The sequence below is a fragment of the Staurois parvus genome, unplaced genomic scaffold, assembly GCF_062004578.1.
Source record: "Staurois parvus isolate SC_StPar_1 unplaced genomic scaffold, SC_StPar_1.0 ptg001024l, whole genome shotgun sequence".
In the NCBI taxonomy this organism is placed as follows: Eukaryota; Metazoa; Chordata; class Amphibia; order Anura; family Ranidae; genus Staurois; species Staurois parvus.
The window spans coordinates 177,623-249,711 of record NW_028318820.1 but is presented as its reverse complement, the minus strand read 5'-3'; the positions used below and the strand labels follow the sequence as shown (position 1 = coordinate 249,711).

The 72,089-nt window shown below is 40.2% G+C and overlaps 1 protein-coding gene and 8 pseudogenes across 1 annotated transcript; all 9 read left to right on the top strand.

The window, feature by feature from the left end:
- Window positions 1-11,724: 11,724 nt before the first annotated feature.
- Window positions 11,725-13,695, top strand: LOC149441135 (legumain pseudogene; annotated as a pseudogene).
- Window positions 13,696-18,477: 4,782 nt separating this feature from the next.
- Window positions 18,478-19,279, top strand: LOC149441134 (legumain pseudogene; annotated as a pseudogene).
- A 16,480-nt stretch (window positions 19,280-35,759) lies between these two features.
- LOC149441133 (uncharacterized) lies at window positions 35,760-36,725 on the top strand. Its single transcript, XM_089657714.1, has one exon. The coding sequence runs from the start codon at window positions 35,760-35,762 to the stop codon at window positions 36,723-36,725; it is 966 nt and encodes a 321-aa protein (XP_089513840.1).
- A 6,542-nt stretch (window positions 36,726-43,267) lies between these two features.
- On the top strand, window positions 43,268-44,126 carry LOC149441132 (legumain pseudogene; annotated as a pseudogene).
- Window positions 44,127-44,800: 674 nt separating this feature from the next.
- On the top strand, window positions 44,801-48,732 carry LOC149441131 (legumain-like; annotated as a pseudogene).
- Window positions 48,733-49,320: 588 nt separating this feature from the next.
- LOC149441130 (legumain pseudogene) lies at window positions 49,321-55,174 on the top strand (annotated as a pseudogene).
- Window positions 55,175-58,940: 3,766 nt separating this feature from the next.
- LOC149441129 (legumain pseudogene) lies at window positions 58,941-59,858 on the top strand (annotated as a pseudogene).
- Window positions 59,859-64,678: 4,820 nt separating this feature from the next.
- LOC149441128 (legumain pseudogene) lies at window positions 64,679-69,055 on the top strand (annotated as a pseudogene).
- An 88-nt stretch (window positions 69,056-69,143) lies between these two features.
- On the top strand, window positions 69,144-70,101 carry LOC149441127 (legumain pseudogene; annotated as a pseudogene).
- Window positions 70,102-72,089: the final 1,988 nt, after the last annotated feature.

Sequence of the window (72,089 nt, the reverse complement as noted above, 5' to 3'; positions counted from 1 at the left end):
CCAGCCTCCTGGGGTCAGACTTCTTAATGCCTAATGGATGCATTTTGGACTTGACCAATCAGTTACTATGGCAAGGGGTTCCAAACAATTATGCTAGCACCATAGTGATACCCGATTCACACACAATTGCAGCTATCAAGGGTAATGATTCCACATATGACATCTTACAAACCATAAAAGATCATGCAGATCATGATAGAAAGACAGCAGGAAGCTTTTGCAATGCATAAGCATGATTGTGGAAAGGTAGACAATTCACATCAATGGGCCAGATTCAGCTCCACAAAAGCAATATCCCTTTCCACAGGAAGCTATCAGTTACATTCTGGAAACGATAGATTCAATGCAAGACCAAAGGGTCTTCAAACCATGTGTATCCACAACAAATGTGCCAATATGGCAGATTTGCCAACATTCTGACAATTCATGATGATTACCAATCAATTGCCAATTAAATTAAACAGTGTTACTAACAGTTGTGCCCTCACAGTCGCATCTGTCCCGGATGTCTTAAGCATGTTGAATCCGAATCAAAATATTTCATATATTCAGAAGAAATGTCAAAACAAATTTGCATTTACATTTCTGGGGAAGCAATACACATTCACATGTCTTCCTCAGGGATTTCATAAGTCTGCTTTATTTCATGCAACCATGAGAGATGTTTTAATGGATTTTTCTTCTCCAAAAGAATCTCAGTACGCTGACAATTTGTTAGCCACAGGTGACAAAGAGGAACATTTGCAGCTATTGGGAGGAGCTCTTGCGGATCCTAGAGAAGGTGAAAATGAAGTGTAATCCCCTTAAGGCACAATTGCTGAAAGATTGTCTTTTCTGGGGATTACAGTAACCCCAAAATGGTCGTGTGTTAGCAACTGAGAAGGTACAAACCATTTTACAATTACCTCTGCCTGCAAGCATCCCCACACAGTTTTCTAGGGCTAGTGAAATATTCAAGAAATTTTATTCCTGAATTTGCCCAAAAGTCTGTATCCGCTGTATGATCTTTTGAAAAAGGATACCCGATGGCACTGGACTGAGCAACACACCAATGCAGTGCAGGAGCTTATAGAAGCTTTAGCTCAAGAACCAGCTTTACCAAATCCAGATTACCAACTGCCCTTTCACATTGAGACTACAATATCTGATAAAGCCATGTCAGCTGTTCTGTCACAGGAAATTCATTGGCAACAGAGGCCCATATCATATGCTTCTAAAAAATCTCATGTGGAAATTAAGTACTCCATTTGAAAACACCTCCTTGTTACATTTTGGGCAGTGAAATACTTCACATACGTCACAGGGCTCAACCTGGTCATCTTGCATACAACTCACACAAAATGTTAACTTACAGAAAGAGTGAAGGATGACAATGTATCCAATGCTAGACTGGCCCATTGGGCTCTGTTGCTGAGACATCAGTTAAAAACAAATAGTCCTTCCACCAGGGTCCATGGCCTTATTTACCAGAGAGTACCACATGAATGTGATATCATCCCACAATCATCTGCCCACCGATTCTTTAGACCCTTTTCATCAAAGGAAGAAGTCCCAGAAAATGCAGCCCAAAATTTCACAGATGGATCATGCTTTTATGTGGATAGTTCCCCACATGTAAGGTTTGGTATATTATTGATCCCCAAGAAAAGACACAAAGGTCTATATCTTGGTCATGCCAAGTCAAATCAGCACAATTCTCTGAGATGGCTTCAATCACTCATGCCCTAGAGTTAATGAAAGGAGACCAAGAAATTGTCTTATAGTCTGACTCAGCCTGGGTGTGTAACGGTCTCACAGAATTTCGGCCCTTTTGGCACATCCACCAGTACATGTCCTCAGATGGGTATCCACTTAAGCACGCATTCCATTTGAGATACATTGCCACATAACTTGCCAGTCAAACCATGGATATGTAAAAGTAAAAAAAGAAGAAGGACATTCCACTAGTGCCCCATACTGTGAAAAAAAGAAGGTGGCAGATTGCTTGGAAATTTCCTCCTCTTTACAAGACCCAACCTTGTGCCCCAGTGTTGGTGCCTTCACAAAATCCTGCATTGAAGTGCCTGATATTTCAGACATACAAAGACAGGATGTCAACATTAAAGAAATAATTCAGAAACTGAAAAATGAGACTCGGGAACTATTTGAAGTGAATACTTTGGCAAAAAATGCATAAAAAGCCTCACTTTCAAAAGACCAAAAAGTATTGTTGCACCATGGAGAGGAAATAACTTGGGTGTTTCTGGAAAATTAAAGAAATTATTTACTTAGTGCATGACCTACCTACTGGGGGTCAAGGGTCAGAAAAAAAAACATTTGAGAGGCTAAAGAACATAATATGGTGGCCTTCTATAACAGAAGTGAAACCGTATTGTGACAGGAAGATCGATGCCCCTTTTAGGATACGATTGAAAGAAGGGCCCTGGAATGCCTTACAAATGGATTACATGGGACCCTTGCCAGTCACCTCCAAAAACAAAATGTTTAGGTAGTCACTGATCTGTTCTGTAAATGGGTAGAGATCTTCCCAACCAAAACTAACATTGCACAGAATACTACTAAGATTTTGGTGGAACAGGTATTCAGTAGATGGGGGCTCCCATCATCAATAGAGTCAGATCAGGGGTCCCACCTTACTGGAAAAGTGATGAAAGCTTGCCTAGAGATGGTGGGAGTGAACCAAAAATTTAACATTCCATAATCACCCAGAATCTACCTACCATAGACAGACTTTCAATGGACAAATACCTCATAAAACTAGAAAAAGCGGTAAAGGAGATCCATATATTTGCAGTGGCACAAATGGGTAAGAATCAAAAGAAAACAAAAAGCGTATTTTGGCAAAGTATAAAATACTACAATACAATGGAGGCTTAGTTCACGCCCCTAATTATACTAGCCTATAAATGCCAGTCCCTGTCACCAAATGCAATATCCTGAGGAAGCCACGTGTTGAATTGTGGTGTAACGCGTAGAGCGCATGCGCGATGACGCACTTCCGGTTTCGGATGCCATCTTGGAACACCCAGGTCTTCCTTTACACCCATAGCATATGGGAACTGCTGGATTGTTATGGGATTAATGTGAGTGTTCATTTGTTTTGGCGTTTTTTGTTATTAAAAAGCGGTATTTCACTATGGAGGTCCTTTTTATTCTACCTTCCTTACATGCCTGAGTCCGTATGTGTGTAAGGGCATCTTGGAGTGAGCTATACTAGGAGTGGAGCCCTATTGAAATTGTGGAGCCGCTGGAGCCAGCTTATGGGACGTTATCTTGTGTGGGAATACTCAGTGCTGTGACCCTGTGGGGTCGATGTTGGGAGGCGAGGAGGCATTTTAGCCACTGAGGGATAAGTCTCACTAGAGTCACTGAGATCACAAGCAAGTGTACACGGATTATTGAAACACTGTTGGATTGGACTGATCACTATTATTCATTGCACTAATTATATGGTTTTTAAACTGATTTATCTAAACACTTATCACATTGAATCATTTTTGTGGTTTGTATGTCACTTTATCTGGCGTGCATTTATTGGCAGACCATATATTTGTTTTTGCACTAAGATTTTGAGCACATTGTCACTTTATCAATATGTTGAGGTGTGGTAGTCTCACGATTTTGATTTGAATTAATGTTTGAGCACGCGTCACTATTTTAAAATGAGAGATTTATAATTGATATATTTGCTTAGCGGTTCACCAATTTCTGTATTCTTTATTTTTCCTGAGGTATAAGGAGCTCGGTGATAGCAGCTTGCTCATCATATTAAGTGATCACATAGTTGAGCGCAGGAGGATATTTCTAATTTATAACATCCTTGGACTGCCCATCACTGCAGGAGGGAACGCCTAGAGGCCTAACTGTGACATCAATCCCCAGAACACCATTTACTAAAATGTTAAATTCATTCATTCATGTACCCATAGTGCTTAATTTGTCCAAGTGGAACATAGCCACATGTGGCTCATATGCCTGGACAAATATATGTGTCACGGTTTTATTTTTCCTTGCTGGTAGAATAAATGCCTCCCATGCCAGCCAAACTCAGGATCCTTTTGCACAACCAAAATGGTTTGATGACCAATGTTCCATCCATTAATTGGGATGGACCCAATTAGACCTCCTGAAACAAAATCAACCCTTCGATTTTAGATTGTCCACGAAAAAAAAAAAAATATGTCTTTGAAAGCTACCTTAACCGTTTGTTTTTCTGTTTTTCTCTTCTCTTTTTTTTTTTTTTTTTTTACAATGTCTTGGAAGCATGACAGTTGTGTTTTCTACATGTATATTAAATCATGAGAAGCTTTTGGAACGTCAACCCAAGATTAAAAAAAAAAAAAAAGTGGCTGTGGGAAATGTTTCCAGTTCTATAGTACTCTTAGGTTTCAGCTGCACGAAAGTGAAAATTTGATTTTTCAGGAATTAAAATTTTCAGAGAAACTTCCTTTCACTATTTTCAAAGCTGATTATGTATTTTCTTTTCCAGTGAAAGTCAAGTCAATTGCAGAAAAAAATTAAACAGTCCAAGAAGAAATACATAAAAGAACAGGCTAAGAGAAAACACATTTTTCTTAGCCAGGGATGGTCAGTGTGACAGCACTGGATTCAGTGCCAAATTCTGCACATATATGTTTATGGGTACAATCTCCAGGAAAAGAATGGACTTTGAAGTAGTGCAGGTAACCCCAACCACTTCATCAGCAGCAATGCAAAAGCAGGGATTTCAAAAATGCTTAACACATTCTGGATGAAAAAAGTTTGAGCAACATTTTATTGGTACTGATAGCTACACAGGTATGTCAATCATCAATTTGATATATTTGGCATTATGAAGAAAGAAAAAAAAAAAAAAAAAAAAGAAAAAAAGTGCTACAAATTTACAAAACACACAAAAAAAAAGCAAAAAAAAAATTGGTTACCTTGAATAGGCGCAATTGTTAATTTCTAATGGTGCAGCCAATAGGGGCAAAGTAGAAGTTTTTAAAGAATGCTGGGAATCTTTGCTGCACCACATAACTGATGAGTACAAATGGAAAGATGGTGATGTTTAATATACATGTTCCCATAAACCAATACCTGCTGAAAATCAGGATGTTGCATGGCTATCGAAATAATCCTGCTTATGAATCACTTTCAATATTGATGTTTATCCTTAACTACAGAAGGACAACCCACACTGAATGTACTTTTACCAAACAGGTGTGTAACATCCTCCTAATTAGATAGGGGGAGCTCTAGCTTAGAGGCCGAGTAGCAGCCTGCATGTGATAGCTAGGCGGGTCAAATTCAGGTTAGATCCTTTAACTGTTAATAAGCCTGCTCTGCACCAAGAGTTTGGATGGAAGATGGCGGGGAAGTGAGGCTCGAGAAAGGAGCTTGGGGGGAGGGGCCAAGATGGAGAGGGGCTCACCTCCAGGCAGAAATTTTGGAAAAAGGAAAGCTTTGGACTTCACCAGCCCCCCCCCCCCCCCCCCAGAGAAAACCACCTGTGTGGCATGGAAGGAGTGGCCCAGCTAGAAGGCCTGGTAGCAGTAACTGACCCACCAGCAATACAAGAAAAGTATCAAATGAGTAAACCTGCACCCCCCCGCCCCCCCGTCCAGATAGAGAAAGGAGCACTCGGTGGGAAACCAGATTAGCAACTACTCTGCTTTCTGTTAAAGTGACAGGAACTAGATTCCTTGTTCAGGGATTTACTCAGAACAGCTGGATTAGGGGAATCTGGGGTTGGGTGGTACAACAGGAGACACTGGCTAGCTATTCAAGAAGATGATTTTTTTTGCAAAGATTTGTACATAGTTCAGGAAGATTGTCCTCTTACAGTTATAGTTCCTTTGTACTTTCTGTACACTCCTTACCCTATCCAAGTTCAATTCCCCTAATAAAATCAAATCACAAAACAAGCTCAAGGATTGGTTACTGTCTCCTGGATGCATGTTAATGTGAAAATGTGTGTCGCCTGGCTGTGCAGGACAATAGGTGGACCCAAAACTTCAGCGACTCTGAAGGGGGTAGGTGCTACAAGTGCATTGGAGATGAACCACAGCATAATGCTAAAATGTTGACAGAAAGGAATACACTACCGTTAAGATTCAATGGAGGGCAGGACAAAACTAGCTGCATTGTATCAATACAAATCTCATAAGAAATCCAGCAATATAAAAAAAAAAAAAAAAAAATGAAAGTGGTGAAATTGTAGTAACAAAATGAAAATAAATGCTGGAATTTCCAAGAGGGAGAAAAAATGGATTGTAAGAGACGTATATCAGACATTATTAAGCTCCCTTTATATGAGCATTAGGCATACAGATAGAATTAACTTAGTCAAATGGGCTTTGAGAACATTTACAGATTTACACATTAAAAACAGAAGAAACTTTTTTGCAATTATTGGAGTTTGGCATGCAGAGAAATTACTTTTGGTATGGGGGGAAGGGGAGTTTTTTGCTCAGAAAAAAGGGAGTTGCTATGGGAGCAAAGTTCTTCCCCAGTTTGGCGTATATCTACGTCCAAATGGGAGCAAGAGGTTATTTTTAGTCATGAATGGGAGGCGATTGGATGCTATGGAGGAGGTTCATTGATGATATTCTGGTGATATGGGAGGGCAGTATGGAAGCACTTGAGTTTTTTGTCCTCAGATAGCAATGAATATGGATTGGAGTTTAAGAATATTGACACCCTTTCGGTTGATTGAATTTACATAGTTTTAGTATGCAAAACTCCTTCATAGCAAAAACTGTCAGGAAAGGGGTCACCGCTGGTGGTGCTGGGGCTCACCTGCTCTATGGGCTGCAGTACCGGGACTTACCAGCAAGTGCCTTTCAGCAACCAGGATTTCACCATCACTTGAGGCTGATTGCAGGAGGTGTACTTAAACAGTAATCAGGCCTGTAATCAGTGCCTTGGTGTTTGTTTCCCATCAGCCTGTGTTATCCTGTTTCCCTGAACCTGTTATCTGATCCATGTCCTGTCTTCCTCCCTGTGCTCCATGCTTGATCTCCCTTGTATGGCCCCGGCTAGCCATGACTACGCTTTTATTTCTGTACAAGTATATATAATCGGGTGAAGGTTTTGGTTTTTGTACTCGCACTGTGCGTTTTGTATACTGGTGTATCTCGCAATAAATTAGATTATCTGCATCACTCCTGAAGCGTGATATTCCCTGTGTCAGTCCACACATCTCTGGTCATATCCGGATTACTGACAAACTCATTTTAAGTCTCCTGACCAAAAAAACGGATATATTCCGAAGTTCAGTTTCCAAGCTTAAGGACTACACAAGAGAGGCGATGCAGAGGCGGTGAAGAGAAAAAAGGATCTGGGAAGGTGATAAAGATATGATCATTAGGTGCACTCTCGATCAGCCTCATTGATCATGGAGCTCCGGGTCTGCTATCCTTTCCAAGTGATGACCTCCACATCGAAGAACTGAACAAGCCAGTTAAATATATGTACGACAACAAGGACGTACAAAAAAAGAGATTGTTCAATACATCGAGACCTGTGAATTTGGCGCCATGAAAATCTACCCAACATTGAAGTTTATGCTACCATAGCAGCCAACCCTCATGAGTCCTCTTACACTGAGAAGCAAGACTGATACCTCGGTGATCCTTACAGAGTCAGCTGGAAGACTACACAGTTTTACTGGTCAAGGCACACACTAATACCAGTCATGTGATGCAGTATTGGAACTGGACCATTTCAAGAGGAAGGCGAGCCAGTTCCAGGGTAGCGCTAAATCAGTGGCTTCTTGCAAAACCCTGGAGCCGCTACACAATGTGGACCTTATCCCTGGCCCAGCAGAGCCCATGGCCATCCTAAAAGAAGAAATTCCTGGCCATCAAAAATTAATTTGATTTTAATTCTAGTGATTCTATTTGTTTCTTATCCCTTATAATTATTTCTGTAATTGTTTTACATAAAAGATATGCCTAGCTACACTTAGTGCTGATTGTCACACACAGTAGACGCAATAGATTGCCAACTTGCAGAGGACTCCACACAGAGATTTACTATTAAAAGCGTCTGAAAAGAAAGCGCCCACGGCAGACAGCTAAATTGTGTCCTGCACATGCTCATTTATATCCGTGCATACATGCTGGAGAAGCATCTAGTTCTTGACTGTCATGTATTCCTTTAAAAAAACGACTTACCCATTTTTTTTTTTTTTTTTTAAATGTAATATTTAAAATTAAGTCCCAATACTTATGAAAGCAAATTTCAATGTGAACATGTTTCTGCAGTGATTTTTTGTTGTGTTAGACATGCTTCTAGCACATCTGCTTTCTTAGATGGATTCCTGTATTGTGCCTAGTTCGTAAATTCGCTTTTGCGTCTACTTGTTAGATGCTCTCTTTAGTAAGTGTCTGCCATCTAAAAGTAGACGGACTCTAATGAAAAGTAGACATTAGCCCACGGAAATGTACCTAGGTGCCGTCTAGATACATTAGTAAATCAGGGCCTCAGCATCCAATCACCTCACCTTTCATAATGTCACAATATATATTCTCTCTCTCATGCAGATCAACTATGTTTAACACAACCTAAAAGGTGAGCTAAAGGCTGATATCCAATTAAAAAAGGTTATTTGCAAAAATTAACCACTCAGTTGGGCTCCCACTGGTAAATACATAAATCCTGCATTTTACAATCCCTATTTGTGGGTCTCACTTGACATGAATTCACTTTGTCTATCCATCACTAATTTGGCCTTAAGGCATTACAATATTTCCCATTATTAGACCCCAAACAAGCTACCGTCATCATAGAAGTTACACAAGTCTGCTTAATCCATAATTATTTTAGTTATAATGGTGAATTCTATATACAAATCCAAGGCACAGCTATGGGAACCAATTTTGCTCCCTTGTATGAAAACTGGGCGATGGGCCTCTGGAAAGAAAGACTATATATGGAAAAAACGCTTTGCTGCAAATAATTTTTTGGCAGATATATAGATGACATTGTCATCTGGGATGGCACAGCTACATTAATAAACCTATTTGTGGAACATTGCAACAGCAACCCTCATGACCTTTGCGTCACATATGTTTCTGCCCCCAATAGTTTGGCCTTCCTAGATCGATCTTGAAGTTAGTCACAATAGTGGGGTAATACAGGCCAGAAACTTCAAAGCCCACAGTGGGCATTCCTATATACACTGACAGCTTCCATTTCCCCAAATGGATTAACATCCCTAAAAAAGGGGCTACATTGAACAAAGCATAGCCTAAAAAAAAAAAAAAAAAAAAGTTTACAGATGAAGGTTAGTCAACTGAACCAATAGAAAAAGCCTACAACTGATATTTAAAAACAGTAAACCTGAAAAAGAAAAAATACCAAGAACAGCGACCATTCTACTTTTTCATTACCACATTTCACAATCAGCATGTTAAGATGGAAAGGGTACTATCCAAACATTGGAATATCCTACACCTTAAGACCCTACTCCCCAATAAACCTAAATTCACCTACCGGAGGGCTCCAAACCTTAAAACAACAAAAAATAGCCCCCAGTAAAACTTCCTCCCACTGTGTCCAACTCAGTCCACTTGCCTTATCCCCCTTACCGGCATGTATCAATACCGTAAGGCTCTGTGCAAGACCTTTTCCTTTGTCACCCATGGACAGAAGAATTTACTATAAAAAAATAGTAAGACCTCCAAATTTGACAAATTTCTATAATTGCTCCTCTGATTTTATCTAGTATACTGCCTATCTTGCCCATGCGCTAAATTTTATCTGGGCAGAACCATACGCCATGGACGGCTAATAGAGGAGGGGAAAGACAAGACAAACAGTGTTCCCGTACACTTTGCAGAATATCATCACCAATCAACCATTGGACTTCAAGTCTGGGTGTTAGATCACATCCCCAAAACATTGCCAGAGGCTAAGCAATTCCATAGGTTGTGTGTCAGAGAAACCTTTTAACATTTACTCCCTGCATACTCTCTCCAAGGGATTTGAATGAAGAAATTGAAATTTCTATCATGTAGTTTGATATATTTCAACCTACTATACACAAATTTTTTTCTGTTTACATGAAAATTGAATTTAGAAATCTCTGGGAAAATATGGGGGTGGCTGGTCCAATCAGAGTGATTTTTTTCCCTCGACATACCAGTGAGTATATTAGGATTAGCATGATGCAGTTTTATTATATCTTATGTTTTTATATTATATTAGTTGTCTCACCTCTATTAAGGCTTAGGAAGTGTCCTGATTTTATATATGCTCAGAGTCTCGTAATTTAACAGCATATGCATTTATTTTTGGGTTGTACAATTTACACCTTCTATGATGGTTGCCATGGCTTAGCCCATTTTTTATTGTTTATGTAATTTGCACAATTTATACAATTTATCATGGTTATTTGCACTGCTCTCTTGTAATCCTTTATTATGAAGTATATTGCATATAGTCCCTGTCCCTTTAAGAATGGCAGCCTTCAACTGACTTCACATCTTGTGTAAATAGCCGAAAATATTCCTCCGTCAGCTTGACAAAAGAGAGCGCCTGTGACGAGACCTACAGTACACATGCTCGTGAAACGCATAACAACGCTCTGATGTCATTACACCAACGTGAGCTCCAGCCCTCACTTCCGGGCACCACCATCTTGCCGGATCAGCCTGGAATAGTGATAGGGAGGATCTGGTTAATACACATTGCGATGACAGGACCACCACACTGAGGCGGTTTATCCTCGATGGACTAGATGCCATATTTCACCTGCTTTCCTGTAAGTGGTTTTTAATTGTGTACAATAAATGTTTGTTTCATCTACACTTAGATGCGCTCTCTTCTTTGGTTTATTGTAGTTGATGCTGCATCATTTCCAAGTATATTATAGATCACTTTAGAGAACTCAATGTCCTTACACTGAAGGGGGTCAGTTAAAGAACCAATATAAAACTTGTTTTTCATAGATATGGCGGCTATGGCCAACAACCAAGCCTCCTTCACCCATGTCAAGGCTCACTTGCTTTGTTCTTACATTTCTAGTCATACAGGTGTCCCGGAGGCTGGTTTAGGACATTTGGGGGAGGACCAACACCATCAGGTGTGGAGCCAGGATGCCCGCTGGTGAGTATATAGGATTTCTTATTATACATTAACTTCTTGTGGTTTTTCACCCCCTCCCCTCCTAGCTCATGCACAGTTCATTTTCAGTCTGTTTTTTTTCATATGAATCCCCATCAACTGTTCGAAATTCGGTCCCGATAACCAACATGCAGGATAAGGCACTTTCAGCTATGGTCCGAAAAAATGCATGTCGTTGCCGACACACTAATGATGCGAAAAACGAATGATCCAACTATCAACATGAATGTTAAGTTGCTTTTCAGCTCATCTAAGGCCTGCTTAAAAGCGCATCTTCCCTGCATCAAAGCACCACAATTAAAAACATAACCCAATTCATTTTTAATACTCAATATCTATCCAGGCCTCCATTTTTATTTTATTGAGATGTCACAATCTGATCTCATTGCTGTGATAACACCCAGAGTGCAGACCGCTGCAGGGGAGCAGGGTCCTGTTACTAAATGTAAGATGCTTCCAGTAACAATAATCCTCAGCCTTACTGTCCTAGCCACATCCATGCCCATGGATGACCCAGAGGTTGGATAGAAGCAGTGGGTGGTCCTGGTGGCTTGCTCCAATGGCTGCTACAACTACAGACATCAGTGCCAAGCCTATCAAATCAAGTAGATCATGGTGATGATGTATGATGATATTGCAGATAATGAAGAGAATCCAACCAAGGGAATCATTAAAAATGAGCCCAACAGTATACATGTGTATGTTAGAGTTCTTAAGGTCTACACAAAAGAGGCGGTGAAGGAAAAAAAAAAAAAAATGATCTGGAAAGGTGATAAAGATATGATCATTAGGTCCACTCTCTTGGTCCTGACGAAGCTGAGTGAGATACGCCCATCGGCGAAACGCGTTGACGTCATACGTCAGATACGTCACTTCCGGTCATGCGCACTAGGTGGAACGCACGCTGACCCATAAGGAGGAAGCCATCTTCACAAGCCATGAGGCAAGCTTAAGCAGCACAAGCGCCGAGAAGGGGCTGGAACCCGCGGTATGTCGGCGGATGTCAGCGGTGGTTCCTTGGCCGCCTTGGCCCTGTATGGCAGTACCTATGAAGGACTTCTCTTTCATTCCCGTTATCCATAGCACAGGTGGTGAGTGGATCGTTACAGGACATTAGATATATGGTCCTCTGTGAACTATATGACCTATATATCTTCCATAGAGTGTTAGCTCTGTCAGTGACTTCCAACATATTGTTTGTTTCACTACAGGATGGGGACATCATGGTGCCTTGTATAGGAAACAAGATATACCACCATATATATTTCAACAGGCAGAAGAGTCTGTGGGATGTGTCTTGTTTTTTCTTAAAAAAGTGGTGTATAGTCCACATGCAGTGGTGAAGAAACCATTTTAAGCAGAGTGCTGCTGTGTGCATCTTTTCCTCCACCCTGGAAATAAATGGGGCATATTCCCATCTAAGAGCTCTAGGAAACAGCTATCTACATTACAGATGAATGGGCCCCAACCACTTGTGCCGGCACAGGAATGTATTGTATAATATATTTGACATTTATGTCTTCCTTCATACAGGCCTGAGGCCTGCTACTCTCCTTTTTGACGCATATTGTGCTTGCTCTATTGCATATATGTGATATACACATTTATAGCATAATTTTTTGGATTCCTTGATAAGGATTTGCCATTATGGTTACTGCTTAATTCCTTATATCCTCTATCATGGTATGCCCATGGCATAATTTTTGGATACACCTCCCTAGGGAAGTGTTCACCTGTGTGTTTGTGCTACAGGGACACTAGACTCATGTAGCCATTTTCCCTGTTGCACATACATTTAGACCGGTTCTGGTGTCATTTTAAATGGTTTTAGGTCTGTATGTATTGTTTCATACTGAGGTGATGGTAAACCAGGGTGAATGCCCATATGTCATATTTATATTTGTGTAATAAAGCATAATTTTTGGAAGTTATTTCCTGAGTGTCACGTTCTGTTCATTATGTAGCCACTTTCTGTGAATCTCTTTTCACAACCCTTCTTTTTTGTGTACCACTCTCTTAATCAGCCTCATTGATCATGGAGCTCCGGGTCTGCTATCCTTTCCAAGTGATGACCTCCACATCGAAGAACTGAACAAGCCAGTTAAATATATGTACGACAACAAGGACGTACAAAAAAAGATTGTTCTATACATCCAGACCTGTGAATCTGGCTCCATGAAAATCATCTACCCAACATAGAAGTTTATGCTACCATAGCCACCAACCCTCATGAGTCCTCTTACACTGAGAAGCAAGACCGATACCTCGGTGATCTTTACAGGTCAGCTGGATGGAAGACTACACAGTTTTACTGGTCAAGGCACACACTAATACCAGTCATGTGATGCAGTATTGGAACTGGACCATTTCAAGATGAAGGCGAGCCAATTCCAGGGTAGCGCTAAATCTGTGGCTTCTTGCAAAACCCTGGACCTGGTACACAATATGGACCTGATCCCTAGCCCAACAGAGCCCATGGCCACCCTAAAGAAGAAATTCCTGGCTATCAATTTGATTTTAATTCTATTGATTCTATTTTTGTTTCTTATCCCTTATAATTATTTCTGTAATTGTTTTACATAAAAAGATATGCCTAGCTACACTTAGTGCTGGTTGTCACACACAGACGCGATCGATTGTAGACTTGCAGAGGACTCCACACAGATTTACTATTAAAACAGCGTCTGAAAAGAAAGTGCCCACGGCAGACAGCTAAATTGTGTCCTGCACATGCACATTTATATCCGTGCATACATGCTGGAGAAGTGTCTAGTTCTTGACTCATGTATTCCTTTAAAAAATATTTTACCCATTTAATTTTTTGAAATGTAATATTGTTTAAAGCGAAGTCCCAATATTTGTGAAAGCAAATTTCAATGTGAACATGTTTCTGCAGTTATTTTTCGTTGTGTTAGACGTGCTTCCAGGACGTCTGCTTTCTTAGATGGATTCCTGTATTGTGCCTAGTTAGTAAATTTGCTTTTGCGTCAACTTGTTAGACGCTTTCTTTAGTAAAATGTCTGCTGTCTAAAAGTAGACGGACTCTGATGAAAAAGTAGACATTAGCCCACGGAAATGTACCTAGGCGCCGTCTAGATACATTAGCAATTTAGGGCCTCAGCATCCATCAACCACCTCACCTTTCATAATGTCACAATATATATTCTCTCTCTCAAGCAGATCAACTATGTTTAACACAACCAAAATGCGAGCTAAAAAATAGGCTGCTATCCAATTAAAAAGGTTATAAGCAAAAATTACCTACTCAGGGATTGTAAAATGCAGATGTATTAACCAGTGGGAGCCCAATTTGTGGGTCTCACTTGACATGAATTCACTTTATATGTCTATCCCTCACCAATTTGGCCTTAAAGGCATTACAAAATTTCCCATTAGACCCCAAACAAGCTACCGTCATCATAGAAGTTACACAAGTCTGCTTAATCCATAATTATTTTAGTTTTAATGGTGAATTCTATATACAAATCCAAGGCACAGCTATGGGAACCAAATTTTGCTCCCTTGTATGCAAACTGGGCGATGGGCCTCTGGAAAGAAAAACTACATATGAAAAAAAAACTTTTGCTGCAAATTTTATTTTGGAGATATATCGATGACATTCTTGTCATCTGGGATGGCACAGCTACATTAATAAACCTATTTGTGGAGATTTGCAACAGCAACCCTCATGACCTTTGCTTCACATATGTTTCTGACCCCAATAGTTTGGCCTTCCTAGATCGATCTTGAAGTTAGTCACAATAGTGGGGTAATACAGGCCAGAAACTTCACAAAGCCCACAGTGGGCAATTCCTAAATACACTATGAGAGCTGCCATTTCCCCAAATGGATTAACATCTTTAACCATTTGCCGCTCGGCCTATAGCCGTTTGGTGGCCGCAAAATTGCATTAACTTTCCGAGGTTTACGCCATTTGGCGTCCTCCCTCACATTCGCAGTTTGCGCGGTTTTAGCGGCGCAATCTGTCCCTGGCCGATGACAGATCTGAGTACTGGCCCCTATGGCCGATACCATGTGACCTGCTGTGACCAATCACAGCAGGTCACATGACAGTTTTATATAATGGATGGCTTCATTCATGCCATCCATTGTATACTAGTGTCTAGCTGTGAATGGTCACAGCAGGTCACATGCACATGGCATGTGATTAGCTGTGGCCAAATCACAGCTAAGCACAAAAAAAAAAAAAACCCTGAATGAAAAATCTATGTCATTCAGGTAAATGCTTGTTTGTAGCAAAGTAATTCTTTGCTATAAGCAAATTGTGTAAAAAAAAAAAAAAAATACTGATCACTTCCCCAAAGTAGTACAATGTTACTATGGTAATATTGTACTACTTTGGTCATAGTAAAATATGAAAAAAATCTTAATAAAAAAATTGAAAATATATATTTTTCACTGTCACCAGTCAGTGTCTCTGTTCACCGCCATGCCAGTTATATGATGCTGTATTACACTGGTGATATGTAAAAAAAAAAAGAGTGAAAATTGTTTCTTCATTTTCCGAAAAGACAAAAAAAAAAAAAAAAGACAAAAAAAAACCTCATCATTCCTCTTATGAAGTACATCGGACTGTACTTTATAAAAAGGGGTCATTTGGGGGATCTGTACTGTTCTGACATTCTTGGACCTCAAGAAATAAGATTGTCCGTCAGTACTTCAGGATTGATCAATATTCAGATCTATACCATAGTTTGTGAACTCTATAACTTTCCTACAAACTAAATAATACATCCTAATTTGGGTTATTTTTACCAAAGACATGGAGCAGAATACATCTCGGCCTAAATTTATGAAGAAGAATTTATTTGTAAATTTTTATAACAGAAACAAAGAAAAGTGTTTGATTTCAAAAATTATTTTGTTAATTTAGCAAAGAATAAAAAAACACCGGCGGTGATTAAATACCACCAAAAGAAAGCTCTAGTTGTGTAAAGAAAAATGATAAAATTTTAGTTTGGGTACAATGTTGTATGACCGCGCAATTGTCATTCAAAGTGTGAGCGCTGTAACCTGAAAACTGGCCTGGGCAGGAAGGTGTAAAATTGCCAGGTATTGAATTGGTTAAAAAAATGGACAATTTTGTTGGTTACACATTGATTACATTGAACACAGCATAACCCTAAAAAAACAAGTTTTCAGATGAGGGTTAACTAACTGAACCAATAGAAAAAGTCCACAACCGATATTTAAACAGTAAACCTGAAAAGAAAAAAAAATACCAAGAACAGCGACCATTCTACTTGTTTTCATTACCACATTTCACAATCAGCATGTTAGGATGGAAAGGGTACTATCCAAACATTGGAATATCCTACTAGAAGTTCCACAAATTATGACCCTCCTCCCTAATAAACCTAAAGTCACCTACCGGAGGGCTCCAGACCTTAATAAAATAGCCCCCTAATCTTCCTCCCACTGTGTCCAACTCTCAGTCCACTTGCCTTATCCCCCTTACCGGCATGTAACAATACCGTAAGGCTCTGTGCAAGACCTGTTCCTTTGTCACCCATGGACAGAAGAATTTACTATAAAAATGGTAAGACCTCCAAATTTGACAATTTCTATATAAATTGCTCCTCTGATTTTATCTAGTATACTGCCTATCTTGCCCATGCGCTAAATTCTATGTGGACCGAACCATACGCCATGGATGGCTAATAGAGAAGGAGAAAGACAACAGTGTTCCCGTACACTTTGCAGAATATCACAAATCAACCATTGGACTTCAAGTCTGGGTGTTAGATCACATCCCCAAAACATTGCCAGAGGCTGAGCAATTCCATAGGTTGTGTCAGAGAAACCTTTTGGATTTACTCCCTGCATACTCTCTCCCCAAGGGGTTTGAATGAAGAATTGGAAATTTTCCCCATCATGTAGTTTGAAATATATTTTAACCTACTATACATTTATTTTTGCCCATTTACATGAAAATTGAATTTAGAAATTTCTGGGAAAATATGGGAGTGGCTGGTCCAATCAAGGCGTTTTTTTTCCTCGGCATACCAGTGAGTATATTAGGATTAGCATGATACAGTTTTATTATATCTTATGTTTTTATATTCTATTAGTTGTCTCACCTCTATTAAGGCTTAGGAAGTGTCCTGATTTTATATATGCTCAGAGTCTTGTAAACTTATCTAACAGCATATGCATTTATTTTTGGGTTGTACAATTTACACCTTCTATGATGGTTGTTGCCATGGCTTAGCCCATTTTTATTGTTTATGTAATTTGCACAATTTATACAATTTATCATGATTTATTTGCACTGCTCTTTTAATCCTTTATTATGAAGTATATTGCATATAGTCCCTGTCCCTTTAAGAATGGCAGCCTTCAACTGACTTCACATCTTGTGTAAATAGCCGAAAATATTCCTCCTCCGTCAGCTTGACAAAGGAGCGTGCCTGTGACGAGACCTACAGTGCACATGCTCGTGAAACGCATAACGACACTCTGATGTCATTACACCAATGTGAGCTCCAGCCCTCACTTCCGGGCACCACCATCTTGCCGGATCAGCCTGGAATAGTGATAGGGAGGATCTGGTTACTACACATTGCGATGACAGGACCTTCACACTGAGGCGGTTTATCCCCGATGGACTAGATGCCATATTTCACCTGCTTTCCTGCAAGTGGTTAATTGTGTACAATAAATGTTTGTTTCATCTACACTTAGATGCGCTCTTTGGTTTATTGTAGTTGAAGCTGCATGATTTCCAAGTATAATATAGATCACTTTAGAGAACTCAATGTCCTTACACTGAAGGGGGTCAGTTAAAGAACCAATATAACTTATATTTCATAGATATGGCGGCTATGGCCAACAACCAAGCCTCCTTCACCCATGTCAAGGCTCACTTTTTGTTCCTACATTTCTAGTCATACAGGTGTCCCGGAGGCTGGTTTAGGACATTTGGGGGAGGACCAACACCATCAGGTGTGGAGCCAGGATCCCCGCTGGTGAGTATATAGGATTTCTGATTAAACATTAACTTGTGGTTTTTCACCCCCTCCCCTCCTAGCTCATACACAGTTCATTTTCAGTCTTTTTTTCATATGAATCCCCATCAACTGTTCGATATTCGGTCCAGATTCCCAACATGCAGGAGAAGACACTTTCAGCTATGGTCCGAAATGCATGTCATTGCAGACACTCTGATGCGAAAAACGAATGATCCAACTATCAACATGAATGTTACTTTGCTTTTCAGCTCATCTGTGGCCTGCTTAAAGCGCATCTTCCCTGCATCAAAGCACCACAATTAAAAACACAACCCAATTCATTTTTAATACTCAATATCTATCCAGGCCTCCATTTTTATTTTATTTTGTTGAGATGTCACAATCTGATCTCATTGCTGTGATAACACCCAGAGTGCAGACCGCTGCAGGGGAGCAGGGTCCTGTTACTAAATGTAAGATGCTTCCTGTAACAGTAATCCTCAGCCTTACTGTCCTAGCCACATCCATGCCCATGGATGACCCAGAGGTTGGATAGAAGCAGTGGGTGGTCCTGGTGGCTTGCTGCAATGGCTCCTACAACTACAGACATCAGTGCCAAGCTTATCAAATCAAGTAGATCATGGTGATGATGTATGATGATATTGCAGATAATGAAGAGAATCCAGCCAAGGGAATCATTAAAAATGGGCCCAACAGTATACATGTGTATGTTCGAGTTCTTAAGGTCTACACAAAAGAGGCGATGCAGAGACGGTGAAGGAAAAAAAAAAAAAAAAAAGGATCTGGAAAGGTGATACAGATATGGTCGTTAGGTCCACTCTTAATCAGCCTCATTGATCATGGAGCTCCGGATCTGCTATCCTTTCCAAGTGATGACCTCCACATCGAAGAACTGAACAAGCCAGTTAAATATATGTATGATAACAAGATGTACAAAAAGATTGTTCAATACATAGAGACCTGTGAATCTGGCTCTATGAAAATCATCTACCCAACATTGAAGTTTATGCTACCATAGCCGCCAACCCTCATGAGTCCTCTTACACTGAGAAGCAAGACTGATACCTCGGTGATCTTTAGTGTCAGCTGGATGGAAGACTACAGTTTTACTGGTCAAGGCACACACTAATACCAGTCATGTGATGCAGTATTGGAACTGGACCATTTCAAGATGAAGGCGAACCAGTTCCAGGGTAGCGCTAAAATCAGTGGCTTCTTGCAAAACCTTGGAGCCGGTACACAATATGGACCTTATCCCTGGCCCAGCAGAGCCCATGGCCACCCTAAAGAAGAGGTTCCTGGCCATTAACAATTTGATTTTAATTCTAGTGATTCTATTTTTGTTTCTTATCCCTTATAATTATTTCTGTAATTGTTTTACATAAAAGATATGCCTAGCCACACTTAGTGCTGGTTGTCACACACCGTAGACACGATCGATTGCAAACGACTCCACACAGCGTTACTATTAAAACAGCATCTGAAAAGAAAGCGCCCACGGCAGACAGCTAACTGGTGTCCTGCACATGCGCATTTATATCCGTGCATACATGCTGGAGAAGCATCTAGTTCTTGACTGTCATGTAATCCTTTAAAAAGCTATTTACCCATTTAATTTTTTTTGAAATGTAATATTTGTTTAAAATTAAGTCCCAATACTTGTGAAAGCAAATTTCAATGTGAACATGTTTCTGCAGTGATTTTTCATTGTGTTAGACGTGCTTCTAGCACATCTGCTTGCTTAGATGGATTCCTGTATTGTGCCTAGTTCGTAAATTCGCTTTCACGTCTACTTTTTAGACGCTTTTAGTAAAATGTCTTTGCCGTCTAAAAGTAGACGGACTCTAATGAAAAGTAGACATTAGCCCACGGAAATGTACCTAGGCGCCGTCTAGATACATTGGTAAATCAGGGCCTCAGCATCCAATCACCTCACCTTTCATTATGTCACAATATATATTCTCTCTCTCATGCAGATCAACTATGTTTAACACAACCAAAAAGGTGAGCTAAAAAGACTGATATCCAATTAAAAAGGAGGTTATTTGCAAAAATTACCCACTCAGTTGGGCTCCCACTGGTAAATACATAAATCCTGCATTTTACAATCCCTATTTGTGGGTCTCACTTGACATGAATTCACTTTGTCTATCCATCACTAATTTGGCCTTAAGGCATTACAATATTTCCCATTATTAGACCTCAAACAAGCTACTGTCATAGAAGTTACACAAGTCTGCTTAACCCATAATTATTTTAGTTATAATGGTGAATTCTATATACAAACCCAAGGCACAGCTATGGGAGTCAATTTTACTCCCTTGTATGAAAACTGGGCGATGGGCCTCTGGAAAGAAAAACTATATATGGAAAAACAGCTTTGCTGCAAATTTTTTTTTGAGAGATCAATGACATTCCTATCATATGGGATGGCACAGCTACATTAATAAACCTATTTGTGTAGCATTGCAACAGCAACCCTAGTGACCTTTGCTTCACATATGTTTCTGACCCCAATAGTTTGGCCTTTCTAGATCAATCTTGAAGTTAGTCACAATACTGGGGTAATACAGGCCAGAAACTTCAAAGCCCACAGTGGGCAATTCCTATATACACTATGACAGCTGCCATTTCCCCAAATGGATTTACATACTAAAAAAAGGGACAGTTCTGTTGGTTATACATTGATTACATTAAACAAAGCATAGCCCTAACAAACAAAAAAAATAAGTTTTCAGATGACTGTTAGCCAACTGAATAGAAAAAGTCTACAACTGATATTTAAACAGTAAACCTGAAAAGAAAAAAAAAATACCAACAGCAGCAACCATTCTACTTGTTTCATTATCACATTTCACAATCAGCATGTTAAGATGGAAAGGGTACTATCCAAACATTGGAATATCCTACTAGAAGATCTACACCTTAAGACCCCACTCCCTAATAAACAAAGTCACCTACCGGAGGGCTCCAAACCTTAAAAACAAAAAAAAATAGTCCACAGTAAACTTCCTCCCACTGTGTCCAACTCTCAGTCCACTTGCCTTATCCCCCTTACAGGCATGTATCAATACCGTAAGGCTCTGTGCAAGACCTGTTCCTTTGTCACCCATGGACAGAAGAATTTACTATAAAAAAATAAGACCTCCAAAATTTGACAATTTCTATAATTGCTCCTCTGATTTTATCTAGTATACTGCCTATCTTGCCCATGCGCTAAAAATTTTATTTGGGCCGAACTATATGCCATGGACGGCTAATAGAGGAGGGGAAAGACAAGACAAACAGTGTTCCCGTACACTTTGCAGAATATCACAAATCAACCATCGGATGTCGAGTCGGTGTTAGATCACATCCCCAAAACATTGCCAGAGGCTGAGCGATTCCATAGGTTGTGTGTCAGAGAAACCTTTTAACAATTACTCCCTGCATACTCTCTCACCAAGGGGTATGAATGAAGATTTTGAAGTTTCCATCATGTAGTTTGATATATTTCAACCTACTATATACACAAATTTTTTTCCGTTTACATGAAAATTGAATTTAGAAATTTCTGGGAAAATATGGAGGTGGCTGGTCCAATCAGAGTGATTTTTTTCCTCGACATACCAGTGAGTATATTAGGATTAGCATGATACAGTTTTATTATATCTTATGTTTTTATATTATATTAGTTGTCTCACCTCTATTAAGGCTTAGGAAGTGTCCTGATTTTATATATGCTCAGAGTCTCATAATTTAACAGCATATGCATTTATTTTTGGGTTGTACAATTTACACCTTCTATGATGGTTGTTGCCATGGCTTAACCCATTTTTATTGTTTATGTAATTTGCACAATTTATACAATTTATCATGATTTATTTGCACTGCTCTTTTAATCCTTTATTAAAAAGTATATTGCATATAGTCCCTGTCACTTTAAGAATGGCAGCCTTCAACTGACTTCACATCTTGTGTTAATAGCCGAAAATATTCCTCCTCCGTCAGCTTGACAAAGGAGCGTGCCTGTGACGAGACCTACAGTGCGCATGCTCGTGGAACGCATCACAACGCTCTGATGTCATTACACCAATGTGAGCTCCAGCCCTCACTTCCGGGCACCACCATCTTGCCGGATCAGCCTGGAATAGTGATAGGGAGGATCTGGTTACTACACATTGTGATGACAGGACCTTCACACTGAGGCGGTTTATCCCCGATGGACTAGATGCCATATTTCACCTGCTTTCCTGCAAGTGGTTTTTAATTGTGCACAATAAATGTTTGTTTCATCTACACTTAGATGCGCTCTTTGGTTTATTGTAGTTAAAGCTGAATAATTTCCAAGTATAATATAGATCACTTTAGAGAACTCAATGTCCTTACACTGAAGGGGGTCAGTTAAAGAACCAATATGTGTTTTTCATAGGATATGGCGGCTATGGCCAACAACCAATCCTCCTTCACCCATGTCAAGGCTCACTTGCTTTGTTCTTACATTTCTAGTCATACTGGTGTCCCGGAGGCTGGTTTAGGATATTTTGGGGAAGGACCAACACCATCAGGTGTGGAGCCAGGATCCCCGCTGGTGAGTATATATGATTTCTGATTATACATTAACTTGTGGTTTTTCACCCCCTCCCCTCCTAGCTCATGCACAGTTTGTTTTCAGTGTGTTTTTTTCATATGAATCCCCATCAACTGTTCGAAATTCGGTCCCGATTTCCACCATGCAAGATAAGGCATTTTCAGCTATGGTCCGAAAATTGCATGTCGTTGCACACACACTAATGATGCGAAAAAACAAATGATCCAACTATCAACATGAATGTTAATTTGCTTTTCAGCTCATCTGTGGCCTGCTTAAAGCGCATCTTCCCTGCATCAAAGCACCACAATTAAAAAAACACAACCCAATTAATTTGTAATACTCAATATCTATCCAGGCCTCCATTTTTATTTTATTTTGTTGAGATATCACAATCTGATCTCATTGCTGTGATAACACCCAGAGTGCAGACCGCTGCAGGGGAGCAGGGTCCTGTTACTAAATGTAAGATGCTTCCTGTAACAATAATCCTCAGCCTTACTGTCCTAGCCACATCCATGCCCATGGATGACCCAGAGGTTGGATAGAAGCAGTGGGTGGTCCTGGTGGCTTGCTCCAATGGCTCCTACAACTACAGACATCACTGCCAAGCTTATCAAATCAAGTAGATCATGGTGATGATGTATGATGATATTGCAGATAAGAGAATCCAACCAAGGGAATCATTAAAAATGGGCCCAACAGTATACATGTGTATGTGAGAGTGCTTAAGGACTACACAAGAGAGGCGGTGAATTGAAAAAAAAAAAAAAGAAGAAGGATCTGGGAAGGTGAGAGATGAGCGAATCGAAGTAGGCGAAGTGGAATTCGTTTCGAATATTGGGAAAATTTTTCCAAAAATGGCGGCGACGTGGCGGGGATCTCTGGGAAGGCGCGCAGACAAGGCGCGCTGACCCATAATGCATTCATTCATGACATGTGATCGCATTAGCCAATCAGCAGCCAGCACAGTGTAATGGTCGAGCTATAAATGGCGGCCATTTTAGAATTCTCCATTTGCCTCCAGTCATTCAACAGAGGCAGACCTGGCTGTATTCAGGGAGAGAGTTAGGGACAGAGAACCGTTACTCAGGGACGGACACAGAACCGTTACTCAGGGACACAGAACCGTTACTCAGGGACACAGAACCGTTACTCAGGGACACAGAACCGTTACTCAGGGACACAGAACCGTTACTCAGGGACACAGAACCGTTACTCAGGGACACAGAACCGTTACTCAGGGACACAGAACCGTTACTCAGGGACACAGAACCGTTACTCAGGGACACAGAACCGTTACTCAGGGACACAGAACCGTTACTCAGGGACACAGAACCGTTACTCAGGGACACAGAACCGTTACTGAGGGACACAGAATTGTTACTGAGGGACACAGAATTGTTACTGAGGGACACAGAATTGTTACTCAGGGACAGACACAGAATTGTTTAATTAAAGAGTATGTCAGACAACATGCAGAGGAGGCAATGTTTTAGGAGCGAGCAGACGTGGCAGCAGAGGAAGGGGTCGAGGCAGCACTATTCGCAGCCAGAGGCCAGTGCTCCCGGTGTCATCCAGTACAGTGAGGAAGAGCTAACAGAGGGCGGTCAGGAACGGGGGGAGACATCCGCCTCTTCAGCAGCCAGGCGAAGAAGTAGTGGCGAGGAGAGTGGCTTGGTAGCCGGTCTAGAGACAGGTCTGTCTCCTGACAGACACGCAGCCGAGGGGGCTAGTAGTGAGGCGGAGACCCTAATTGATGATGATGAGGCTGATCGCACTTGGCAGCCTCGTCATCAGGCTATTGCTTCCGCATCATCAGGAGAAGAGGGTGGCAGCTTGGCAGCGAGCAAAACAGTCGGTGGGTTGTCTCCATCGCCACACTCTGCCATGTGCCACTTTCAGGTCTCCTCACACTGCTGGTGTGTTCCATTTTTTGTCATAGGGTGCTGGCAGATTACGGGCCTCCCATAGCTGCTGCCAGGCCCCTAATCTGCCATGGGCCCCTGTACCGCCTCCTCATGCTGCTGCCAGGTCCAGAGTCTCTCATGGGTCCCTGTACGGCCTCCCATTGCTGCTGTCTCCATCGCCACACTCTGCCATGTGCCACTTTCAGGTCTCCTCACACACTGCTGGTGTGTTCCATTTTTTGTCATGGGGTGCTGGCAGATTACGGGCCTCCCATAGCTGCTGCCAGGCCCCTAATCTTCCATGGGCCCCTGTACCGCCTCCTCATGCTGCTGCCAGGTCCAGGCGAACGTAGTCACACAGGGGAGGAACTTCTCAGTGTAATGAACAGAGAAATCGACAGATGGCTGTCTCCGCGCAAACTGAAAATCGGAACCATGTTGACCGACAACGGAAAGAACATGGTGTCTGCTCTGCGTCAAGGAAAGTTGTGCCATGCGCCATGCATGGCTCACGTGTTCAATCTGGTTGTCAAGCGGTTCCTAAAATCCACCATCCCACTGCAAGACATCCTTAAAATGTCACGTAAACTTTGCATGCATTTCAGCCATTCCTACACCGCAAAGCACACCCTCCTTGAGCTGCAGCGGCAGAACGGAATTCCACATCATCGCCTGATCTGCGACGTTGCAACAAGGTGGAATTCAACCCTACACATGGTAGACCGCCTTTACGAACAGCGAAAGACCATCACCGATTTCCTAATGTTACAAGCGGATAAAGGTACCCCCCTGTGTAACTTCGATGTCAGCCATTGGCAGCTCATGCGTGACACCTGCCGCTTGCTCAGGCCCTTTGAGGAGGCCACGCTATTCGTGAGTCGGCAGGACTATGGGATGAACAACGTCATTCCTCTGTTGCACGTCCTGGAACAAATGCTGTTAACAATGGCTGGTCAGGGTGCGGTAGACGTGGCGCACAGATCACAACGCCACATGACCCCTGTGGGGGCAGGACAGGAAGAAGGGGAGGAGGTAGGAGGAGGACATTTGTGCTCAGGAATTATTGAGTGAAATGGGTGGTTTTTCCACTCAGCGGACAGGAGTGGAGGAGCAGGAGCATCTGGTAGAGGAGGAGGAGGAGGAGACAGAGGACCCAGACGCACCGTGGCAGTATGCTGTGGAGATGGAGGCAGGGAGTCCCTCGCATTCCTTGGCACAAATGGCCCATAGCATGCTCGGTTGCTTGCGTAGCGACAGCCGAATAATAACCATCAGACAGAGAGATGACTTTTGGCTGTCCACCTTGTTGGACCCTCGCTACCGTTCAAAAATGGTGGCCTTTTTCACACCTGCTGAGAGGGAGGCCAAAATAACGTACTATAAAAACCACCTATGTAGTCAGTTGGTCTCTGCCTTTGTGCGCCAACGTCCATCCTCAGACACTGTGGGCCCTGTGCGCTCGCGTTCCGCTGCCATGGCAGCAGGGGAGGGGTGGGGTGGTAGGAGCAGTGGCAGCTCCACCAGCAGCGGCTGCCTCAGTCTGCAGTCGATGATGAGTAGCTTTCTTCACCAGCGCAGTGAGGAAACTACTAACCAGCCGCAGCAGCAGCAGCAGCAGCAGCATCAGGTGGACCTGGAGCAGGACCTCAAACAACAGGCTTGGGCCTACTTGGACAGCACCCTGCCAACCGAGGTAGACAATCCCCTTGACTACTGGGCAACGAAACTTGACCTTTGGCCCCAACTAGCTGAATTTGCCCTTGAAAGGCTGTCATGCCCGGCCAGTAGCGTGGCATCGGAGCGCGTGTTTAGTGCGGCAGGAGGTATTGTAACTCCGGAGGACACGACTGTCCACCCAAAGTGTGGAGAGACTCACGTTTGTGAAAATGAATCAGGCGTGGATTAGTCTGGATTTCAAACCACCAGTTCCTGACACAACTGACTAAATCCGCCATGAATCATGCCCCAAACATGTGCCACTTTCAGGTCTCCTCACACTGCTGGTGTGTTCCATTTTTTGTCATAGGGTGCTGGCAGATTACGGGCCTCCCATAGCTGCTGCCAGGCCCCTAATCTGCCATGGGCCCCTGTACCGCCTCCTCATGCTGCTGCCAGGTCCACAGTGTCTCATGCCATGTGCCACTTTCAGGTCTCCTCACACTGCTGGTGTGTTCCATTTTTTGTCATAGGGTGCTGGCAGATTACGGGCCTCCCATAGCTGCTGCCAGGCCCCTAATCTGCCATGGGCCCCTGTACCGCCTCCTCATGCTGCTGCCAGGTCCACAGTGTCTCATGCCATGTGCCACTTTCAGGTCTCCTCACACTGCTGGTGTGTCCCATTTTTTTTCATAGGGTGCTGGCAGATTACGGGCCTCCCATAGCTGCTGCCAGGCCCCTAATCTGCCATGGGCCCCTATACCGCCTCCTCATGATGCTGCCAAGTCCAGAGTCTCTCATGGGTCCCTGTACGGCCTCCCATTGCTGCTGTCTCCATCGCCACACTCTGCCATGTGCCACTTTCAGATCTCCTCACACTGCTGGTGTGTTACATTTTGTCATAGGGTGCTGGCGGATTACGGGCCTCCCATTGCTGCTGCCAGGCCCATAATCTGCCATGGGCCCCCGTACCGACTCCTCATGCTGTGACGTTGCAACAAGGTGGAATTCAACCCTACATATGTTAGACCGCCTTTACGAACAGCGAAAGGCCATCACAGATTTCCTGATGTTAAAAGCGGATAAAAGGTACTCCCTGTGTAACTTAGATGTCAGCCATTGGCAGCTCATGCGTGACACCTGCCGCTTGCTCAGGCCCTTTGAGGAGGCCACGCTATTCGTGAGTCGGCAGGACTATGGGATGAACGACGTCATTCCTCTGTTGCACGTCCTGGAACAAATGCTGTTAACAATGGCTGGTCAGGGTGCGGTAGACGTGGCGCACAGATCTCAACGCCACATGACCCCTGTGGGGGCAGGACAGGAAGAAGAGGAGGAGGTAGAGGAGGACATTGGTGCTCAGGAATTATTGAGTGAAATGGGTGGTTTTTCCACTCAGCGGACAGGAGTGGAGGAGCAGGAGCATCTGGTAGAGGAGGAGGAGGAGGAGACAGAGGACCCAGACGCACCGTGGCAGTATGCTGTGGAGATGGAGGCAGGGAGTCCCTCGCATTCCTTGGCACAAATGGCCCATAGCATGCTCGGTTGCTTGCGTAGCGACAGCCGAATAATAACCATCAGACAGAGGGATGACTTTTGGCTGTCCACCTTGTTGGACCCTCGCTACCGTTCAAAAATGGTGGCCTTTCACACCTGCTGAGAGGGAGGCCAAAATAACGTACTATAAAAACCACCTATGTAGTCAGTTGGTCTCTGCCTTTGTGCGCCAACGTCCATCCTCAGACACTGTGGGCCCTGTGCGCTCGCGTTCCGCTGCCATGGCAGCAGGGGAGGGGTGGGGTGGTAGGAGCAGTGGCAGCTCCACCAGCAGCGGCTGCCTCAGTCTGCAGTCGATGATGAGTAGCTTTCTTCACCAGCGCAGTGAGGAAACTACTAACCAGCCGCAGCAGCATCAGGTGGACCTGGAGCAGGACCTCAAACAGGCTTGGGCCTACTTGGACAGCACCCTGCCAACCGAGGTAGACAATCCTCTTGACTACTGGGCAACGAAACTTGACCTTTGGCCCCAACTAGCTGAATTTGCCCTTGAAAGGCTGTCATGCCCGGCCAGTAGCGTGGCATCGGAGCGCGTGTTTAGTGCGGCAGGAGGTATTGTAACTCCGCGGAGGACACGACTGTCCACCCAAAGTGTGGAGAAACTCACGTTTGTGAAAATGAATCAGGCGTGGATTAGTCTGGATTTCAAACCACCAGTTCCTGACACAACTGACTAAATCCGCCATGAATCATGCCCCAAACATGTGCCACTTTCAGGTCTCCTCACACTGCTGGTGTGTTCCATTTTTTGTCATAGGGTGCTGGCAGATTACGGGCCTCCCATAGCTGCTGCCAGGCCCCTAATCTGCCATGGGCCCCTATACCGCCTCCTCATGCTGCTGCCAGGTCCAGAGTCTCTCATGGGTCCCTGTACGGCCTCCCATTGCTGCTGTCTCCATCGCCACACTCTGCCATGTGCCACTTTCAGGTCTCCTCACACTGCTGGTGTGTTCCATTTTTGTCATAGGGTGCTGTATGGCCTCCCATTGCTGCTGCCAGGCCCCTAATCTGCCATGGTCCCCCGTACCGACTCCTCATGCTGCTGCCAGGCCCGTAATCTGTCATGGGCCCCTGTTGTCGCTTGTTGGCATATTCCGCTCGTTCAGATGCTCCTTCTCCTGCTACTCCTCTTCACGGATCCCGTCAGCAGTCTTTCTTGGAATCCGTTTCCAAGAGACAACAGTTTGCGAGCACGCACCCGACGGTGCAGAAGCTGAACGTCCTCCTGTCCAAGTTGCTGCTGCCAGGCTCGTAATCTGTCATGCGCCCCTGTACCGCCTCCTCATGCTGCTGCCAGGTCCAGAGTGTGTCATGGGCCCCTGTACCGACTCCTCATGCTGCTGCCATTTCCAGAGTGTGTCATGGGTCCCTGTACGGCCTCCCATTGCTGCTGCCAGGCCCGTAATCTGCCATGGGCCCCCGTACCAACTCCTCATGCTGCTGCCAGGCCCGTAATCTGCCATGGGCCCCCGTACCAACTCCTCATGCTGCTGCCAGGCCCGTAATCTGTCATGGGTCCCTGTACGGCCTCCCATTGCTGCTGTCTCCATCGCCACACTCTGCCATGTGTCACTTTCAGGTCTCCTCACACTGCTGGTGGTTTCCATTTTTGTCATAGGGTGCTGTATGGCCTCCCATTGCTGCTGCCTCCACCGCCACAAAGTGGCTCCACACTCTGGTTTTGGCCCCGTGACTGCCCAAATGAGTGAAGTGTGCAGTGATTCTAAGATCGACAGCACTCATCTGCATGTCATACTGACTGACAGTATTATTTCTCTTCCCCAGCAGACTCCAAGGGCATTTAAATTAAAGGTACAGTGTTCTGCACTAATATAAAGGCTCTCTGAAGCCTAGAAACACCCTTTTATAAGTTAAATTTGCAGCGAATATATTCGACTCGAAAATTTTCCACGAATTCGCCGAATCAGTCGAATCGAATTTTTGAATACTTCGCTCATCTCTAGTGATAAAGATATGGTCGTTAGGTCCACTCTCTTAATCAGCCTCATTGATCATGGAGCTCCGGGTCTGCTATCCTTTCCAAGTGATGACCTCCACATCGAAGAACTGAACAAGCCAGTTAAATATATGTATGATAACAAGATGTACAAAAAGATTGTTCTATACATAGAGACCTGTGAATCTGGCTCCATGAAAATCATTTACCCAACATTGAAGTTTCTGCTACCATAGCCACCAACCCTCATGAGTCCTTTTACACTGAGAAGACCGATACCTCGGTGATCTTTACAGTGTCAGCTGGATGGAAGACTACACAGTTTTACTGGTCAAGGCACACACTAATACCAGTTATGTGATGCAGTATTGGAACTGGACCATTTCAAGAGGAAGGCGAGCCAGTTCCAGGGTAGCGCTAAATCAGTGGCTTCTTACAAAACCCTGGAGCCGGTACACAATATGGACCTTATCCCTGGCCCAGCAGAGCCCATGGCCACCATAAAGAAGAAATTCCTGGCCATTAACAATTTGATTTTAATTCTAGTGATTCTATTTTTGTTTCTTATCCCTTATAATTATTTCTGTAATTGTTTTACATAAAAGATGCCTAGCTACACTTAGTGCTGGTTGTCACACACAGTAGACACGATCGATTGCAGACTTGCAGAGGACTCCACACAGAGATTTACTATTAAAAGAGCGTCTGAAAAGAAAGCGCCCACGGCAGACAGCTAACTTGTGTCCTGCACATGCTCATTTATATCCGTGCATACATGCTGGAGAAGTGTCTAGTTCTTGACTGTCATGCATTCCTTTAAAAAACGATTTACCCATTTTTTTTTTTTTTTTTTTTAAATGTAATATATTTAAAAGTCCCAATGCTTATGAAAGCAAATTTCAATGTGAACATGTTTCTGCAGTGATTTTTCTTTGTGTTAGACATGCTTCTAGCACATCTGCTTTCTTAGATGGATTCCTGTATTGTGCCTAGTTCGTAAATTCGCTTTCGAGTCTACTTGTTAGATGCTCTCTTTAATAAGTGTCTGCCATCTAAAAGTAGACGGACTCTAATGAAAAGCAGACATTAGCCCACGGAAATGTACCTAGGCGCCGTCTAGATACATTAGTAAATCAGGGCCTCAGCATCCAATCACCTCACCTTTCATGATGTCACAATATATATTCTCTCTCTCATGCAGATCAACTATGTTTAACATAACCAAAAAGGTGAGCTAAAGGCTGATATCCAATTAAAAAAAGGAGGTTATTTGCAAAAATTTTTAACAATGAAAACCAGCGCAAACCCACATGATCAATTACATTACTCAGTGTAAAAAAAACATTAATGTGCTAATAAAATTATATATAATAAATTATATATAAATATTGTTGATACAAAAATATATCTATAAAATTATGAGTCCAGTGAAAAAACAAAGTGACAAAAAATCAGAAAAATCCCAGAAAGTATATATATATAAATAATTAAAGTCCCGTGACAAAATTAATCAAATTAATTTATAATATATTTTCCATATGATTCTTCCGTGTTACGGATCCCTTCACCATCCACCAGTGCAGAAATCAACATTAACCGCACTCACCAGATAATGGTGAGTCACACGCCTTTCAGGATTGTTAAGGGCTCCTGGACCCCCTTTACTTTCTCTGAGACCTCCAAGTGCTGTTTCCTCTCATGTCTAGGTACCTCTTCTGCTTACTCCTCTCACCGAATCCCCCAAAGGAAAATCAGGAAGAAGAAAAGACCATAGCGTGATACCGCAGTAACTTCTCCTCAAATTAATCTCTCCAGACCACTCACATTCTTTTGCGGGATATAACCCGCTTTTTATTCAAAACAACAGCGATTCTCTTCAAAATTGATCCACTTTTCATGTACACCGATTATATAAGGATTATATAAGGACCCCACAGTTTAGTGTGCAGCAGGATGGCAGACCTCAGCTACAGACTCTTCTCCTTAGACTAAGATGGCCCCTTGGAACGCACCGCTCGGCGTGCGCTCCACTCACCGGAAATGACGTCAGACGACGGACCAGGCAACCGGAAGTGCGTCAACGCGTTTCGCCCCACCCACAGGGCGTTATCAAGACGCTCATTACCACTTCCTAGCCGCTTATAAAGCTTTGGGAGATCCCTCCCACTAATTCCTCTGGCACAAAAACCTGGATACAAGCATATCAATCACCACCATCCATCTGCACACCCATGTGGGATCCCTGTACATCGGAGGCCATTTCAAAAAATACATTACTTAAAAAATACATTACTTAAAAAATACATTACTTAAAAAATACATTACTTAAAAAATACATTACTTAAAAAATACATTACTTAAAAAATACATTACTTAAAAAATACATTACTTAAAAAATACATTACTTAAAAAATACATTACTTAAAAAATACATTACTTAAAAAATACATTACTTAAAAAATACATTACTTAAAAAATACATTACTTAAAAAATACATTACTTAAAAAATACATTACTTAAAAAATACATTACTTAAAAAATACATTGCTTAAAAACATACATTGCTTCAAAAACATACATTGCTTCAAAAACATACATTGCTTCAAAAACATACATTGCTTCAAAAACATACATTGCTTCAAAAACATACTTTACTAAGAAAATATTCTATAAAAATAAAAATAAAAATAAAAATAAAAATAAAAATAAAAATAAAAATAAAAATAAAAAATATAAAAATAAAAAATATAAAAATAAATATAAAATAAAATAAAATAAAAATAAAAAATAAATAAATAAATAAATCAATAAATAAATAAATAAAATAAAATAAAAAATATATAAAATAAAATAAAATAAAAATAAAAATAAAAATAAAAATAAAATTAAAAATAAAAATAAAATAAAAATAAAATAAAAATAAAAATAAAATAAAATAAAATAAGAAAAGAATAAAAATAAAAATAAAATAAAATAAGAAAAGAATAAAAATAAAAATAAAAATAAAAATAAAATTAAAAATAAAAATAAAATTAAAAATAAAAATAATTAAATTTAATCATGAACACGCACTACGGACATATAACTGAATATTACCAATTCGACAAGAAACAATTTATATCAATATCTGCATTCAACCCATTAGGATGCAATGTACCCATTTGGTAAATCCACTTCGTTTCATTTTGGGACACATTTATTACCATATTGCCTCCCCTCCATGGGACTTCTACTCTATCTATCCCACAAAATTTCAACGATGCCGGATCTCTATTATGATATCTTCTAAAATGGTATGATAAACTATGATGTTTGAACCCCTTCTTTATGTTCCTAATGTGTTCTCCCAATCTGGTGGCAAGTTTCCTAGTTGTTCTCCCTATATACTGGAGCTTGCAAGGGCACTCCAGCAAATAGGTCACATGCGTACTATCACATGATATGAATTTATTGATCTTATGGGATCCTCCATTATAACAGGATTGAAAAACCTTTATTTGCTTCTTTTTATCCCCTTTCAGGGTTCTACAAACCAAACACCTCCCACATTTGAAAAAACCAACCCTATCCAAGAAGGTAACCAATTTTTTAGGTACATCTGGAACATTTTTAACAAGTCTAGACCTTAAAGTAGTTGGTTTTTTATATATAAACAAGGGCTTACTAGGTAACACTTTCTCAAGCGTTTCATCCCTCATCAAAATAGGCCAATATTTTTTGATTATGTTTTCAACTAATTTGTAATGCTTAGAATATCCTGTGATAAAAGCCACATCCCCCAACTTGTTTTTACTTACTTTTTTCTTAAGAAGTTCATCTCTACTAATCTTATTAACCTGTTCTAATGACATAGCCAAATTTTCTTCTCTATATCCTTTCTCCCTAAACTTTTGCAATAACACTTCAGCCTGTTCCAAAAAAACACCTTCATCATCACAATTACGTTTGATCCTAATAAGCTGACTCTTAGGAATGGATTTTAGCCAATTTTCATGGTGACAACTAAAACTTGGGATATATCCATTCCTGTCTACTTGCTTAAAATATGTCTTAGTGTAAAACCTGTCATCTTTCTTGTAAATTGTCAGATCCAAAAAATCAACTGCCACCTCACTAATATTTTTAGTAAATGATATGTTATAAGAATTAATCCCCATTTTTTGGATAAACTCCTCCAGTGTCTCTCTTGTACCTCTCCAGATTATAAAGATGTCATCGATAAATCTTCTATACACCAGCAACTCTGTGGTTTGTTTCTTAAAAATAGCTTCACTTTCCCACCTACTCATGAATAAGTTAGCCACCGATGGTGCATACTTGGCCCCCATGGCCACGCCTCTTGCCTGCCTATAATATTTCCCAGAGTACCAAAAGTAATTATGTGACATAGCTAAATTTAGACTATTAAGTAAAAATTCAGTTTGTTGTGGTTTTAAACCTGCCTTAGCCTCCAAGGCCCATCTAACAGATCCTAATGCATCCGTATGCCTTATGTTAGTGTACAGGGAATTGACATCCACACTCGCCATCACACAATTCCCCTCTTCCCTAATTCCCTTAATCAGATTAATCAAATCTCCACTATCCCTCAGGTACGCTGGAAACACTGGAACTAGAGGCTGTAGAAATTTATCCACATATTCACCCAATCTACAAAACAATGAATCTACCCCACTCACAATGGGTCTCCCAGGGGGTTTTTTAAGATCTTTGTGAATTTTTGGTAACTGGTAGATCACAGGTGTTATTGGAGCAGAGGGTACCAGATATTTAGTCTCTTTTTTGTTAAGTATACCTTTTCTACCCCCTTCTTTGACATGTTTTACTAACAAACTCTTATATTTATTGATAGGGTTACCCCTTAACAACTCATATGTTTCAACATCATCTACCAATCTACTTAGTTCTGTATAATAATCCACCTTATTTAGTACTACCAGGCCACCACCCTTGTCGGCTGGCCTTATAACAATATTTTTATTTTCCTCCAGCCTTTTTATACCAATATCTAAATCTTGTTTCTTCCTCATAAAGGGAATGGCTAAATCCTCCAGATCATGTTCCACCATTTTTTTAAACGTTTCTACACAACAGTTGTTGGAAATTTTCGGATTAAACACCGATTTATTCCTCAACTGTGTATGCAGAAAATAATCATCTCCTTTTGCACTATTATACTCAAAATTAGTTTTATTCGCCCAATACTTCTTTAAATTTATTTTCCTTACAAACTTATGTATATCAATATAGGTTTCCAGTTTATTCAGTTTTTTGTCCGGTGCGTATTTCAATCCTAATGCTAAAACTTTTAACTCTTCTTCATTTAAAACAGAATCACTCAAATTAAAGATCCCTTGATTTAAGTTGACCTCTTTCTTTTTCCTTGTCCCCCCTCTGCATCCCCTCCTTTTTGCCAGTAGGGTTCTTGTTGGTTCATAGGAGGTCATGAGACATGAGAGGAAACAGCACTTGGAGGTCTCAGAGAAAGTAAAGGGGGTCCAGGAGCCCTTAACAATCCTGAAAGGCGTGTGACTCACCATTATCTGGTGAGTGCGGTTAATGTTGATTTCTGCACTGGTGGATGGTGAAGGGATCCGTAACACGGAAGAATCATATGGAAAATATATTATAAATTAATTTGATTAATTTTGTCACGGGACTTTAATTATTTATATATATATACTTTCTGGGATTTTTCTGATTTTTTGTCACTTTGTTTTTTCACTGGACTCATAATTTTATAGATATATTTTTGTATCAACAATATTTATATATAATTTATTATATATAATTTTATTAGCACATTAATGTTTTTTTTACACTGAGTAATGTAATTGATCATGTGGGTTTGCGCTGGTTTTCATTGTTAAAAGTTTTTGGTCTTTTGTACCTGTGCACAGCAGCATCTCACGGGGTTTTATATGGTAAATAGGAAGTCCTGAGCGCTGAGGTTTTGTTTTTTTACATATTTGAGGTGTTATCACATCTTTGAAACTTAGCAGCTATGGATATTTTTAATTTTGCATCTCAGAAAAGAGTTAATATAGAGGATGTTTTTTCACAGAATTATGAGCATATGGATTTAACTAAAGATTTTAGGCACCTTAAGAATTCATTGGATAAACAGATTAGAGCATGGTGGGATGTAGTCACTCTAGAAAAATATATTAAAGAGGGGATCACGCCTAGAAGGTTAAGGTGGGAGGTGGGACCCAATGATGGTTTGACAAGTAAAGAATTGGATGAGGAATGGTTTTCTTTCTTTAATAATGTGGAAATGAAATTAATGGAACTTATTGTACAGAGAAGGAAAAGGAAACTTAAATTGTTGGATGATAAAATCCAAGAATTAAAAGATAAAATGACACCTTTCAATACTTCTAGTGAGTTTGGAGATAAGGTTAAACAAATTCAGGAATATGTTAAAAAAGTGGATGAAGATACACAGAAAAAGAAAATTAAGAAATACTATCGGGATATGCAGGATTATAAAAATAATAATGTTTATAAGTGGCAGGAAGATGTTACAATTAATAATAGTGAATCTAGGAGCTCCTCACCAGGAACAGGAAATGAGAGGACGACAGGGAAATCACCTATGGTCAAAAATAAATCCCCTCAGGATAAAAGAAAATCCCCCATAAAAAATAAGGGACAAAATGGGACACCAAAATATAATGTGCCAGTATATAATAGGTTTGAGCCATTTAACAATTGGGGCAATCTAGCACCTCAGGAATATGGTTACCCTCCAATGAGGGAGGATTTTCAGAGGGGGGGGTATGGGGGACCCCCGTGGAGAGGGGGAGGAGGAAGAGGGTCTTTTCAGATGAGGGGAAGAGGTGGACCTTTTTATCCACCGAGGAGGGGAGGAGGAGGGTGGAGACCTCCTATGAACCAACAAGAACCCTACTGGCAAAAAGGAGGGGATGCAGAGGGGGGACAAGGAAAAAGAAAGAGGTCAACTTAAATCAAGGGATCTTTAATTTGAGTGATTCTGTTTTAAATGAAGAAGAGTTAAAAGTTTTAGCATTAGGATTGAAATACGCACCGGACAAAAAACTGAATAAACTGGAAACCTATATTGATATACATAAGTTTGTAAGGAAAATAAATTTAAAGAAGTATTGGGCGAATAAAACTAATTTTGAGTATAATAGTGCAAAAGGAGATGATTATTTTCTGCATACACAGTTGAGGAATAAATCGGTGTTTAATCCGAAAATTTCCAACAACTGTTGTGTAGAAACGTTTAAAAAAATGGTGGAACATGATCTGGAGGATTTAGCCATTCCCTTTATGAGGAAGAAACAAGATTTAGATATTGGTATAAAAAGGCTGGAGGAAAATAAAAATATTGTTATAAGGCCAGCCGACAAGGGTGGTGGCCTGGTAGTACTAAATAAGGTGGATTATTATACAGAACTAAGTAGATTGGTAGATGATGTTGAAACATATGAGTTGTTAAGGGGTAACCCTATCAATAAATATAAGAGTTTGTTAGTAAAACATGTCAAAGAAGGGGGTAGAAAAGGTATACTTAACAAAAAAGAGACTAAATATCTGGTACCCTCTGCTCCAATAACACCTGTGATCTACCAGTTACCAAAAATTCACAAAGATCTTAAAAAACCCCCTGGGAGACCCATTGTGAGTGGGGTAGATTCATTGTTTTGTAGATTGGGTGAATATGTGGATAAATTTCTACAGCCTCTAGTTCCAGTGTTTCCAGCGTACCTGAGGGATAGTGGAGATTTGATTAATCTGATTAAGGGAATTAGGGAAGAGGGGAATTGTGTGATGGCGAGTGTGGATGTCAATTCCCTGTACACTAACATAAGGCATACGGATGCATTAGGATCTGTTAGATGGGCCTTGGAGGCTAAGGCAGGTTTAAAACCACAACAAACTGAATTTTTACTTAATAGTCTAAATTTAGCTATGTCACATAATTACTTTTGGTACTCTGGGAAATATTATAGGCAGGCAAGAGGCGTGGCCATGGGGGCCAAGTATGCACCATCGGTGGCTAACTTATTCATGAGTAGGTGGGAAAGTGAAGCTATTTTTAAGAAACAAACCACAGAGTTGCTGGTGTATAGAAGATTTATCGATGACATCTTTATAATCTGGAGAGGTACAAGAGAGACACTGGAGGAGTTTATCCAAAAAATGGGGATTAATTCTTATAACATATCATTTACTAAAAATATTAGTGAGGTGGCAGTTGATTTTTTGGATCTGACAATTTACAAGAAAGATGACAGGTTTTACACTAAGACATATTTTAAGCAAGTAGACAGGAATGGATATATCCCAAGTTTTAGTTGTCACCATGAAAATTGGCTAAAATCCATTCCTAAGAGTCAGCTTATTAGGATCAAACGTAATTGTGATGATGAAGGTGTTTTTTTGGAACAGGCTGAAGTGTTATTGCAAAAGTTTAGGGAGAAAGGATATAGAGAAGAAAATTTGGCTATGTCATTAGAACAGGTTAATAAGATTAGTAGAGATGAACTTCTTAAGAAAAAAGTAAGTAAAAACAAGTTGGGGGATGTGGCTTTTATCACAGGATATTCTAAGCATTACAAATTAGTTGAAAACATAATCAAAAAATATTGGCCTATTTTGATGAGGGATGAAACGCTTGAGAAAGTGTTACCTAGTAAGCCCTTGTTTATATATAAAAAACCAACTACTTTAAGGTCTAGACTTGTTAAAAATGTTCCAGATGTACCTAAAAAATTGGTTACCTTCTTGGATAGGGTTGGTTTTTTCAAATGTGGGAGGTGTTTGGTTTGTAGAACCCTGAAAGGGGATAAAAAGAAGCAAATAAAGGTTTTTCAATCCTGTTATAATGGAGGATCCCATAAGATCAATAAATTCATATCATGTGATAGTACGCATGTGACCTATTTGCTGGAGTGCCCTTGCAAGCTCCAGTATATAGGGAGAACAACTAGGAAACTTGCCACCAGATTGGGAGAACACATTAGGAACATAAAGAAGGGGTTCAAACATCATAGTTTATCATACCATTTTAGAAGATATCATAATAGAGATCCGGCATCGTTGAAATTTTGTGGGATAGATAGAGTAGAAGTCCCATGGAGGGGAGGCAATATGGTAATAAATGTGTCCCAAAATGAAACGAAGTGGATTTACCAAATGGGTACATTGCATCCTAATGGGTTGAATGCAGATATTGATATAAATCGTTTCTTGTCGAATTGGTAATATTCAGTTATATGTCCGTAGTGCGTGTTCATGATTAAATTTAATTATTTTTATTTTTATTTTATTTTTATTTTTATTTTTATTTTTATTTTTATTTTTATTTTATATATTTTTTATTTTATTTTATTTATTTATTTATTGATTTATTTATTTATTTATTTTTTATTTTTATTTTTTATTTTTATTTTTATTTTTATTTTTATTTTCATTTTTATTTATTTTTATTTTTATTTTTATATTTATTTTTATTTTTATATTAAAGAATATTTTCTTAGTAAAGTATGTTTTTGAAGCAATGTATTTTTTAAGTAATGTATTTTTTGAAATGGCCTCCGATGTACAGGGATCCCACATGGGTGTGCAGATGGATGGTGGTGATTGATATGCTTGTATCCAGGTTTTTGTGCCAGAGGAATTAGTGGGAGGGATCTCCCAAAGCTTTATAAGCGGCTAGGAAGTGGTAATGAGCGTCTTGATAACGCCCTGTGGGTGGGGCGAAACGCGTTGACGCACTTCCGGTTGCCTGGTCCGTCGTCTGACGTCATTTCCGGTGAGTGGAGCGCACGCCGAGCGGTGCGTTCCAAGGGGCCATCTTAGTCTAAGGAGAAGAGTCTGTAGCTGAGGTCTGCCATCCTGCTGCACACTAAACTGTGGGGTCCTTATATAATCCTTATATAATCGGTGTACATGAAAAGTGGATCAATTTTGAAGAGAATCGCTGTTGTTTTGAATAAAAAGCGGGTTATATCCCGCAAAAGAATGTGAGTGGTCTGGAGAGATTAATTTGAGGAGAAGTTACTGCGGTATCACGCTATGGTCTTTTCTTCTTCCTGATTTTCCTTTGGGGGATTCGGTGAGAGGAGTAAGCAGAAGAGGTACCTAGACATGAGAGGAAACAGCACTTGGAGGTCTCAGAGAAAGTAAAGGGGGTCCAGGAGCCCTTAACAATCCTGAAAGGCGTGTGACTCACCATTATCTGGTGAGTGCGGTTAATGTTGATTTCTGCACTGGTGGATGGTGAAGGGATCCGTAACACGGAAGAATCATATGGAAAATATATTATAAATTAATTTGATTAATTTTGTCACGGGACTTTAATTATTTATATATATATACTTTCTGGGATTTTTCTGATTTTTTGTCACTTTGTTTTTTCACTGGACTCATAATTTTATAGATATATTTTTGTATCAACAATATTTATATATAATTTATTATATATAATTTTATTAGCACATTAATGTTTTTTTTACACTGAGTAATGTAATTGATCATGTGGGTTTGCGCTGGTTTTCATTGTTAAAAGTTTTTGGTCTTTTGTACCTGTGCACAGCAGCATCTCACGGGGTTTTATATGGTAAATAGGAAGTCCTGAGCGCTGAGGTTTTGTTTTTTTACATATTTGCAAAAATTACCCACTCAGTTGGGCTCCCACTGGTAAATACATAAATCCTGCATTTTACAATCCCTATTTGTGGGTCTCGCATGACATGAATTCACTTTGTCTATCCCTCACCAATTTGGCCTTAAGGCATTACAATATTTCCCATTATTAGACCCCAAACAAGCTACCGTCATCATAGAAGTTACACAAGTCTGCTTAATCCATAATTATTTTAGTTATAATGGTGAATTCTATATACAAATCCAAGGCACAGCTATGGGAACCAATTTTGCTCCCTTGTATAAAAAAATTGGGCGATGGGCCTCTGGAAAGAAAAAACTACATATGGAAAAAAACTTTTGCTGCTAATTTTTTTGGGAGATATATTGATGACATTCTTGTCATCTGGGATGGCACAGCTACATTAATAAACCTATTTGTGGAGCATTGCAACAGCAACCCTCATGACCTTTGCTTGGCATATGTTTATGACCCCAATAGTTTGGCCTTCCTAGATCGATCTTGAAGTTAGTCACAATAGTGGGGTAATACAGGCCAGAAACTTCACAAAGCCCACATTGGGCAATTCCTATATACGACAGCTGCCATTTCCCCAAATGGATTAACATCCCTAAAAAAGGGACAGTTCTGTTGGTTGTACATTGAAGGAAGCATAGCCCTAACAAAAAAAATAAAAAAAAAAACAAGTTTTCAGATGAGGGTTAGCCAACTGAACCAATAGAAAAAGTCTACAAACTGATATTTAAACCGTAAACCTGAAAAGAAAAAAAATACCAAGAACAGCGACCATTCTACTTGTTTCATTACTACATTTCACAATCAGCATGTTAAGATGGAAAGGGTACTAAGCATTGGAATATCCTACTAGAAGATCTACACCTTAAGACCCCACTACCTAATAAAGTCACCTACCGGAGGGATCCAAACCTTAAAAACAAAAAAAATAGCCCGCTAATCTTCCTCCCACTGTGTCCAACTCAGTCCACTTGCCTTATCCCCCTTACCGGCATGTATCAATACCGTAAGGCTCTGTGCAAGACCTGTTCCTTTGTCACCCATGGACAGAGGAATTTACTATAAAAAAAATGGTAAGACCTCCAAATTAGACACTCTATAATTGCTTCTCTGATTTTATCTAGTATACTGCCTATCTTGCCCATACACTAAATTTTATCTGGGCCGAACTATACGCCATTGACGGCTAATAGAGGAGGGGAAAGACAAGACAGTGTTCCTGTACACTTTGCAGAATATCACCACAAATCAACCATCGGACATCAAGTCTGGGTGTTAGATCACATCCCCAAAACATTGCCAGAGGCTGAGCGATTCCATAGGTTGTGTGTCAGAGAATCCTTTTGGATTTACTCCCTGCATACTCGCTCTTCAAGGGGTTTGAATGAAGAATTGGAAATTTCCACCATCATGTAGTTTGATATATATTTTAACCTACTATACATAAAATTTATTTTTTCCATTTACATGAAAATTGAATTTAGAAATTTCTGGGAAAATATGGGGGTGGATGGTCCAATTGGGGTGACTTTTTTCCTCGACATACCAGTGAGTATATTAGGATTAGCAGGATACAGTTTTATTATATCTTATGTTATATTATATTAGTTGTCTCACCTCTATTAAGGCTTAGGAAGTGTCCTGATTTTATATATGCTCAGAGTCTCGTAACTTATCTCACAGCATATGCATTTATTTTTGGGTTGTACAATTTACACCTTCTATGATGGTTGTTGCCATGGCTTAGCCCATTTTTATTTATGTAATTTGCACAATTTATACAATTTATCATGGTTTATTTGCACTGCTCTCTTGTAATCCTTTATTATTAAGTATATTGCATATAGTCCCTGTCCCTTTAAGAATGGCAGCCTTCAACTCTCTTCACATCTTGTGTAAATAGCCGAAAATATTCCTCCTCCATCAGCTTGACAAAAGAGCGTGCCTGTGACGAGACCTACAGTACGCATGCTCGTGAAATGCATTGCGACGCTTTGATGTCATTACACCAATGTGAGCTCCAGCCCTCGCTTCTGGGCACCACCATCTTGCCGGATCAGCCTGGAATAGTGATAGGGAGGATCTGGTTACTACACATTGAGATGACAGGACCTTCACACTGAGGCGGTATATTGTAGTTGAAGCTGCATGATTTCCAAGTATAATATAGATCACTTTAGATAACTCAATGTCCTTACACTGAAGGGGGTCAGTTAAAAGAACCAATATAACTTGTTTTTCATAGATATGGTGGCTATGGCCAACAACCAAGCCTCCTTCACCCATGTCAAGGCTCACTTGCTTTGTTCTTACATTTCTAGTCATACTGGTGTCCCGGAGGCTGGTTTAGGACATTTGGGGGAGGACCAACGCCATCAGGTGTAGAGCAAGGATCCTGGCTGGTGAGTATATATGATTTATTATACATTAACTTCTTTTGGTTTTTCACCCCCTCCCCTCCTAGCTCATGCACAGTTCATTTTCAGGGTTTTTTTTCATATGAATCCCCCATCAACTGTTCAAAATTTGGTCCCTATTCCCAACATGCAGGATAAGGCACTTTCAGCTATGGCCTGAAAATTGCATGTCGTTGCAGACACACTAATGATGCAAAAAACAAAAAATGATCCAACTATCAACATGAATGTTAATTTGCTTTTCAGCTCATCTGTCGCCTGCTTAAAGCGCATCTTCCCTGCATCAAAGCACCACAATTAAAAAACACAACCCAATATCTATCCAGGCCTCCATTTTTATTTTATTTTGTTGAGATGTCACAATCTGATCTCATTGCTGTGAGAACACCCAGAGTGCAGACCGCTGCAGGGGAGCAGGTTCCTGCTACTAGATGTAAGATGCTTCCTGTAACAATAATCCTCAGCCTTATTGTCCTAGCCATATCCATGCCCATGGATGACCCAGAGGTTGGATATTAGCAGTGGGTGGTCCTGGTGGCTTGCTCCAATGGCTGCTACAACTACAGACATCAGTGCCAAGCCTATCAAATAAAGTAGATCATGGTGATGTATGATGATATTGCAGATAATGAAGAGAATCCAACCAAGGGAATCATTAAAAATGGGCCCAACAGTATACATGTGTATGTTAGAATTCTTAAGGTCTACACAAAAGAGGCGATGCAGAGGCGGTGAAGGAAGAAAAAAAAAAAAAAAAAAAAAGGATCTGGAAAGGTGATAAAGATATGGTCGTTAGGTCCACTCTTAATCAGCCTCATTGATCATGGAGCTCCGGATCTGCTATCCTTTCCAAGTGATGACCTCCACATCGAAGAACTGAACAAGCCAGTCAAATATATGTACGATAACAAGATGTACAAAAAGATTGTTCTATACATAAAGACCTGTGAATCTGGCTCCATGAAAATCATCTACCCAACATTGAAGTTTATGCTACCATAGCCGCCAACCCTCATGAGTCCTCTTACACTGAGAAGCAAGACCGATACCTCTGTGATCTTTACAGTGTCAGCTGGATGGAAGACTACACAGTTTTACTGGTCAAGGCACACACTAATACCAGTCATGTGATGCAGTATTGGAACTGGACCATTTCAAGATGAAGGCAAACCAGATCCAGGGTAGCGCTAAATCAGTGGCTTCTTGCAAAACCCTGGAGCCGGTACACAATATGGACCTTATCCCTGGCCCAGCAGAGCCCATGGCCATCCTAAAAGAAGAAATTCCTGACCATTAACAATTTGATTTTAATTCTAGTGATTCTATTTTTGTTTCTTATCCCTCATAATTATTTCTGTAATTGTTTTACATAAAAGATATGCCTAGCTACACTTAGTGCTGGTTGTCACACACAGTAGACACGATCGATTGCAGACGACTCCACACAGCGTTACTATTAAAACAGCATCTGAAAAGAAAGCGCCCACGGCAGACTAAATTGTGTCCTGCACATGCTCATTTATATCCGTGCATACATGCTGGAGAAGCGTCTAAATCTTGACTGTCATGTAATCCTTTAAAAAGCTATTTACCCATTTAATTTTTTTTGAAATGTAATATATTTGTTTAAAATTAAGTCCCAATACTTGTGAAAGCAAATTTCAATGTGAACATGTTTCTGCAGTGATTTTTCATTGTGTTAGACGTGCTTCTAGCACATCTGCTTTCTTAGATGGATTCCTGTATTGTGCTTAGTTCGTAAATTCGCTTTTGCGTCTACTTGTTAGACGCTTTCTTTATAAGTGTCTTTGCCATCTAAAAGTAGATGGACTCTAATGAAAAGCAGACATTAGCCCACGGAAATGTACCTAGGCGCCGTCTAGATACATTAGTAAATCAGGGCCTCAGCATCCAATCACCTCACCTTTCATTATGTCACAATATATATTCTCTCTCTCATGCAGATCAACTATGTTTAACATAACCAAAAAGGTGAGCCAAAAGGCTGCTATCCAATTAAAAAAGGAGGTTATTTGCAAAATTACCCACTCAGTTGGGCTCCCACTGGTAAATACATAAATCCTGCATTTTACAATCCCTATTTGTGGGTCTCACTTAACATGAATCACTTTGTCTATCCCTCACCTTAAGGCATTACAAATATTTCCCATTATTAGACCCCAAACAAGCTACCGTCATCATAGAAGTTACACAAGTCTGCTTAATCCATAATTATTTTAGTTATAATGGTGAATTCTATAGACAAATCCAAGGCACAGCTTTGAGAACCAGTTTTGCTCCCTTGTATGAAAACTGGGCAATGGGCCTCTGGAAAGAAAAACTATATAATGGAAAAACAGCTTTGCTGCAAATTTTTTTTTGGGAGATATATAGATGACATTCTTGTCATCTGGGATGGTGCAGCTACATTAATTAACCTATTTGTGGAACATTGCAAGAGCAACCCTCATGACCTTTGCTTCACATATGTTTCTGACCCCAACAGTTTGGCCTTCCTAGATCGATCTTGACGTTAGTCACAATAGTGGGGTAATACAGGCCAGAAACATCACAAAGCCCACAGTGGGCATTCCTATATACACTGTGACAGCTGCCATTTCCCCAAATGGATTAACATACTAAAAAGGGGCAGTTCTGTTGGTTATACATTGATTACATTAAACAAAGCATAGCCCTAACAAACAAAAAACAAAACACAAGTTTTCAGATGAGGGTTAGCCAACTGAACTAATAGAAAAAGTCTACAACTGATATTTAAACAGTAAACCTGAAAAGAAAAAAAATACCAACAGCAGCAACCATTCTACTCGTTTCATGATCACATTTCACAAATCAGCATGTTAAGATAGAAAGGGTACTACCCAAACATTGGAATATCCTACTAGAAGATCTACACCTTAAGACCCCACTCCCTAATAAACCAAAAAGACACCTACCTAGAGGGCTCCAAACCTTAACAAAAAAATAGCCCCCAGTAAACATCCTCCCACTGTGTCCAACTCTCAGTCCACTTGCCTTATTCCCATTAGCGGCATGTATCAATACCGTAAGGCTCTGTGCAAGGCCTGTTCCTTTGTCACCCATGGACAGAAGTATTTACTATAAAAAAATGATAAGACCTCCAAAATTTGACAATTTCTATAATTGCTCCTCTGATTTTATCTAGTATACTGCCTATCTTGCTCATGCGCTAAATTTTATTTGGGCCGAACTATACGCCATCGACGGGTAATAGAGGAGGGGAAAGACAAGACAACCAGTGCTCCTGTACACTTTGCAGAATATCATCACAAATCAACCATCAGACGTCAAGTCTGGGTGTTAGATTACATCCCCAAAACATTGCCAGAGGCTGAGCGAATCCATAGGTTGTGTGTCAGAGAAACCTTTTAACATTTACTCCCTGCATACTCTCTCACCAAGGGGTATGAAGAATTGGAAATTTCAACCCTCATGTAGTTTGATACATATTTCAACCTACTATACACAAATTAAATTTTTCCGTTTATATGAAAATTGAATTTAGAAGTTTCTGGGAAAATATGGGGGTGGCTGGTCCAATCAGTGATTTTTTTCCCTCGACATACCAGTGAGTATATTAGGATTAGCAGGATACAGTTTTATTATATCTTATGTTTTTATATTATATTAGTTGTCACCTCTATTAAGGCTTAGGAAGTGTCCTGATTTTATATATGCTCAGAGTCTCGTAACTTATCTCACAGCATATGCATTTATTTTTGGGTTGTACAATTTACACCTTCTATGATGGTTGTTGCCATGGCTTGGCCCATTTTTGTTTATGTAATTTGCACAATTCATACAATTTATCATGGTTTATTTGCACTGCTCTCTTGTAATCCTTTATTATGAAGTATATTGCATATAGTCCCTGTCCCTTTAAGAATGGCAGCCTTCAATGACTTCACATCTTGTGTAAAATAGCCGAAAATATTCCTCCTCCGTCAGCTTGACAAAAGAGCGTGCCTTTGACGAGACCTACAGTACGCATGCTCGTGAAACGCATAACGACGCTCTGTCATTACACCAATGTGAGCTCCAGCCCTCACTTCCGGGCACCATCTTGCCGAATCAGCCTGGAATAGTGATAGGGAGGATCTGGTTACTACACATTGCGATGACAGGACCTTCACACTGAGGCGGTTTATCCCCGATGGACTAGATGCCATATTTCACCTGCTTTCCTTCAAGTGGTTTTTAATTGTGTACAATAAATGTTTGTTTCATCTACACTTAGATGCGCTCTCTTCTTTGGTTTATTGTACTTGAAGCTGCATGATTTCCAAGTATAATATAGATCACTTTAGAGAACTCAATGTCCTTACACTGAAGGGGGTCAGTTAAAGAACCAATATAACTTGTTTTTCATAGATATGGCAGCTATGGCCAACAACCAAGCCTCCTTCACCCATGTCAAGGCTCACTTGCTTTGTTCTTACATTTCTAGTCATACAGGTGTCCCGGAGGCTGGTTTAGGACATTTGGGGGAGGACCAACACCATCATCAGGTATGGAGCCAGGATCCCGGCTGGTGAGTATATATGATTTCTTATTATTCATTAACTTCTTGTGGTTTTTCACCCCCTCCCCTCCTAGCTCATGCACAGTTCATTTTCAGTCTGTTTTTTTCATATGAATCCCCCATCAACTGTTCGAAATTCGGTCCAGGATTCCCAACATGCAAATAAGGCACTTTCAGCTATGGTCCGGAAATTGCATGTCGTTGCAGACACACTAATGTGAAAAACGAATGATCCAACTATCAACATGAATGTTAATTTGCTTTTCAGCTCATCTGTGGCCTGCTTAAAGCCCATCTTCCCTGCATCAAAGCACCACAATTAAAAACACAACCCAATTCATTTTTAATACTCAATATCTATCCAGGCCTCCATTTTTATTTTATTGAGATGTCACAATCCTCAGCCTTACTGTCCTAGCCACATCCATGCCCATGGATGACCCAGAGGTTGGATAGAAGCAGTGGGTGGTCCTGGTGGCTTGCTCCAATGGCTGCTACAACTACAGACATCAGTGCCAAGCCTATCAAATCAAGTAGATCATCCCTGATGAGCAGATCATGGTGATGATGTATGATGATATTGCAGATAATGAAGAGAATCCAACCAAGGGAATCATTAAAAAATGAGCCCAACAGTATACATGTGTATGTGAGAGTGCTTAAGGACTACACAAGAGGCGATACAGAGGTGGTGAAGGGGAAAAAAAAAAAAAAGATCTGGGAAGGTGATAAAGATATGATCATTAGGTCCACTCTCTTAATCAGCCTCATTGATCATGGAGCTCCGGGTCTGCTATCCTTTCCAAGTGATGACCTCCACATCGAAGAACTGAACAAGCCAGTTAAATATATGTACGACAACAAGGACGTACAAAAAAAGATTGTTCTATACATCCAGACCTGTGAATCTGGCTCCATGAAAATCATCTACCCAACATTGAAGTTTATGCTACCATAGCCACCAACCCTCATGAGTCCTCTTACACTGAGAAGCAAGACCGATACCTCGGTGATCTTTACAGGTCAGCTGGATGGAAGACTACACAGTTTTACTGGTCAAGGCACACACTAATACCAGTCATGTGATGCAGTATTGGAACTGGATTATTTCAAGAGGAAGGCAAACCAGTTCCAGGGTAGCGCTAAATCAGTGGCTTCTTGCAAAACCCTGGAGCCGGTACACAATATGGACCTTATCCCTGGCCCAGCAGAGCCCATGGCCACCCTAAAGAAGAAGTTCCTGGCCATTAACAATTTGATTTTAATTCCAGTGATTCTATTTTTGTTTCTTATCCCTTATAATTATTTCTGTAATGTTTTACATAAAAGATATGCCTAGCTACACTTAGTGCTGGTTGTCACACACAGTAGACACGATCGATTGCAGACGACTCCACACAGCGTTACTATTAAAACAGCATCTGAAAAGAAAGCGCCCACGGCAGACTAAATTGTGTCCTGCACATGCTCATTTATATCCGTGCATACATGCTGGAGAAGCATCTAGTTCTTGACTGTCATGTAATCCTTTAAAAATCTAATTACCCATTTAATTGTTTTTGAAATGTAATATATTTGTTTAAAATTAAGTCCCAATACTTGTGAAAGCAAATTTCAATGTGAACATGTTTCTGCAGTGATTTTTAGTTGTGTTAGACGTGCTTCTAGCACATCTGCTTTCTTAGATGGATTCCTGTATTGTGCCTAGTTCGTAAATTCGCTTTCACGTCTACTTGTTAGACGCTTTCTTTAGTAAAATGTCTTTGCCGTCTAAAAGTAGATGGACTCTGATGAAAAAGTAGACATTAGCCCACGGAAATGTACCTAGGCGCTGTCTAGATACATTAGTAAATCAGGGCCTCAGCATCCAATCACCTCACCTTTCATTATGTCACAATATATATTCTCTCTCTCATGCAGATCAACTATGTTTAACACAACCAAAAAGGTGAGCTAAAAAGGCTGCTAATAAAAAAAAGGAGGTTATTTGCAAAATTACCCACTCAGTTGGGCTCCCACTGGTAAATACATAAATACTGCATTTTACAATCCCTATTCGTGGGTCTCACTTGACATGAATTCACTTGGTCTATCCCTCACCAATTTGGCCTTAAGGCATTACAATATTTCCCATTATTAGACCCCAGACAAGCTACCGTCATCATAGAAGTTACACAAGTCTGCTTAATCCATAATTATTTTAGTTATAATGGTGAATTCTATATACAAATCCAAGGCACAGCTATGGGAGCCAATTTTGCTTCCTTGTATGCAAACTGGGCGATGGGCCTCTGGAAAGAAAAACTATATATGGAAAAACAGGTTGGCTGCAAATTGTTTTTGGGAGATATATAGATGACATTCTTGTCATCTGGGATGGTGCAGCTACATTAATAAACCTATTTGTGGAGCATTGCAACAGCAACCCTCATGACCTTTGCTTCACATATGTTTATGACCCCAATAGTTTGGCCTTTCTAGATCGATCTTGAAGTTAGTCACAATAGTGGGGTAATACAGGCCAGAAACTTCAAAGCCCACAGTGGGCATTCCTATATACACTATGACAGCTGCCATTTCCTCAAATGGATTAACATCCCTAAAAAGGGACAGTTCTGTTGGTTGTCATTGATTACATTGAAGAAAGCATAGCCCTAACAAAAAGACAAGTTTTCAGATGAGGGTTAGCCAACTGAACGAATAGAAAAAGTCAACTGATATTTAAACAGTAAACCTGAAAAAAAAAAAAAAAATATTAACAGCAGCAACCATTCTACTTGTTTCATTACCACATTTCACAATCAGCATGTTAAGATGGAAAGGGTACTATCCAAACATTGGAATATCCTACTAGAAGATATACACCTTAAAACCCTACTCCCTAATAAAGTCACCTACCAGAGGGCTCTAAACCTTAAAAAAAAAAAAAAAAAAAAAAAGAAGAAGAAAAAAAAGATAGCCCCCTACTCTTTCTACCACTGTGTCCAACTCTCAGTCCACTTGCCTTATCCCCCTTACAGGCATGTATCAATACCGTAAGACTGTGCAAGACCTGTTCCTTTGTCACCCATGGACAGAAGAATTTACTAAAAAAAAAAATGGTAAGACCTCTAAAATTTGACAATTTCTATAATTGCACCTCTGATTTTATTTAGTATACTGCCTATCTTGCCCATGCACTAAATTTTATGTGAGCCGAACCGTACGCAATGGACGGCTAATAGAGGAGGTGAATTCTATATACAAATCCAAGGCACAGCTATGGGAACCAGTTTTGCTCCTTTGTATGAAAACTGGGCGATGGGCCTCTGGAAAGAAACTATATATGGAAAAAACAGCTTGGCTGCAAATTTTTTTGGGGAGATATATAGATGACATTCTTGTCATCTGGGATGGCACAGCTACATTAATAAACCTATTTGTGGAACATTGCAACAGCAACCCTCATGACCTTTGCTTCACATATGTTTCTGACCCCAAAAACGTTTGGCCTTCCTAGATCTTGAAGTTAGTCACAATAGTGGGGTAATACAGGCCAGAAACTTCACAAAGCCCACATTGGGCAATTCCTATATACATGACGACAGCTGCCATTTCCCCAAATGGATTAACATCTTTTAAAAAAAAAAAAAAATGGACAATTTTGTTGGTTATACATTGATTACATTGAACACAGCATAGTCCTAAAAAACAAAACCAAGTGTTCAGCTGAAGGTTAGCCAACTGAACCAATAGAAAAAGTCTACAACCGATATTTACACCGTAAACCTGAAAAGGAAAAAAATTCCAAGAACAGCGACCATTCTACTTGTTTCATTACCACATTTCACAATCAGCATGTTCAGATGGAAAGGGTACTATCCAAACATTAGAATATCATATTAGAAGTTGCACAAATTACAACACTACTCCCTAATAAACCTAAAGTCACCTACCGGAGGGCTCCAAACCTTAAATAAAATAGCCCCCTAATCTTCCTCCCACTGTGTCCAACTCTGTCCATTTGCCTTATCCCCCTTACAGGCATGTATCAATACCGTAAGGCTCTGTGCAAGACCTGTTCCTTTGTCACCCATGGACAGAAGAATTTACTATATAAAAAAATGGTAAGACCGCCAAATTTGACAATTTCTATAATTGCTACTCTGATTTTATCTAGTATACTGCCTATCTTGCCCATGCACTCAGTTTTATCTGTGCCGAACCATACGTCATGGACGGCTAATAGAGGAGGGGAAAGACAAGACAAACAAACAGTGTTCCCGTACCCTTTGCAGAATATCATCACAAATCAACCATTGGACTTAAAGTCTGGGTGTTAGATCACATCCCCAAAACATTGCCAGAAGCTGAGCAATTCCATAGGTTGTGTCAGAGAAACCTTTTGGATTTACTCCCTGCATACTCTCTCACCAAGAGGTTTGAATGAAGAAATGGAAATTTCCACCATCATGTAGTTTGATACATATTTCAACCTATTATACACAAATTTATATTTCCATTTACATGAAAATGCAATTTTTTTGAAATTTCTGGGAAAATATGGGGGTGGCTGGTCCAATTGCGGCTACTTTTTTCCTCTACATACCAGTGAGTATATTAGGATTAGCAGGATACAGTTTTATTATATCTTATGTTTTTATATTATATTAGTTGTCTCACCTCTATTAAGGCTTAGGAAGTGTCCTGATTTTATATATGCTCAGAGTCTCGTAACTTATCCAACAGCATATGCATTTATTTTTGGGTTGTACAATTTACACCTTCTATGATGGTTGTTGCCATGGCTTAGCCCATTTGTATTATGTAATTTGCACAATTTATACAATTTATCATGGTTCATTTGCACTGCTCTCTTGTAATCCTTTATTATGAAGTATATTGCATATAGTCTCTGTACCTTTAAGAATGGCAGCCTTCAACTGACTTCACATCTTGTGTAAATAGCCGAAAATATTCCTCCTCCATCAGCTTGAGAAAAGAGCGTGCCTGTGACGAGACCTACAGTACGCATGCTCGTGAAACGCATGACGCTCTGATGTCATTACACCAATGTGAGCTCCAGCCCTCACTTCCGGGCACCACCATCTTGCCAGATCAGCCTGGAATAGTGATAGGAAGGATCACATTGTGATGACAGGACCACCACACTGAGGCGGTTTATCCCCGATGGACTAGATGCCATATTTCACCTACTTTCCTGCAAGTGGTTTTTAATTGTGTACAATAAATGTTTGTTTAATCTACACTTAGATGCTCTCTCTTTGGTTTATTGTAGTTGAAGCTGCATGATTTCCAAGTATAATATAGATCACTTTAGATAACTCAATGTCCTTACACTGAAGGGGGTCAGTTAAAGAACCAATATAACTTGTTTTTCATAGATATGGCGGCTATGGCCAACAACCAAACCTCCTTCACCCATGTCAAGGCTCACTTTCTTTGTTCTTACATTTCTAGTCATACTGGTGTCCCGGTGGCTGGTTTAGGACATTTGGGGGAGGACCAACACCATCAGGTGTGGAGCCAGGATCCCCGCTGGTGAGTATATAGGATTTATTATACATTAACTTGTGGTTTTTCACCCCCTCCCCTCCTAGCTCATGCACAGTTCATTTTCAGTCTGTTTTTTTCATATGAATCCTCATCAACTGTTCGAAATTTCGTCCCGATACCCAACATGCAGGATAAGACACTTTCAGCTATGGTCCGAAAAATGCATGTCGTTGCCGACACACTAATGATGCGAAAAACGAATGATCCAACTATCAACATGAATGTTAATTTGCTTTTCACCTCATCTGTGGCCTGCTTAAAGCGCATCTTCCCTGCATCAAAGCACCACAATTAAAAAAAACACAACCCAATTCATTTGTAATACTCAATATCTATCCAGGCCTCCATTTTTATTTTATTTTGTTGAGATGTCACAATCTGATGTCATTGCTGTGATAACACCCAGAGTGCAGACCACTGCAGGGGAGCAGGGTCCTGTTACTAAATGTAAGATGCTTCCAGTAACAATAATCCTCAGCCTTACTGTCCTAGCCACATCCATGCCCATGGATGACCCAGAGGTTGGATAGAAGCAGTGGGTGGTCCTGGTGGCTTGCTCCAATGGCTGATACAACTACACAGACATCAGTGCCAAGCCCATCAAATCATCAAGTAGATCATGGTGATTATGTATGATGATATTGCAGATAAGAGAATCCAACCAAGGGAATCATTAAAAATGAGCCCAACAGTATACATGTGTATGTGAGAGTGCTTAACCACTTCCTGTCCGGACACTTTTACCCCCTTCCTGTCCAAGGCAATTTTCAGCTTTCAGCGCTATCACACTTTGAATGACAATTGCGCGGTCATGCAATACTGTACCCATATGAATTTTTTACCATTTTTTTGAGACAGAAAGTTTTATTTTGGTGGCATTTATTCACCGCTGGGATTTTTATTTTTTTTACTATGTAAATGAAAAAGTCCAAAGATTTTGAAAAACCGTTTTTTTTAATAAAATTTTGCAAATAAATATTTCATCATAAATCTTGGCTAAAATTTATTCCGTTATTTTTTTAGTAAAAAAAAAAAAAAAATCCAAATTCGTTTAGAACCAAAAATTATAATTTAAAAACTTTTACATTTTTTATATTTTTTTTTTTACATACTGTCACCCTTGCAGTACAGTGTCACCATGGTGACACTGTACTACTTGTGGGGGGGCGATTTTTTTTTTTTTACACTGATTGCTTTTACACCCATATAGGATGTAAAAGCAATCATTTCTCTCTGTCTGCATTCTTGCAGTCATTGAGAAGTACTGAGTGAGCTGTGATTGGTCACAGCTTCTCACATGATACAAGGCTGTTGTGAATAGCCTTGTACCATGTGACCTCTGATCATTCACAGATTTCACACGTAGTAAGCAATGATGCCACAAGTGACATCTTGCTTACTACTTTGCATGTGATCACTGATTGGCCAATCAGTGATCACATGATCGTGACCTCGTACAGAGGTCCCGTCCGACAATCGGTGTTTCACTGGAGGACACAGCGGGCACCGGCTCCCAGGGAGCGCGTAGAACTAGAAAAGGAGGGGGTCATTTAGGAACGGCAACCCGCCCCTGGACTGCCACCGCCCTGCCGTTTATAAACAGCAGGCGGACGGCAAGAGGTTAAGGACTACACAAGAGAGGCGATGCAGAGGCGGTGAAGGGAAAAAAAAAAAAAAAAAAAGGATCTGGGAAGGTGATAAAGATATGGTCGTTAGGTCCACTCTTAATCAGCCTCATTGATCATGGAGCTCCGGGTCTGCTATCCTTTCCAAGTGATGACCTCCACATCGAAGAACTGAACAAGCCAGTTAAATATATGTACGATAACAAGACGTACAAAAAGATTGTTCAATACATCGAGACCTGTGAATCTGGCTCTATGAAAATCTACCCAACATTGAAGTTTATGCTACCATAGCCGCCAACCCTCATGAGTCCTCTTACAATGAGAAGCAATACCAATACCTCTGATCTTTAGAGTGTCAGCTGGATGGAAGACTACACAGTTTTACTGGTCAAGGCACACACTAATACCAGTCATGTGATGCAGTATTGGAACTGGACCATTTCAAGGAGGAAGGCGAGCCAGTTCCAGGGTAGTGCTAAATCAGTGGCTTCTTGCAAAACCCTGGAGCCAGTACACAATATGGACCTTATCCCTGGCCCAGCGGAGCCCATGGCCATCCTAAAAGAAGAAGTTCCTGGCCATCAACAATTAATTTGATTTTAATTCTAGTGATTCTATTTTTGTTTCTTATCCCTTATAATTATTTCTGTAATTGTTTTACATAAAAGATATGCCTAGCTACACTTAGTGCTGGTTGTCACACACAGTAGACGCGATAGATTGCCGACTTGCAGAGGACTCCGCACAGAGATTTACTATTAAAAAAGCATCTGAAAAGAAGCGCCCACGGCAGACAGCTAAATTGTGTCCTGCACATGCACATTTATATCCGTGCATACATGCTGGAGAAGCGTCTAGTTCTGGACTGTCAAGTATTCCTTTAAAAAACTATTTACCCATCTAAATTTTTTTTTGAAATGTAATATATTTGTTTAAAATTAAGTCCCAATACTTGTGAAAGCAAATTTCAATGTGAACATGTTTCTGCAGTGATTTTTCGCTGTGTTAGACATGCTTCTAGCACATCTGCTTTCTTAGATGGATTCCTGTATTGTGCCTAGTTAGTAAATTCGCTTTTGCTTTCTACTTGTTAGATGTTCTCTTTAGTAAGTGTCTTTGCCATCTAAAAGTAGACGGACTCTGATGAAAAGCAGACATTAGCCCACGGAAATGTACCTAGGCGCCGTCTAGATACATTAGTAAATCAGGGCCTCAGCATCCAATCACCTCACCTTTCATAATGTCACAATATATATTCTCTCTATCATGCAGATCAACTATGTTTAACACAACCAAAAAGGTGAGCTAAAGGCTATTATCCAATTAAAAAGGAGGTTATTTGCAAAAATTACCCACTCAGTTGGGCTCCCACTGGTAAATACATAAATCCTGCATTTTACAATCCCTATTCGTGGGTCTCACTTGACATGAATTCACTTTGTCTATCCCTCACCAATTTGGCCTTAAGGCATTACAATATTTCCCATTATTAGACCCCAAACAAGCTACCGTCATCATAGAAGTTACACAAGTCTGCTTAATCCATTATTATTTTAGTTATAATGGTGAATTCTATATACAAATCCAAGGCACAGCTATGGGAGCCAATTTTGCTCCCTTGTATGAAAACTGGGCAATGGGCCTCTGGAAAGAAAAACCATATATGGAAAAACAGCTTTGCTGCAAATTTTTTTTGGGAGATATATAGATGACATTCTTGTCATCTGGGATGGTGCAGCTACATTAATAAACCTATTTGTGGAGCATTGCAACAGCAACCCTCATGACCTTTGATTCACATATGTTTCTGACCCCAATAGTTTGGCCTTCCTAGATCTTGAAGTTAGTCACAATAGTGGGGTAATACAGGCCAGAAACTTTAAAGCCCACAGTGGACATTCCTATATACACTATGACAGCTGCCATTTCCCCAAATGGATTAACATCCTTAAAAAAAAAATTACAGTTCTGTTGGTTGTACATTGATTACATTGAACAAAGCATAGCCCTAACAAAAAAAAAAAAAAAAAAATACATGTTTTCAGATGAGGGTTAGCCAACTGAACCAATATAAAAAGTCAACAAATGGATATTTAAACCTTAAACCTGAAAAAAAAAAAAAAAAAATACCAAGAACAGCAACCATTCTACTTGTTTCATTACCACATTTCACAATTCACCATGTTAAGATGGAAAGGGTACTATCCAAACATTGGAATATCCTACTAGAAGATCTACACCTTAAGACCCTACTCCCTAACAAAAAGTCACCTACCGGAGGGCTCCAAACCTTAAAAACAAAATAGTCCACAGTAAAATTCATCCCATTATGTTTAAACTCAGTCCACTTGCCTTATCCCCCTTACCGGCATGTATCGATACCGTAAGGCTCTGTGCAAGACCTGTTCCTTTGTCACCCATGGACAGAAGAAGATTTTGCTATAAAAAAAAAAAATAGTAAGACCTCCAAATTTGACCATTTCTATAATTGCTCCTCTGATTTTATCTAGTATACTGCCTATCTTACCTATGCGCTAAATTTTATGTGGGCCGAACCATACGCCATGGACGGCTAATAGAGGAGGGGAAAGACAAGACAAACAGTGTTCCCGTACACTTTGCAGAATATCACCACAAAATCAACCATTGGACTTCAAGTCTGGGTGTTACATCACATCCCCAAAACATTGCCAGAGGCTGAGCGATTCCACAGGTTGTGTGTCAGAGAAACCTTTTAACATTTACTCCCTGCATACTCTCCCCCCAAGGGGTATGAATGAAGAATTGAAAATTTCCACCATCATGTAGTTTGATACATATTTCAACCTACTATACACAAATTTATTTTTCTGTTTATATGAAAATTGAATTTAGAAATTTCTGGGAAAATATGGGGGTGGCTGGTCCAATCAGTGATTTTATTCCTCAATATACCAGTGAGTATATTAGGATTAGCATGATACAGTTTTATTATATCTTATGTTTTTATATTCTATTAGTTGTCTCACCTCTATTAAGGCTTAGGAAGTGTCCTGATTTTATATATGCTCAGAGTCTCGTAACTTATCTAACAGCATATGCATTTATTTTTGGGTTGTACAATTTACACCTTCTATGATGGTTGTTGCCATGGCTTAGCCCATTTTTAATTGTTTATGTCATTTGCACAATTTATCATGGTTTATTTGCACTGCTCTTGTAATCCTTTATTATGAAGTATATTGCATATAGTCCCTGTCCCTTTAAGAATGGCAGCCTTCAACTGACTTCACATCTTGTGTAAATAGCCGAAAATATTCCTCCATCAGCTTGACAAAAAAGAGCGTGCCTGTGACGAGACCTACAGTGCACATGCTCGTGAAACGCATAACGACGCTCTGATGTAATTACACCAATGTGAGCTCCAGCCCTCACTTCCGGGCACCACCATCTTGCCGGATCAGCCTGGAATAGTGATAGGGAGGATCTGGTTACTACACATTGCGATGACAGGACCTTCACACTGAGGCGGTTTATCCCCGATGGACTAGATGCCATATTTCACCTGCTTTCCTGCAAGTGGGTTTTAATTGTGTACAATAAATGTTTGTTTCATGCACTCTTTTGTTTATTGTAGTTGAAGCTGCATGATTTCCAAGTATAATATAGATCACTTTAGATAACTCAATGTCTTTACACTGAAGGGGGTCAGTTAAAGAACCAATATAACTTGTTTTTCATAGATATGGCGGCTATGGCCAACAACCAAGCCTCCTTCACCCGTGTCAAGGCTCACTTGCTTTGTTCTTACATTTCTAGTCATACTGGTGTCCCAGAGGCTGGTTTAGGATATTTGGGGGGATGACCAACACCATCAGGTGTGGAGCCAGGATCCCCGCTGGCGAGTATATAGGATTTCTTATTATACATTAACTTCTTGTGGTTTTTCACCCCCTCCCCTCCCAGCTCATGCACAGTTCATGCACAGTTCATTTTCAGTCTGTTTTTTTCATATGAATCCCCATCGACTGTTCGAAATTCGGTCCCGATACCCAACATGCAGGATAAGGCACTTTCAGCTATGGTCCGAAAAAATGCATGTTGTTGCCGACACACTAATGATGTGAAAAACGAATGATCAAACTATCAACATGAATGTTAAATTGCTTTTCAGCTCATCTGTGGCCTGCTTAAAAGCGCATCTTCCCTGCATCAAAGCACCACAATTAAAAACACAACCCAATTCATTTTTAATACTCAATATCTATCCAGGCCTCCATTTTTATTTTATTTTGTTGAGATGTCACAATCTGATCTCATTGCTGTGATAACACCCAGAGTGCAGACCGCTGCAGGGGAGCAGGGTCCTGCTACTAGATGTAAGATGCTTCCAGTAACAATAATCCTCAGCCTTACTGTCCTAGCCACATCCATGCCCATGGATGATCCAGAGGTTGGATAGAAGCAGTGGGTGGTCCTGGTGGCTTGCTGCAATGGCTGCTACAGCTACAGACATCAGTGCCAAGCTTATCAAATCAAGTAGATCATGGTGATTATGTATGATGATATTGCAGATAATGAAGAGAATCCAACCAAAGGAATCATTAAAAATGAGCCCAACAGTATACATGTGTATGTGAGAGTGCTTAAGGACTACACAAAAGGCGATGCAGAGGCGGTGAAGGGAAAAAAGGATCTGGGAAGGTGATAAAGATATGGTCGTTAGGTCCACTCTCTTAATCAGCCTCATTGATCATGGAGCTCCGGGTCTGCTATCCTTTCCAAGTGATGACCTCCACATCGAAGAACTGAACAAGCCAGTTAAATATATGTACGATAACAAGATGTACAAAAAGATTGTTCTATACATAGAGACCTGTGAATCTGGCTCCATGAAAATCATCTACCCAACATTGAAGTTTATGCTACCATAGCCGCCAACCCTCATGAGTCCTCTTACACTGAGAAGCAAGACCGATACCTCGGTGATCTTTACAGTGTCAGCTGGATGGAAGACTACACAGTTTTACTGGTCAAGGCACACACTAATACCAGTCATGTGATGCAGTATTGGAACTGGACCATTTCAAGGAGGAAGGCGAGCCAGTTCCAGGGTAGCGCTAAATCCGTGGCTTCTTACAAAACCCTGGAGCCGGTACACAATATGGACCTTATCCCTGGCCCAGCAGAGCCCATGGCCACCATAAAGAAGAAGTTCCTGGCCATTAACAATTTTATTTTAATTCTAGGGATTCTATTTTTGTTTCTTATCCCTTATAATTTCTGTAATTGTTTTACATAAAAGATATGCCTAGCTACACTTAGTGCTGGTTGTCACACACAGTAGACACGATCGATTGCAGAGGACTCCACACAGCGTTACTATTAAAACAGCATCTGAAAAGAAAGCGCCCACGGCAGACAGCTAAATTGTGTCCTGCACATGCTCATTTATATCCGTGCATACATGCTGGAGAAGCGTCTAGTTCTTGACTGTCATGTATTCCTTTAAAAAATATTTTTTACCCATTTAATTTTTTTTTTAAATGTAATATTGTTTAAAGTGAAGTCCCAATATTTGTGAAAGCAAATTTCAATGTGAACATGTTTCTGCAGTGATTTTTCATTGTGTTAGACGTGCTTCTAGGATGTCTGCTCTCTTAGATGGATTCCTGTATTGTGCCTAGTTCGTAAATTCGCTTTTGCGTCTACTTGTTAGATGCTTTCTTTAGTAAAATATCTTTGCCGTCTAAAAGTAGACAGATTAATGAAAAGTAGACATTAGCCCACGGAAATGTACCTAGGTACTGTCTAGATACATTAGTAAATCAGGGCCTCAGCATCCATCAACCACCTCACCTTTCATAATGTCACAATAAATATTCTCTCTCTCTCATGCAGATCAACTATGTTTAACACAACCAAAATGCGAGCCAAAAAAGGCAGCTTTCCAATTAAAAAAGGTTATTTGCAAAAATTACCTACTCAGGGATTGTAAAATGCAGATTTACTTACCAGTGAGAGCCCAACTATTTGTGGGTCTCACTTGACATGAATTCACTGTCTTTCCCTCACCAAATTTGGCCTTAAGGCATTACAATATTTCCCATTATTAGACCCCAAACAAGCTACCATCATCATAGAAGTTACACAAGTCTGCTTAATCCATAATTATTTTAGTTATAATGGTGAATTCTATATACAAATCCAAGGCACAGCTATGGGAGCCAATTTTGCTCCCTTGTATGCAAACTGGGCGATGGGCCTCTGGAAAGAAAAACTATATGGAAAAAAACTTGGCTACAAATTTCTTTTGGGAGATATATAGATGACATTCTTGTCATCTGGGATGGCGCAGCTACATTAATAAACCTATTTGTGGAGCATTGCAACAGCAACCCTCATGACCTTTGCTTCACATATGTTTCTGACCCCAATAGTTTGGCCTTCCTAGATTGATCTTGAAGTTAGTCACAATAGTGGGGTAATATAGGCCAGAAACTTCACAAAGCCCACAGTGGGCAATTCCTATATACACTGTGACAGCTGCCATTTCCCCAAATGGATTAACATCCCTAAAAAGGGACAGTTCTGTTGGTTGTACATTGATTACATTGAACAAAGCATAGCCCTAACAAAAAGACAAGTTTTCAGATGAGGGTTAGCCAACTGAACGAATAGAAAAAGTCAACTGATATTTAAACAGTAAACCTGAAAAAAAAAAAAAAAAAAAAAAAAATATTAACAGCAGCAACCATTCTACTTGTTTCATTACCACATTTCACAATCAGCATGTTAAGATGGAAAGGGTACTATCCAAACATTGGAATATCCTACTAGAAGATATACACCTTAAAACCCTACTCCCTAATAAAGTCACCTACCAGAGGGCTCCAAACCTTAAAAAAAGAAGAAAAAAAAAAAAAAAAAAAAGATAGCCCCCTACTCTTTCTACCACTGTGTCCAACTCTCAGTCCACTTGCCTTATCCCACTTACAGGCATGTATCAATACCGTAAGGCTGTGCAAGACCTGTTCCTTTGTCACCCATGGACAGAAGAATTTACTATAAAAAAAAAAAAATGGTAAGACCTCTAAAATTTGACAATTTCTAAAAAAAAAAAAAAAAAAAAATAGCCCCCTACTCTTCCTCCCACTGTGTCCAACTCAGTCCACTTGCCTTATCCACCTTACTGGCATGTATCAATACCGCGAGTCTCTGTGCAAGATCTGTTCCTTTGTCACCCATGGACAGAAGAATTTACTATAAAAAAAATGGTAAGACCTCCAAAATTTGACAATTTCTATAATTGCACCTCTGATTTTATTTAGTATACTGCCTATCTTGCCCATGCACTAAATTTTATGTGGGCCGAACCATACGCTATGGACGGCTAATAGGAGGAGGTGAATTCTATATACAAATCCAAGGCACAGCTATGGGAACCAGTTTTGCTCCTTTGTATGAAAACTGGGCGATGGGCCTCTGGAAAGAAACTATATATGGAAAAAACAGCTTGGCTGCAAATTTTTTTGGGGAGATATAGATGACATTCTTGTCATCTGGGATGGTGCAGCTACAATAATAAACCTATTTGTGGAACATTGCAACAGCAACCCTCATGACCTTTACTTCACATATGTTTCTGACCCCAAAAACGTTTGGCCTTCCTAGATCTTGAAGTTAGTCACAATAGTGGGGTAATACAGGCCAGAAACTTCACAAAGCCCACAGTGGGCAATTCCTATATACATGACGACAGCTGCCATTTCCCCAAATGGATTAACATCTTTAAAAAAAAAAAAAAAAAAAAAAAAAAAGGACAATTTTGTTGGTTATACATTGATTACATTGAACACAGCATAGTCCTAAAAAACAAAAACCAAGTGTTCAGCTGAGGGTTAGCCAACTGAACCAATAGAAAAAGTCTACAACCGATATTTAAACCGTAAACCTGAAAGGAAAAAAAATTCCAAGAACAGCGACCAGTCTACTTGTTTCATTACCACATTTCACAATCAGCATGTTCAGATGGAAAGGGTACTATCCAAACATTGGAATATCATATTAGAAGTTGCACAAATTACAACACTACTCCCTAATAAACCTAAAGTCACCTACCGGAGGGCTCCAAACCTTAAATAAAATAGCCCCCTAATCTTTCTCCCACTGTGTCCAACTCTGTCCATTTGCCTTATCCCCCTTACAGGCATGTATCAATACCGTAAGGCTCTGTGCAAGACCTGTTCCTTTGTCACCCATGGACAGAAGAATTTACTATATAAAAATGGTAAGACCTCCAAATTTGACAATTTCTTTAATTGCTACTCTGATTTTATCTAGTATACTGCCTATCTTGCCCATGAACTCAATTTTATCTGGGCCGAACCATACGTCATGGACGACTAATAGAGGGGAAAGACAAGACAAACAAACAGTGTTCCCGTACCCTTTGCAGAATATCATCACAAATCAACCATTGGACTTCAAGTCTGGGTGTTAGATCACATCCCCAAAACATTGCCAGAAGCTGAGCAATTCCATAGGTTGTGTCAGAGAAACCTTTTGGATTTACTCCCTGCATACTCTCTCACCAAGAGGTTTGAATGAAGAAATGGAAATTTCCACCATCATGTAGTTTGATACATATTTCAACCTATTATACACAAATTTATATTTCCATTTACATGAAAATTCAATTTTTTAGAAATTTCTGGGAAAATATGGGGGTGGCTGGTCCATTTGGGGCTACTTTTTTCCTCTACATACCAGTGAGTATATTAGGATTAACAGGATATAGTTTTATTATATCTTATGTTTTTATATTATATTAGTTGTCTCACCTCTATTAAGGCTTAGGAAGTGTCCTGATTTTATATATGCTCAGAGTCTCGTAACTTATCTAACAGCATATGCATTTATTTTTGGGTTGTACAATTTACACCTTCTATGATGGTTGTTGCCATGGCTTAGCCCATTTGTATTATGTAATTTGCACAATTTATACAATTTATCATGGTTTATTTGCACTGCTCTCTTGTAATCCTTTATTATGAAGTATATTGCATATAGTCCCTGTCCCTTTAAGAATGGCAGCCTTCAACTGACTTCACATCTTGTGTAAATAGCCAAAAATATTCCTCCTCCATCAGCTTGACAAAGGAGCGTGCCTGTGACGAGACCTACAGTGCGCATGCTCGTGGAACGCATCACAACGCTCTGATGTCATTACACCAATGTGAGCTCCAGCCCTCACTTCCGGGCACCACCATCTTGCCGGATCAGCCTGGAATAGTGATAGGGAGGATCTGGTTACTACACATTGTGATGACAGGACCTTCACACTGAGGCGGTTTATCCCCGATGGACTAGATGCCATATTTCACCTGCTTTCCTGCAAGTGGGTTTTAATTGTGTACAATAAATGTTTGTTTCATCTACACTTAGATGCACTCTCTTCTTTGGTTTATTGTAGTTAAAGCTGAATAATTTCCAAGTAAAATATAGATCACTTTAGAGAACTCAATGTCCTTACACTGAAGGGGGTCAGTTAAAGAACCAATATAACGGGTTTTTCATAGGATATGGCGGCTATGGCCAACAACCAAGCCTCCTTCACCCATGTCAAGGCTCACTTGCTTTGTTCTTACATTTCTAGTCATACAGGTGTCCCGGAGGCTGGTTTAGGATATTTTGGGGAAGGACCAACACCATCAGGTGTGGAGCCAGGATCCCCGCTGGTGAGTATATATGATTTCTTATTATACATTAACTTGTGGTTTTTCACCCCCTCCCCTCCTAGCTCATGCACAGTTTGTTTTCAGTGTGTTTTTTTCATATGAATCCCCATCAACTGTTTGAAATTCTGTCCCGATTTCCACCATGCAAGATAAGGCACTTTTAGCTATGGTCCGAAAATTGCATGTCGTTGCACACACACTAATAATGCGAAAAAACGAATGATCCAACTATCAACATGAATGTTAATTTGCTTTTCAGCTCATCTGTGGCCTGCTTAAAGCGCATCTTCCCTGCATCAAAAGCACCACAATTAAAAAAACACAACCCAATTAATTTGTAATACTCAATATCTATCCAGGCCTCCATTTTTATTTTATTGAGATGTCACAATCTGATCTCATTGCTGTGATAACACCCAGAGTGCAGACCGCTGCAGGGGAGCAGGGTCCTGTTACTAAATGTAAGATGCTTCCTGTAACAATAATTCTCAGCCTTACTGTCCTAGCCATATCTATGCCCATGGATGACCCAGCGGTTGGATAGAAGCAGTGGGTGGTCCTGGTGGCTTGCTCCAATGGCTGCTACAGCTACAGACATCAGTGCCAAGCTTATCAAATCAAGTAGATCATGGTGATTATGTATGATGATATTGCAGATAATGAAGAGAATCCAACCAAAGGAATCATTAAAAATGGGCCCAACAGTATACATGTGTATGTGAGAGTGCTTAAGGACTACACAAGAGAGGCGATGAATTGAAAAAAAAAAAAAAAAAAAAAAAAAGAAGGATCTGGGAAGGTGATAAAGATATGGTCGTTAGGTCCACTCTCTTAATCAGCCTCATTGATCATGGAGCTCTGGGTCTGCTATCCTTTCCAAGTGATGACCTCCACATCGAAGAACTGAACAAGCCAGTTAAATATATGTATGATAACAAGATGTACAAAAAGATTGTTCTATACATAGAGACCTGTGAATCTGGCTCCATGAAAATCATCTACCCAACATTGAAGTTTCTGCTACCATAGCCACCAACCCTCATGAGTCCTTTTACACTGAGAAGACCGATACCTCAGTGATCCTTACAGAGTCAGCTGGATGGAAGACTACACAGTTTTACTGGTCAAGGCACACACTAATACCAGTTATGTGATGCAGTATTAGAACTGGACCATTTCAAGAGGAAGGCGAGCCAGTTTCAGGGTAGCGCTAAATCAGTGGCTTCTTGCAAAACCCTGGAGCCGGTACACAATATGGACCTTATCCCTGGCCCAGCAGAGCCCATGGCCACCCTAAAGAAGAAATTCCTGGCCATTAACAATTTTATTTTAATTCTAGTGATTCTATTTTTGTTTCTTATCCCTTATAATTATTTCTGTAATTGTTTTACATAAAAGATATGCCTAGCTACACTTAGTGCTGGTTGTCACACACCGTAGACGCGATAGATTGCAGACTTGCAGAGGACTCCACACAGAGATTTACTATTAAAAACAGCGTCTGAAAAGAAAGCGCCCACGGCAGACAGCTAAATTGTGTCCTGCACATGCTCATTTATATCCGTGCATACAAGCTGGAGAAGAATCTAGTTCTTGACTGTCATTTATTTCTTTAAAAAAATATTTTACCCATTGAATTTTTTGAAATGTAATGTTTAAAGTGAAGTCCCAATATTTGTGAAAGCAAATTCCAATGTGAACATGTTTCTGCAGTGATTTTTCGTTGTGTTAGACGTGCTTCTAGCACATCTGCTTTCTTAGATGGATTCCTGTATTGTGCCTAGTTAGTAAATTCACTTTTGCGTCTACTTGTTAAACGCTTTTAGTAAAATGTCTTTTCATTAGAGTCCGTCTACTTTTAGATGGCAAAGTAGACATTAGCCCACGGAAATGTACCTAGGCACCGTCTAGATACATTAGTAAATTAGGGCCTCAGCATCCAATCACCTCACCTTTCATTATGTCACAATATATATTCTCTCTCTCATGCAGATCAACTATGTTTAACACAACCAAAAAGGTGAGCCAAAGGCTGTTATCCAATTAAAAAGGAGGTTATTTGCAAAAATTACCCACTCAGTTGGGCTCCCACTGGTAAATACATAAATCCTGCATTTTACAATCCCTATTTGTGGGTCTCACTTGACATGAATTCACTTTGTCTATCCCTCACCAATTTGGCCTTAAGGCATTACAATATTTCCCATTATTAGACCCCAAACAAGCTACCGTCATCATAGAAGTTACACAAGTCTGCTTAATCCATAATTATTTTAGTTATAATGGTGAATTCTATATACAAATCCAAGGCACAGCTATGGGAACCAATTTTGCTCCCTTGTATAAAAAAATTGGGCGATGGGCCTCTGGAAAGAAAAACTACATATGGAAAAAAACTTTTGCTGCTAATTTTTTTGGGAGATATATTGATGACATTCTTGTCATCTGGGATGGCACAGCTACATTAATAAACCTATTTGTGGAGCATTGCAACAGCAACCCTCATGACCTTTGCTTGGCATATGTTTATGACCCCAATAGTTTGGCCTTCCTAGATCGATCTTGAAGTTAGTCACAATAGTGGGGTAATACAGGCCAGAAACTTCACAAAGCCCACATTGGGCAATTCCTATATACGACAGCTGCCATTTCCCCAAATGGATTAACATCCCTAAAAAAGGGACAGTTCTGTTGGTTGTACATTGAAGGAAGCATAGCCCTAACAAAAAAAATAAAAAAAAAACAAGTTTTCAGATGAGGGTTAGCCAACTGAACCAATAGAAAGTCTACAAACTGATATTTAAACCGTAAACCTGAAAAGAAAAAAAATACCAAGAACAGCGACCATTCTACTTGTTTCATTACTACATTTCACAATCAGCATGTTAAGATGGAAAGGGTACTAAGCATTGGAATATCCTACTAGAAGATCTACACCTTAAGACCCCACTCCCTAATAAAGTCACCTACCGGAGGGATCCAAACCTTAAAAACAAAAAAAATAGCCCGCTAATCTTCCTCCCACTGTGTCCAACTCAGTCCACTTGCCTTATCCCCCTTACCGGCATGTATCAATACTGTAAGGCTCTGTGCAAGACCTGTTCCTTTGTCACCCATGGACAGAGGAATTTACTATAAAAAAAATGGTAAGACCTCCAAATTAGACACTCTATAATTGCTTCTCTGATTTTATCTAGTATACTGTCTATCTTGCCCATACACTAAATTTTATCTGGGCCGAACTATACGCCATTGACGGCTAATAGAGGAGGGGAAAGACAAGACAGTGTTCCTGTACACTTTGCAGAATATCACCACAAATCAACCATCGGATATAAAGTCTGGGTGTTCGATCACATCCCCAAAACATTGCCAGAGGCTGAGCGATTCCATAGGTTGTGTGTCAGAGAATCCTTTTGGATTTACTCCCTGCATACTCGCTCTTCAAGGGGTTTGAATGAAGAATTGGAAATTTCCACCATCATGTAGTTTGATATATATTTTAACCTACTATACATAAAATTTATTTTTTCCATTTACATGAAAATTGAATTTAGAAATTTCTGGGAAAATATGGGGGTGGCTGGTCCAATTGGGGTGACTTTTTTCCTCGACATACCAGTGAGTATATTAGGATTAGCAGGATACAGTTTTATTATATCTTATGTTTTTATATTATATTAGTTGTCTCACCTCTATTAAGGCTTAGGAAGTGTCCTGATTTTATATATGCTCAGAGTCTTGTAACTTATCTCACAGCATATGCATTTATTTTTGGGTTGTACAATTTACACCTTCTATGATGGTTGTTGCCATGGCTTAGCCCACTTTTATTTATGTAATTTGCACAATTTATACAATTTATCATGGTTTATTTGCACTGCTCTCTTGTAATCCTTTATTATGAAGTATATTGCATATAGTCCCTGTCCCTTTAAGAATGGCAGCCTTCAACTGACTTCACATCTTGTGTAAATAGCCGAAAATATTCCTCCTCCATCAGCTTGACAAAAGAGCGTGCCTGTGACGAGACCTACAGTACACATGCTCGTGAAATGCATTGCGACGCTTTGATGTCATTACACCAATGTGAGCTCCAGCCCTCGCTTCTGGGCACCACCATCTTGCCGGATCAGCCTGGAATAGTGATAGGGAGGATCTGGTTACTACACATTGTGATGACAGGACCTTCACAGTGAGGCAGTATATTGTAGTTGAAGCTGCATGATTTCCAAGTATAATATAGATCACTTTAGATAACTCAATGTCCTTACACTGAAGGGGGTCAGTTAAAAGAACCAATATAACTTGTTTTTCATAGATATGGTGGCTATGGCCAACAACCAAGCCTCCTTCACCCATGTCAAGGCTCACTTGCTTTGTTCTTACATTTCTAGTCATACTGGTGTCCCGGAGGCTGGTTTAGGACATTTGGGGGAGGACCAATGCCATCAGGTGTAGAGCAAGGATCCTGGCTGGTGAGTATATATGATTTATTATACATTAACTTCTTTTGGTTTTTCACCCCCTCCCCTCCTAGCTCATGCACAGTTCATTTTCAGGGTTTTTTTTCATATGAATCCCCCATCAACTGTTCAAAATTTGGTCCCTATTCCCAACATGCAGGATAAGGCACTTTCAGCTATGGCCTGAAAATTGCATGTCGTTGCAGACACACTAATGATGCAAAAAACAAAAAATGATCCAACTATCAACATGAATGTTAATTTGCTTTTCAGCTCATCTGTGGCCTGCTTAAAGCGCATCTTCCCTGCATCAAAGCACCACAATTAAAAAACACAACCCAATATCTATCCAGGCCTCCATTTTTATTTTATTTTGTTGAGATGTCACAATCTGATCTCATTGCTGTGATAACACCCAGAGTGCAGACCGCTGCAGGGGAGCAGGTTCCTGCTACTAGATGTAAGATGCTTCCTGTAACAATAATCCTCAGCCTTACTGTCCTAGCCATATCCATGCCCATGGATGACCCAGAGGTTGGATAGAAGCAGTGGGTGGTCCTGGTGGCTTGCTCCAATGGCTGCTACAACTACAGACATCAGTGCCAAGCCTATCAAATCAAGTAGATCATGGTGATGATGTATGATGATATTGCAGATAATGAAGAGAATCCAACCAAGGGAATCATTAAAAATGGGCCCAACAGTATACATGTGTATGTTAGAGTTCTTAAGGTCTACACAAAAGAGGCGATGCAGAGGCGGTGAAGGAAGAAAAAAAAAAAAAAAAAAAAAAGGATCTGGAAAGGTGATAAAGATATGGTCGTTAGGTCCACTCTTAATCAGCCTCATTGATCAGCCTCATTGATCATGGAGCTACAGGTCTGCTATCCTTTCCAAGTGATGACCTCCACATCGAAGAACTGAACAAGCCAGTCAAATATATGTACGATAACAAGATGTGCAAAAAGATTGTTCTATACATAGAGACCTGTGAATCTGGCTCCATGAAAATCATCTACCCAACATTGAAGTTTATGCTACCATAGCCGCCAACCCTCATGAGTCCTCTTACACTGAGAAGCAAGACTGATACCTCGGTGATCTTTAGTGTCAGCTGGATGGAAGACTACACAGTTTTACTGGTCAAGGCACACACTAATACCTGTCATGTGATGCAGTATTGGAACTGGACCATTTCAAGATGAAGGCAAACCAGTTCCAGGGTAGCGCTAAATCAGTGGCTTCTTGCAAAACCCTGGAGCCGGTACACAATATGGACCTTATCCCTGGCCCAGCAGAGCCCATGGCCATCCTAAAAGAAGAAATTCCTGACCATTAACAATTTGATTTTAATTCTAGTGATTCTATTTTTGTTTCTTATCCCTCATAATTATTTCTGTAATGTTTTACATAAAAGATATGCCTAGCTACACTTAATGCTGGTTGTCACACACCGTAGACACGATCGATTGCAGACGACTCCACACAGCGTTACTATTAAAACAGCATCTGAAAAGAAAGCGCCCACGGCAGACTAAATTGTGTCCTGCACATGCTCATTTATATCCGTGCATACATGCTGGAGAAGAGTCTAGTTCTTGACTGTCATGTAATCCTTTAAAAATCTAATTACCCATTTAATTTTTTTTGAAATGTAATATATTTGTTTAAAATTAAGTCCCAATACTTGTGAAAGCAAATTTCAATGTGAACATGTTTCTGCAGTGATTTTTCGTTGTGTTAGACGTGCTTCTAGCACATCTGCTTTCTTAGATGGATTCCTGTATTGTGCCTAGTTCGTAAATTCGCTTTCACGTCTACTTGTTAGACGCTTTCTTTAGTAAAATGTCTTTGCCGTCTAAAAGTAGATGGACTGATGAAAAAGTAGACATTAGCCCACGGAAATGTACCTAGGCGCTGTCTAGATACATTAGTAAATCAGGGCCTCAGCATCCAATCACCTCACCTTTCATAATGTCACAATATATATTCTCTCTCATGCAGATCAACTATGTTTAACACAACCAAAAAGGTGAGCTAAAAAGGCTGCTATCTAATTAAAAAGGAGGTTATTTGCAAAATTACCCACTCATTTGGGCTCCCACTGGTAAATACATAAATACTGCATTTTACAATCCCTATTCGTGGGTCTCACTTGACATGAATTCACTTTATATGTCTATCCCTCACCAATTTGGCCTTAAGGCATTACAATATTTCCCATTATTAGACCCCAAACAAGCTACCGTCATCATAGAAGTTACACAAGTCTGCTTAATCCATAATTATTTTAGTTATAATGGTGAATTCTATATACAAATCCAAGGCACAGCTATGGGAGCCAATTTTGCTCCCTTGTATGAAAACTGGGCGATGGGCCTCTGGAAAGAAAAACTATATATGGAAAAACAGGTTGGCTGCAAATTGTTTTTGGGAGATATATAGATGACATTCTTGTCATCTGGGATGGTGCAGCTACATTAATAAACCTATTTGTGGAGCATTGCAACAGCAACCCTCATGACCTTTGCTTCACATATGTTTATGACCCCAATAGTTTGGCCTTTCTAGATCGATCTTGAAGTTAGTCACAATAGTGGGGTAATACAGGCCAGAAACTTCAAAGCCCACAGTGGGCAATTCCTATATACACTATGACAGCTTCCATTTCCTCAAATGGATTAACATCCCTAAAAAGGGACAGTTCTGTTGGTTGTCATTGATTACATTGAACAAAGCATAGCCCTAACAAAAAGACAAGTTTTCAGATGAGGGTTAGCCAACTGAACGAATAGAAAAAGTCAACTGATATTTAAACAGTAAACCTGAAAAAAAAAAAAATTATTAACAGCAGCAACCATTCTACTTGTTTCATTACCACATTTCACAATCAGCATGTTAAGATGGAAAGGGTACTATCCAAACATTGGAATATCCTACTAGAAGATATACACCTTAAAACCCTACTCCCTAATAAAGTCACCTACCAGAGGGCTCCAAACCTTAAAAAAAAAAAAAAAGAAGAAAAAAAGATAGCCCCCTACTCTTTCTACCACTGTGTCCAACTCTCAGTCCACTTGCCTTATCCCCCTTACAGGCATGTATCAATACCGCAAAATGGTAAGACCTCTAAAATTTGACAATTTCTATAATTGCACCTCTGATTTATCTAGTATACTGCCTATCTTGCCCATGCACTAAATTTTATGTGGGCCGAACCGTACGCAATGGACGGCTAATAGAGGAAGTGAATTCTATATACAAATCCAAGGCACAGCTATGGGAACCAGTTTTGCTCCTTTGTATGAAAACTGGGCGATGGGCCTC

Coding starts and splice junctions, on each gene's coding strand:
- LOC149441133 (XM_089657714.1), top strand. CDS start 35,760: ATGGATATTTTTAATTTTGCATCTCAGAAAAGAGTTAATATAGAGGAT.